At 35.2% G+C, this 72,089-nt stretch overlaps 3 protein-coding genes and 1 pseudogene across 3 annotated transcripts; 2 read left to right on the plus strand and 2 right to left on the minus strand.

The window, feature by feature from the left end:
- Positions 1-12,913: 12,913 nt before the first annotated feature.
- Positions 12,914-17,356, plus strand: LOC115990496 (annotated as a pseudogene).
- Positions 17,357-37,805: 20,449 nt separating this feature from the next.
- LOC115990497 (high mobility group B protein 3-like) lies at positions 37,806-38,641 on the minus strand. Its single transcript, XM_031114324.1, has 5 exons — positions 38,575-38,641; positions 38,314-38,467; positions 38,127-38,234; positions 37,982-38,039; positions 37,806-37,868 (listed from the first exon to the last, which is right to left on the minus strand). Exons 1-5 carry the CDS (start codon positions 38,639-38,641, stop codon positions 37,806-37,808), a joined length of 450 nt encoding a protein of 149 aa, XP_030970184.1.
- A 661-nt stretch (positions 38,642-39,302) lies between these two features.
- Positions 39,303-40,285, plus strand: LOC115990498 (serine/threonine-protein phosphatase 7 long form homolog). The gene is made up of 2 exons (XM_031114325.1): positions 39,303-39,413; positions 39,518-40,285. The coding sequence occupies exons 1-2, from the start codon at positions 39,303-39,305 to the stop codon at positions 40,283-40,285; spliced, it is 879 nt and encodes a 292-aa protein (XP_030970185.1).
- A 1,536-nt stretch (positions 40,286-41,821) lies between these two features.
- LOC115990499 lies at positions 41,822-44,637 on the minus strand. The gene is made up of 4 exons (XM_031114326.1): positions 44,216-44,637; positions 43,691-43,822; positions 42,148-43,597; positions 41,822-42,049 (listed from the first exon to the last, which is right to left on the minus strand). Exons 1-3 carry the CDS (start codon positions 44,635-44,637, stop codon positions 42,148-42,150), a joined length of 2,004 nt encoding a protein of 667 aa, XP_030970186.1. The 3' UTR covers positions 41,822-42,049.
- Positions 44,638-72,089: the final 27,452 nt, after the last annotated feature.

The following is a 72,089-nucleotide window of genomic DNA, read 5'->3' on the forward strand; positions in this document are numbered from 1 at the left end:
AGAGACAAATCAAGTAATAGAGACAACCATGAGAGAACACAATTGGTAAGTACAAAAATGAACTACACTAAAACACTTATTATTGAGTGACAAAATTTAAAAAAGAAAAAAGAAAAGAAGAGATACATTTGTTAAGGAAACAAAAGCAATTACCAATTTCTAATGTTATCATCTCCATCTAACAAAACTAATGTCCTAGTAATGTGTTGTGAAAAATATTTTTTTGGGGTAAATTATCAATCGTAATCCACTTTGCACCCTCCGCTTCTAAACCATACTAGAGAAGTTTTGATTTCAAAACAAAATTCTCTTCCAATAGGAGTTGTTTGCCATTTTCAGAGAGTAATAGAGGTCTATATCATCAAACCCAGATATCAACACTAGACCCAAACTTCAAACTAAAGCACAACTTCCATTCAACACTTGCAAATAGGTCCTCCTCCTTTGATCCTTTGATCTTTGCTAGGCTAAATTGGGATATTAAATAGCATAAACTTCTCACTAAAAAGATTAAAAATGAGAATGGAAATCTTGTATTTTGTTGAAAAGGCAGCCAAATCGGCCAATTTAATTTCAAATTCATGTTGATTGAGACCGAATCATAACTAAAACTAATTAATTCTCTTTCTTCTGGTGGACAATCAAATTCCTCCCAAGTGTCAAATTTTAGGCTATACTTCATAATTTCCAATCGAGGATTCATTTTCTGAACCATATAGTTATCTTCAAGAAGATAATAGCCGAATGCCAATCTGGTTGTCAAGGAATATTGTGCCTGTTCAGGTAAAATTGTTTTATACTTTCTGATATGGGATTCAAGATCACAACCCTTTCCGGAATAGCATCAAAGTGCACAATAAGACACAATAATTCATGGTAGGATGTGTTGCAATAAGCCCTAAACAGTACATGTAAAATGGGGGAGTAGTCTACTTTGGTAAATACATGTCTTGAGACACAGAGAAACCAACAGAGTAAATTTTGCCTTCGAGGTCTTTCATGAACAGCGTAATATATGTATTATTCTCGACTACTAACTTCAATTGTTGTTTGATGAAATGGGTGTTGCCTATCATCTTGTAGCATTGTTTTGAAAATCCACTGAAGCGAATGAGAATGAGGGAGTACCTTAACAATACTCTGTTAGAATACTTGTATATTTTCATCATTTTTAGGGCTTAAGGCAACAAATCTAAGGTGGGGAAGTAAATAATTATTAGTTTCCACCAATATCCTACTGGTAATACTCTCAGAACACTTCTTTGTAAAGAAGTTAATTTCATATTTATGTGTTTTTAACAACTTCATCCTCAAATTGAATAAGTTTCTTTGTATTAATACCAAGATTGTCATGCCAAAATCATGAAATATTAACTATGGTATTGACATCTTAAATGTCTTTCATCCAAAATTTGGCCTCACATTGGAATGAAGATTTTTTATATGCATAGAGTATTTTAAATATAAAATAGAAAGTTTTATAAATTTGTAAATTTTGAATGGTTTCGTTTTTGTTGAATACCTCAATTTAGTTTTAAACAGATTCGTTTCAAACCCCACTCACATTTATGGTATGAAATTATAGGGCACAATCTAGGCCTGTCTCAACACATTTTTGGGCATAAGGCAACAATTTATAGTGTGCATTCTCTTATTTTTAATTATTAACTAAATAATATTCATGTTTCGATATTTTTCATTTTAAAAATTCATCTTTCTTGCTTTTTGAGATGCTTACTACTAATTATGTTTTGTGTTCAAGTTCCACTAGATTTTTTCTTTTCAATTGGTGATATCGCTAATCCACTTAATTTTTTTTTTTTTTTGGTGACATAGTAAATTTTAAATAGGATTTTATTATTTTTAATTTTAGATAACTATTTTTTGTGTAGATGCAAATGTAAAATGTATTGTTAGTTAATATATTATAAGCAATATATGCATTAGAAAATAAACCTAGCACTTTTATATTATTTAATATGTTAATTGAACTACTCTCATCTACTTATATACAGCATATTTTAAAAAATTTACTTCTAAAAATAAAAATAATACGTTAATTGTTTTTTCATGTGAAGTCATGGTATGTGTGTGTGTGTGAGTGAATATGATTTCTTTGCAAGGATAAATATATGATGGATAGATGGCATGAGTTTGGACGTGGATCTTTTTTTTTTCATGTGAAGTCACTGTGTTGACATTTTCATATATTTCGGGTTAATTTGAGTAGAAAAAGTGAAAGCACCCTTATGCAATTAAATTTACAAACAACATTAATTAACAATAACATTAGTGGTTTAGGTGACACATCAAAAAAGATGAGTGAGCGCAACTCAAACGTATGGAGAGTGCAAATGGAGATAAGGAAGTAAATCCAAGATATTTGAAGCTCAGGACTCAAGTGACGCATTAGGAAGATGAGTGACCCTTGATCTCACACACTTTGCGATATTTTGTTCCACTTTAGTCTACTTACCAAATGAAATAATAAATTCTCTATTCATAGGCAAGGGAACAAATCTTATAATAGATCAATGTGATATATATGTGTTGGGTTAGAAAATCTTGGTGATACCGATACGTGTTAGTCATGATTTGCATATAGTTAAGGCGCTGGGAGCAAGCCAAGCCAAGACACTCATTTAACTTTCAAACATATTCTATCAATTTTTTTTTTTTTCAAATATATTATTCAATTTCTCATTTTTAAAAGGATATTACCATGATAATTAAAATTTATCACAAAATTTCAAATAATATAACTCAAATAGTTGACAAGCACATCTAAATACATAGCAAGATTGTATTTTGATATAAATTCAACTTCTCATTTTAAAATAACTAACTATTATGTCAAATAAAAATCAAACAAAAGTTATAAGAAGGAGATAGAAAACTTGTGATGGAGCACTCAAAAAAACACTACCAAATCATATTAACTCAAAATAGTGTTATAAAAAAATACAAAGATTAATTAACCTAAGGTAAAGTTGCATGAATTGTAATTGAGAGAGAGAGAGAGAGAGAGAGATCACATTTTTTAGAAAAGGCTTGGATTAGATAAATTTGTAAATAATAAGATGAGAAGAAGAATAGTCAAAACAAAAGATATAGTCACACCAAATTATCCAAGTCATGCTATGTAATATAATAACATTATATTCTTATATGCTATTTTTATACTGCAATAGGATAACATTTAACAAAAAAAAAAAGAAGAAGCTAACAACTTAAAAATACAAAACCAAATTGCATTAGCCTAAAGAAAAGTTCCAAAGAATACAAAAATTCATCAACAAAAGATAGAGAATCTAGAGATACAAAAAATAAAAAATCACCAAAAAAAGAAAAAAAAAAGAAAGAGAGATAGAGAGAGTAACAACCTTTTTTGTGTGGGAAATTATGTCTAGAAAGAGAGAGAGTAGGAAATTTAGAGTAAGAGGATGGATGATAAGAAGAGCCAAAATAAAAAGGAAGATGAAGGGATTAAGGAAGAGTAATATTAAGGTTGAGAGTAGTGGAGAGATGAGAAGGTAAAAAGGAAGGGAAAAAGTTGGAGGAAATGTAACAGTAAATTACAAAATTAATAAGAAAAAGAAGAGTAAAAAAAGTAAGAGAGAAATTGTTGGAAATAAGTGGGTGATGTAATTGCCGATGTGGCTCAATAGAAGTGTAGTAACAATAAATCAGCTTTATATGTATATAGATGGTAGGTTAGTTGTGATTTATGGGGGATTCAATGTTCAAAATCCCCTTGTGGATGGTAGGGGCTTTTTTCTTACCCTTATCCAAGATGAGGTTAATTGGCATCTTGCTCAAAAAAGAGTGGAAGGTGGTGTAATTGGTATGTTGCTGATATGCTCTTAAAAACAAGGCAAGACTCATTTGGATTTTGAGAAAGGAATTAGAAACTGATTATATATATGTAGAAGGTAGATGTAATCTGCTTGCAAAAAACAAAAATAGAGGTGATATTAGAGGGGTGGAGGCACATAAAGGTGGATGTTATCATGCTGATTAACTATACCTTGGGTCAAATGAAGCATCGTTCAGGGGGTTGTTTTATTGATGTGGCACAAAAGGTAAGAAATAGGAGGAACCTGTGTGTGGTTTTTTTGTCACTTGTAGATTTAAGAATGTGACAAACCAGTTTGAATGACTTCTCACCGGAGCTTACCGACTGAATCCTGACAATGAGGTAGTAACCTTTAGGAGGAGCTAGCTTGGTTTATCAATTGGTGAAACACCCTATGCTGTGTGGGAGGTAGATGAGGACAAGGAAGAGCTCAAGGTAAAAGAAGATCAATTATCCAAAAATTCAAGAATTGTGGTCTAGTTTTGATGTATGTTAGTTATTATTTAGTTAGTATAGAGTCTTTTAGTTTTATGTTAGGAAGTTTTTGGTTCTAGAATGTGTTGTACTTGGTTGTCCTATAGGCCCATAAGTCTTATTTTATATTTTGAGTCCTTCTCCTATTTGGCTTAGGAGTTATTAAGGCCATGTTTGGTTAGCTTATTTTCATCACTCAATTCTCACTTTTCATAACTCAAATCTCAAATTTCGTGGATCCCACCTCAAGATAGCTTGTTTGGTTTAGCTTTTATTCTCAATTTCTATCACTCATTACTAAAACATTTGAGTTAGAGTGATGGAAATTGAAAACAATTTTAATGTGTTTTCAGATTATGAGAAATGAGTTAAAATGACATTATTGTAAAAACAAGCAAATAAGTGGGACCCACTCTCATGATGGTCTAATCAACAAGTCAGACCATTAAGGCCAATGAGTCTTTTTCTTTTTCTTTTTCTTTTTCTTTTTCTTCACACCTACTTCTCTTTCTTCTTTTCTCTTTCTTTCTTTCTTTCTTTCCTCTTCACACCTACTTCTCTTTCTTCTTTTCTCCTTCTTTCTTTCTTTCTTCTTCAGGCGTAGTTCTTCCCTTTGCTTCTTCTTCTTCATTTCTTTTCTGTTTCTTTCTTTCTTTAAATCTTCATTTGCCACAAGACTGATTTGCCTCTTCGTGTGACCGATTTTTTGTGAGACTGATCAAGGAAGAAGCATTTTGGCGATGGAAATGAAGAATTGAAAACAAAATTTCTGCCACTATTTGTGAGTTGTGTATTTGTGGGTTCTAATTTGTGTTGTTGAGATCTTTGTAGGTTGTAATTGGTGTTTTGTCTAGTGGTTGTGGTGGGTTGGGTTTTTGAGGGTTGTGATTGTGGGTTTGTGGTGTTCTATGTGTTGTTGAGAAGGAAAAAAAAAAATCTAAAGAATGAGTTAAATCAAAGAGAAGGAAAATGGATTTGTGGTCATTCTGCCTGCAGTGTTGGCGACAATGGGTTTGCCATGGGAACTTGCTGGTGGTCTGGTGGGTTTGTCAAGGGAGGTGAGTTGCTGATTCAAGTCTGGTTGAAAGAGATATGGCGGTACAGTGGGCTCCACAAAATTGAGTTAAATTGCTTTTCTCAAACTGAAAACTAAGGGAAGTATTGATGCCAAACATAGTAGTGGTAGGAGTTAAGAAAAAAAAAATAGGAAATTAGATATGAGATATGAAAATGAATTTTGAATTTTGAATTTTGAGTTATGAGTTATGAAATATGAGTCATGACCAATCCAAACTGACCATTAAGTCTTTTATTTAATTGTTATTATTATTCTTGTTCATTCTAGGAATAGGTTATTAAGAGTCTAAGTCCCACTAGGAAAGAGATAATTGTAGCATTTTAGGTGTGATGCTTAGGAAGACCTAGATATGATTGCCTAGTGTTTTATTTATTTTATTTTATGTTTGATAAGTGTTTTGTCTAGTGGTTGTAATGTGTTGGGCTTTTGAGGGTTGTGATTGTGGGTTTGTGGTGTTCTGTGTGTTGTTGAGAAGAAAAAAAAATCTAAAGAATGAGTTAAATCAAAGAGAAGGAAGATGGGTCTGTGGTCATTTTGCTTGCAATGTTGGCGGCGATGGGTCTGCCATGGGAACTTGTGGGTGGTCTGGTGGGTTTGTCAAGGGAGGTGAGTTACTGATTCAAGTCTAGTTGAGAGAGAAATGGCAGTACAGTGGGCTCCACAAAATTGAGTAAAATTGCTTTTTTTAAATTGAAAACTAAAGGGAGTATTGATGCCAAACATAGTCATGAAGTGAGTTAAGAAAAAAAAAAAAAAGGAAATCAGATATGAGATATGAAAATGAATTTTGAATTTTGAGTTATGAGTTTTGAGATATGAGTCATGAGCAATCCAATCAAGCCATTAAGTCTTTTATTTAATTGTTATTATTATTCCTATTCATTCTAAGAATAGGTTATTAAGAGTCTAAGTCCCGTTAGGAAAGAGATAATTGTAGCCTCTTATGTATGATGCTTAGGAAGACTTAGATATGATTGCTTAGTGTTTTATTTATTTTATTTTATGTTTGATAAAGCTATTTTTGGCATAAGTTTTTTCTTTTAAGGACGAAGGCACCTCGCCTAATGGTTGGTCAAGACAGGTCCTAACCCTTAGGGACGGACTCGGGATTTTAAGCTGGAGGGGCCGGAGATAAGAAAAAAAAATTCAAATATGCATCCATATAGTATTAAAAAAACTATCAATCAAGACAAATACACAAAAATTATTGTTTCTTAATATATTAAGATACAATCATATACCAACAAATACAAAAGACATGAAACACTATTGTTTCTTAATACAATCATCTATGAAAAATGAACTCGACGCTCTTTTAAATTTTCAAAATCATCTATGATTGAATCCAAACCAAATGTCGAAGCTATATCCTTTTCAATGTATAAGATCAAAGAGTCTGTTAAAAAATCATTTTCCATTTTGTTTCGAAGGTTAGTTTTGATAACTTTTATAGCTGAAAATGTCTGCTCTGTAGTAGCAGTAGAAACTGGAAGAGTAAGCACAAATCTCACCATTCTATAAACAAGTTTACAGTGTTCTGAGTTTCCAGTTCTCACTTAACCATTGTCACAACTCAGATAAACTATTCAATTTTTTGAACTCTGAATCCTAGACTACATTATGCTTAAAATGATAAAGCTCCTTTTCCAACACTTGTTTGTCATAATTTGTGAAATCTTGTGGATATAAATTCTTTACCAACAAACAAAGATCACTACTTCTGAAAGATTTTAATGCCTCTCAAGGTTCTAAAGCTGAGCTAAGCCTAAGTAACTCCATTGTATCTTCATTAAACTGATGATTTAGTTCCTCTAGTTGAGAATCTAATGCAACATAAAAAATATTTACTCAATAATGATGCTCAATTGTAACATTATCTTGTTGATTACGAGCTCAACCTCGCCTCCCAACATAACAAGCATTCATATCTAAGACATCAATGCAATGCTTCTCACAAAATGATATCACAATGGTGAGTAAGCTGTCCCATCCATCATAACTAAATTTTTGGATAAGTGCTTTAATAGATGAAACTAAATGTATGGCATTTCAAATGTCTTAAGATTGACTTTGCTAAGCTTGACAAAGTTTATTAGTGATCTCCATAGTTTACTTCTCAAGATACAAGATGAAGACAAATTCAAATGATTTTAAACCATCATAAGCTAACTCTGCTTCTGCCCGGTGTTCTCCATCGCTTACATCATCAATTATATTTAGTAAAACTTCACATGTTGAAGTAAACATCCTTAATAAGCTAGAAACTGATATAAAATGTGAACTATAACATGTTTCTACAGATCGTTGTAAAGTGCCTATTTGATTAAGTCCACTTCCAGTCTCAAGCTCTTCAAGATTAATCAAACATGCTATTTCATTAACATTGACAACTTTCAATTGCTCATTATGCTTGCATGAAGCATTAATAGTTTTGATCACCAATAGCAATTTAAGAAAAAACTCACTAATGGGGACAACTTGTTTTGATGCTTTTACTAATGCCAATTGTTAGTAATGTGCAAAACAATGGATGTCGTAAGCATATGAGCGATCATTCAAAATAAAAGCTTGTAATCCATTCTACATACCTCGCATGTTGTTTGGTCCATCATATCCTTACCCACAAATATTTTGTATATCTATGCAATGTTGAGATAACAAAGAATATATCCCCTTCTTTAGAGTCAAAGCCGCAGTGCCAACAAAGTGAATAAGTCCAAAAAAGGTTCTTTCATAAAGCCTTCTGTATCAACATATCTAAAAACCACAGCCATTTGCATCACCAATTTTTTCCCAAATCGCCTTCTTCACTTTGGCTGAGTAAACATGTAGAATTTCCTTTTGAATCTTAGGTGATATGTAGGTTGCATTTTTGGGAGCTTTTTCTATTATGTCAGCAACCTTCTCATTCCAAAATGTGACAATGTTCAATGTTTCAAGAAAGTTCCCATGATTAGATGAACTAAAGCTTTTATCTCGACCTCTAAAAGATATAGTTTGAAAGGCAAGATGTCGGGCAACATAAATTGAGGCCTTTAGTTGCAACCGATTATTTGTAATTTGTTCAGTAGTGAAATGATCAACTACCCTTTGTAAATGCTGCCATTGATTCATCAAATCCTTACACATTTGCTTGGCAACTTTATGAGCTGAGTTAGGATCTTTTCTTATATGACCTTGAAAATAACAATTTTTTCCCCCAACTTTTTTCCAATTTCTAAATCCACCAACAGTAAATTTATTTTGTCCCACACATTTTCTCGGCAACTCTATGAGTTGAGTTAGGATCTTTTCTTATATGACCTTGAAAATAACAAATTTCCCCCCCAACTTTTTTCCAATTTCTAAATCCACCAACAGTAAATGTATTTTGTCCCACAACCCCATTTGGATTGTAAAAGACAAAGCAGGATAGACAATAGGCTGTATCTTTTGTAAGAGAATATTCAAACCAAGAATCTTGAAAGTTATGATTGTGTTTTCCACTTTTTTTGTATGTATCTAGATGAGGTTGGTGCAAACCATTTTTAATGTAAGCCTGTCGAATTTCATCACGTTGATTAACATGATATTCCTGTATTTTTTTGTGTGCTCGGGGATCGTAATCCAAAGAATCAAGATCAACTTTTTGAAATTGTGTTTGAGAGATATGATTATTTTTTGGAATTGAGATATCAGCATTTTTTGAAATTAGGGAATGAATATTTTTTGGAATTGGAACATAGACTTTTTTTTGGAATTGGGGAATGAATATTTTCTAGAATTGGAGCATCCATATTTTCTAGAGTTGGAATAGCAACATTAGTTGTTGGCAATCCTACGTTGACTTCTGAAGAATTTGAATATTTCTTTTGAAAAAAAAATCAAATAGTGTAGTTGATTTTTTCATGATCTACAAATAAAATAAGAATTATATATATTATCTCACAAACGGTTGTTGTTACTAAGTAAAGACAAATACTAGAATATAGGTAATATGCATGATGCATTTAATTATAAATTTAGTATTTCTCACTTCTTTTCAATTTATAATTTTATCTAATTTAGCAATATGAGTTAACAATAGGCGCAAGTGAATTACTGCTCTTTTCTTAGATTTTTGTGACAATTTACTATATTATATGATTTTTTTTTGTCTTTTGCCTTTGGTCTTTGTATCTTTGCCTTTATTTATCTCTTTGTCTTTGTCTTGTCTCCATATTTCTGACACTCACCCAGTCCCACTACTGACACTATGAATTTATTATGCACTACCAACAAAAACTTTTCCTAACTTTACCATTTTTTTTTTTTTATCACTTGTCCCTATTATTGCCCAACTACCAATCAATAAACAGTCAAGCGCAACATTGGTATATTCTCTCTCTCTCTTATCTATATAATAAGAGAGAGAGAGAGAGAGAGAGTCACAAACACAGAGTGACAAAAAGTCACAAGCAAAAAAAAAAAAAAAAAAAAAAAAAAAACCACCACAGGCACATATTCAATTCACAATCACCAACATTAGTTCATCACTATCAGTAAAAGCACAAACACTATAAGTCCACAAGCACAGATTGTTAGATTCTGAGATTCACAAACAATCAAACATTATATTAGGTTTGAAGGATAGATTAAATACTTGTGAATTGGGAAGGTTGGAGCAACGAAGTTGGGCTGGGTAGATCGAGCAATCGGTAGCAAGATGGGTCTCGCGTTGGCGTGGTGGGAAGGTGAGTGGCCGTTTGGGTTTGCGATAGCTGATAAGGACTGGGACAAGTTTGCGAGATGGGTCTCGTGTGATGGTGGCGTGGGCAGTGAGATGGGTCTCTCTTGTGTGGTGGCGGCGTCACGGTGTGAGTGGTGGCAAGATGGGTCTCTCTCGCCTCTTAGTTTCTCTCTGTACTACTCTCTACTATCTAAGTCTGTCTCGCGTCTCACTCTCAGTCTCACCTCTGACTTTCTCTTCTTCTTTTTTTCATTCGTTTTTCCATTTGGTTTTGGACTATTAGGTTTATTTTTTTATTTTTTATTTTAGATTTACATGGGCTTTGAGCTTTCTGGCTAGGATCAGTGGGATGATTCATGATTTTTGGAGGTGGGGCTTGAGCTACAAAGCAAGGGGGGCCCAAGTCTTTTTTTTTTTGGAAAATTTACTTACTAATTTTTTTATTTTTTTTTATTTTGGGCCCGGGGGGGGGGGGGGGGGGGGGCTTGGGCCCCCCTTGGCCCCCACTTGGGTCCATCCTTGCTACCCCTCCTCCACAAGACCCATTAGCTCCCTAGAGATTCGTTGGGTACTTAGCAAATGATCCTAACAGGTGGCAAGCACTTAAGAGTCAACGGATGCGTGAGATGTACAACACGACCAGAGAGTAACACCAAGACTGACGAATGGGCTTACATGAACCTAACGACCAAATATGTTGGGCCCCACAAACCTTTACATATTCTTCACGCATAAACTCCTACATGGAAATAACTTGCACACCACCCCCTAAGACCCTATTCCACGTTTGTGCCTTCCCAATATGGGATGTAAGGCCATGAAATCTCGGAGCATTAACTCCGTATCCTCCATATAAGGAAAATTCCTACATTCATGGGATCCCAGTTAACCCTCTGCCGCTATAAAGGCACCAAGCCTCCTCATACTTAAGGTACACATAAAATCCCTAGCTTACACTATTGAGTTCTTAGAGATCTTTTCTTTCACTGACTTAACCTTCGGAGGGTCTTTGGCTGGCACTCCATCGGTGCTCTCTATTGGTTCTTGGTTTTCTTGTTCCTCAAGTATCCCATTGGAGCGCTCGTGGATAATTAGCTCATTGACAATTTTTGTGCATCATTGGGCTATATAGCCCTTTGGTAGCAAAAACTCCTATTTTGGGTCATTTTTGGCCCACCCAAGTCAAGCTAGTCATTGGTTGGGTCTTCAAACTCCTTGGGCCTGGCCCAACAACACTAATACTCCTAGCCCCCACAGTAACCAACTTCAATTTTCTTGCAATCATTTTTCCACTTTAAACAAATTCTTTGCTCCGTTATTGTCTAGAATAACAAACATGAACAATGGAAATGGAAAGAGATTTCATAAATTTGGGACTTAAATTGACAAAATTAAAATCTTGGACCTAAACTGAAATATAGGATAAACTCTAGGCCTTTTAATGTAATTCCAAATTTTTATTTAGTTATTTATTTATTTTTGTATTTATGAAGAATAAATACAAACGAATCCATTTGAAAGAAATAAAAGATTACATATTATATATGCAACTCTGCAAGCATTGCTGTAGTTTGGACTTGCAGTGAGTTCTACCATTGTCAAAGGATTTTTTTTTCTTTCAAAATAACCCTGAATCTCAAACAATTTCGTTAGTTGACACGTTTTCAAACCAATTTAGCAAACTAACATCTCGAATGTAGAGAACTCAATTTTGTTGTGCAATGCAACCAACATCATTAGACCAAAGAACAAGAAAAGCAACAAAGAAAAACAACGAACAAGAAAAACAATGAAGCATCATCAAATCCAAAGACTCAGACAAGAAAAACCATGAATTAGAGGAAAACCTTCGCTTGGAGCTTCGTCGCCGCTGCCGTCACGGCCTCCTAGAACCTCTAGTTTGTGTTTCTTCTTTGTTTAGTTTGGGTTTCTGGGTTTTCTTCTTTGGTTTTGCCTTTTTCATGTAGTTTCTTCGTTTCTTTGTGTAGTGGGTTTCTTCGGCTTCATCTAATTTGTTCATGGAACTCAAGTATATAATGCTCGATTTCCACAGAGAACTTGAGTTCATTATACTTGATTTAGCACATCAAAATCGACTCCCTTGGACTCGAGATGTTAGTTTGCTAAATAGTTTTGAAAACATGCTAACTAACAAAATTGTTTGAGTTTTAGTGTTATTTTGAAAAAAAAATCCATTGTAGAAAGTTTCTATTTCAACATTGGTGGCAACCCTTGCAAGAACACATTACAATTTACAAGTGCAATCTATATCTCTATGCACTTATGCAAATCCCATTAGCAAAGGGACTTAGGCATCTATGTTCACCCCATTTTATAATATTTTTACTCATCTTCCGATCCTCCATGGGAAATCTCTTCCATTATCTCAGACATCCACAACCTTATTCCTTACTTTTCTGTTGCAAAATTCTTTTTTTGTTATCTATCATGTAATGGGCTTGCTCATCATTTAGCCCAGGCGTTTATTTCTCCGAATTAGAGATCCCAACCCATTTCTTCCATCCATTTGTGAGTCTTTTGTAAGAAAGTTGATAGATCAGTTCCCCCATTATTGTCTTTGCCTTTTTTGGGCTTGGGCCTCTTTTTTCTTTTTCTTTTTCTTTTTTTTAATCCCTTTTCCACTTGCAATAAAAAAAAAAAAAAAAATTAAAAAAAACCGCATTTGTTTGTTTAAGTTTGAATATGGAAAAATTATGAAGTACATTCTATAATTGCCTTGAATTTTCTCTAGTTGCAAGTTTCCGGAACATCAGCACCACCATAATGCCTGTTGACAAAAACCCATCTCCAACACCCTCTCAAACCAATAATCTCAACTCAAACCCTTCTCAAAACTTTCCTAAAAAATCCAATCACCATCAAAACCAAGTCCCAAGCCAAACAACTCCATGCCCAAATCCTCAAAATCAAAATCAAAGGCTCATTTTCCACCCACATTTCTGTTCTCCTCTCCATTTACTCAAACTTCAATCTTTTGCATCACTCACTTCTTGTCTTCAACACCCTTCATTCCCTCCAACTCTTGCTTGGAAATCCATCATCAGATGCTACACTTCCCATGGCCTTTTCCACCAATTTATTGCAATGCGGACTTCGGGCAAGTACCCTGATCGCCAAGCAACAGTTGATGAACTTGAGGTTGGCTGAGTCGGTCCATGCCTGCGTTATAAGGCTTAGCATGGATTTTGATTTGTACACTGGCAATGCGCTTATGAATATGTATTTTAAGTTTGAGAGTTTGTGTGAGAGCGGTGCGTGGCAAGTGTTTGATGAAATGCCTGAGAAAAGGGAAATTGGAAAATTTGAAAGTGGTGAGATTAGTTGTAAGGAATTGAGTTGTAGAATTGGGTCTGAGGAGTTAGAAAGTGAGGGAGGGATGCTGTGCTGTGCTTTGATAGGAATGCAAATAGAGAAAAGGTTGTGGGTGAGCCTTTGATAAACAGTAATTTTAATAATAGTAATTCAAATGAATTGATTAACAAGTTTGAAGAACCGATTGTGGGTATTGATCATAGTGTTAACTTGAACCAAATTAAGGACGAGTTGCTTCAAATAAATGATATTTATAGGAGAAAAGAAGGCACAAGGGCTATACAAATGGATAGTGTAAGGAAGATCTTTGATTTGATGCCAAACAGGGATCTTGTTTCTTGGAATACTGTGATTGCAGGAAATGCACAAAATGGAATGCATGAAGAAGCTTTAGCAATGGTTAGGGAGATGGGGAATGCCAACTTGAAGCCTGATTCCTTCACTTTGTCAAGTGTCCTTCCAATCTTTGCAGAATATGTGGATATTATAAAGGGGAGGAAATCCATGCATGTGCCATAAGACATGGGTCTGATGCAAATTTGTTCATTGGAAGTAGCTTAATTGACATGTATGCAAAGTGTACTCGTGTGGAAGATTCATGTCAGGTCTTCAATCTCTTACCTTGGCTTGATAGAATTTCATGGAACTCTATAATTGCAGGGTGTGTACAAAATAGCCTGTTCAATGAAGGCCTCAATTCTTTCGGAAGATGTTTCAGGCTAAAATTAAGCCAAGGCATGTTTCCTTTTCAAGTATCATGCCTGCTTGTGCTCACTTGACTACACTACATTTGGGGAAGCAGTTACATGGGTACATAGTTAGGGGTGGATTTGATGATAACACGTTTATAGCTAGCTCCCTTGTGGACATGTATGCCAAGTGTGGGAACATTAGGATAGCTAGGTGGATTTTTGATAAGATGGAGCAACATGACATGGTTTCATGGACAGCCATAATCATGGGATATGCCTTGCATGGGCATGCCCATGATGCCGTTTCCTTATTTAAACAGATGGAAATGGAGGGAGTAAAACCCAGTGATGTGGCTTTTGTGGCTGTGTTGACTGCCTGCAGCCATGCTGGACTGGTAGATGAAGCTTGGAAATATTTTAATAGTATGACCCAGGATTTTGGAATTGTTCCAGGCTTGGAGCATTATACTGCTGTTGCAGACCTTCTGAGTTGAGCAGGAAGGCTGGAGGAAGCTTATAAGTTTACTGTAATATGCATATAGGACCAACAGGCAGCATCTGGTGAACATTGTTGGCTGCTTGTAGGGTTCACAAGAATATTAAATTGGCTGGAAAAGTGGCTGGGAAAATATTTAGGGTTGATCCCGAGAACATGGGAGCATACATTTTATTGTCAAACATATAATTCTGCTGCCAGGAGATGGAAAGATGTGGAAAATATGAGAATCTCCATGAGAAATAAGGGTATGAGAAAGAAACCAGTTTGCAGCTAGGTTGAAGTTAACAACAAGGTTCAGGCTTTTGTGGCTGGAGATAAATCCCATCCGTATTATGAAGGGATAAATGAGGCACTGAAAGTTTTACTAGAGCAGATGGAGCAAGAAGGATATGTTCCTGACACAAAAGAGGTGCTCCATGAGTTGATGAGGAGCAGAAGAGATACTTACTGTGTAGTTATAGCGAAAGGCGCGCTATAGCATATGGCATCATTTGCACTCCTGCAGGAACAACAATTCAAGAAACAAAAAATATTTGTGTCTGTGTGGACTGCCATGTAGCGATTAAGTTTGTATCAAAAATAGTTGGGAGAGAGATCATTGTGAGGGATAATAGGCCGATTTCACCATTTCAAGGATGGAAATTGTTCTTGCAATGATTACTGGTGACATGGCATAAACATCATGTCTAGCGGTTTAGACCTGAAACCATTAGAAATCAGCCAAATTTCAGGATGACTTGTTTGAGAGAACACAAAGTTTCAAGCATGTCAAAAAAATTGGTAGCCACCACTAACCAGCCTATAAAAAGGAATTTCTGATGGCGCTGTTAGTCTGCTACCAAGTAAGCAAGGGCACATGCTAAAATACAATGAAACTGCATTGTTGTAAAGCCTTCATCAACCTGGTCGTTGTGATCTACTTCAATACTGCAGGAAATGACATTTTTCCTTTTAAGAACTGCATAAAATGTACTCATTACCTGAATTTTTTTTTTTCAGGAAAAAACGTCACTCCGTTGCAGAACTACATCAAGTGTTCTGTTTGGAGAACTATCTATTCATTACCAGAAAGAATTCCCACAGCAAAGTTCATTCATTCAAATAGCAATATGTATCCTATAACTCACAGTTTGAATTAGGTTATTCTCTTTACATGGAAATTTTTTTATAGATAGAACTGATCTATCTAATGTTTGATTAAATTGCTCGGTACATATTACTAGGTGAGGTTGCAGAAATTCACTTTGTACTGCTTGCTGTTTCTTCTGCACTCACTGATTTAGAAGATTAAGGCTGCGTTTGAATTGACTTCAAACTGATTCCGGAAATGATTTTCCGGAAAATGGGGGTGTTTGGCTGTTACTTCAAATTCGGTCAAACTTAAAAGCATTTCCAGTTGACCGAATTTGAGAGCCAAAACAACGGAAATGATTTTCCGTTTCTATTTTCACTTCAAAGTACTTCCGGCCTTGGAAAATAGAAGAGAGAGAGAGAGAGAGAGAGAGAGAGAGAGACAGAATCGATCGCGACATCACCGTCCGCCGACATCACCGGCTGGCGCGGTAGCGGAGATCGCGATCGATCGCGATCTCCGCTTCAATCTTCGCGCGATCGCGATCGACGCATCGCGCGAACGCATCGATCGCGATCGCGATCGCGCGAAGCGCCGACCGCTCCGATCGCGATCTCGCCTTCGTTTGTCCGGATTTGATGATTTTTTTCTGGGTTTTGTTTGTGTTTTAAGGAATAAATGATATTATATAATCATTTGGTAACCAAGAAAATGTAAGAAAATGTGAGCAACAAGTAGAAAATGTGTTTTTCTATGGTATTTTCAAGAACACAACCAAACCTCAGAAAATATTTTCTGAAACATTTTTTGAAATGCAACCAAACACAGGAAAACATTTTCCTTTCCGGAAAATAGCATTTCCGGAAAATAGAATATTTTCCAGAAATACTTTTACACGAATCAAACGCAACCTAACTTTCAACACCCATTTCTAGAATAAAAGTCTCTTTTAACAATTTGGTTGTTTTTGTTTTTTACTAAGCCTGGTATTGTTACAAACACCAAAAAAAAAAATATTGATTTTCATAAAACACCTGATTGGATTGGAAATATATAATAATGGTATAAATTCAGACTTATAACCAGTAATTCCTCCAAGGCTTTCAATTTTTGGCAGGCAAAAAAAAAGCGAATCATGCTTTATCCTAAACTTGGTTTCTCCGTACTACTGGATTTCTACTGGTTGCATTTCTGGAGATTTTTCTGCTCTTCAATATATCTTGTATACTGATAAGATCAATTTTGCAGGCTGAGTTATTTTGCAACAGCTCCATAAAGACTTCAATAGTTTGCTTCACCAGAAGGAAGAGATGATATACAACAATGCAATCAGAAGGAGCAAAGAACTGTTCTTGAGGTGATTTCAAATAAATGCATTGCACTGTTCCCTCCTTTGTATGTTAATTGATAAACGTTTTCTGTGTTGCATGATGGTATTGTGTTGTTATTTGTTTACAAATTTGCAGACCATTCCAGGAGAGGATCATGTGCAAAAAATTGTTATGTTTTCATTTCAAAGCTTTGATTTTATGTGATTCAAAAATATTATCTTATATAATTGAGGGCTTTTGGGAAGATCAATGAACATTATGTACCAACAGTCAAATTAAGGTGGGATACAATTGGTGCTTTCTTGTGTGTAAGATATTGCTGTCGTATTATGTTGCTTGCAATAAAAGGAAAAATGTCATTTTTGATTAATTTGCTGTTTATCCTTTCATATGGGCTATTGAGGAAACCTTGTTAGACATCAAATAGCTTATTAAAGTTATGAATTATCTGAACAACCCAAGAAATCTTCATAATTAATTCTTTGTTTCTCTTACATGCTCCAGGTGAGATTAATCTCTCTCTCTTTATTGAGTTTAATTTTTAATTTTTATCTAGGTATTAGAGGACTTCCAGTCCTTCCAAATGCCATTTGAATGGCTGGTGCAGTTCGTTCCTCCATTAAAACCAGGGCTTTCTCCATATCTTATCCACTTCAGCTTATCCCAATCAAGTACATGTAACAATTGGTGTAGTAGTGTCATCAGTCATAGACTGCAACTTTTAAAAGAAAGAGAAGTGGTCTATGCTCAATGTGGCTAGCCAAACTTGATTCTGAACAAATAATGGTATAAATGAAACTACCAAAGCACATTATGATTTAAGCAACCACATATTACATGTATATATACGTAAAATTTACATGTATGTATACTTAAATTTTATCATGAGCATGCATTTATATTCTAGCATGGTTTCAAAAGGGAACCCTTTCTTCCAACCGTCATCATTTCCCCTCATTCTTATTGGACTTGGAACTAGTTTTGCAGTCACCCTTTCATGGATTTGTGGAGGATTGAACGATACAAAGTGAATCCAGTGCAACTGCTCCACTTTTTCTCTTCTTTGGTTGCCGAAATGAGGATAGTAACTTCCTGTACAAAGGTTTTTGGTTTTCGCATTCCTGAAAGAGAAAAAACGTGTTATGATTGAATAAAATAAAAATGAGCATTGCTAATTACACTAGTGTTTATGGTATGTGTGTGCCACGTCAGTTGGAATCATGAGGTCAAAACACAATTTCAGTTAAATTGTGAAATCGTGTTTTTAGGACATGATTCGACCATTTCAAATTTGAAATTGAAATCATGTTTTGAACACACGATTTCAAAGTCTGCGGGTGTGGTTTGTGCACTTTACTGTGTGCAGCAATAATTTCAATGAAAAAAAAAATTTATTTTCACCCTAACATCAAATGGAGGAAAGGAAGGAAATCCCTTTTGATTTTAAGCATCATCATACCCAGCCAAATTAAACAGGAGTCTTTTTGTATGGGTGGATGAACACTGGACTAGGGTGATATGGTCCACCAAGAGAATTGAGTAATTTCTCCATGTGGTGACTAGTGAGGTGATGCGAAAAATTAAAAAAACTAATAACAAAATGAAAAAGGCTAAGATACAGTTTTCTATGGAATTATATTTATGATGGATTTCTTCCTTCATTTAAGGAAAATAATTTTATTTTTGAAAATTTTAAAAGATATCAAATTCGTAATTTCATTAATCTACTATTAAAGAAATTGGTCACATAACACATGTAAAGGGTGAGATAAGTAACTTTTGAGTCAGACAACTTTTGAGAATGGGCAGTTTACACATATATAGGTACCTATATATGTGTGCGTGCACATGCATGTATGTGTCGGTATGTGTGTGTGTATGGAGAGAGAGAGAGAGAGAGAGAGAGAGAGAGAGAGAGAGAGAGAGTCAGTCTAAGGTTAGGTCAATTTCCGGTTAAATCTCTTTTGTAATGAGCAATTGAGGTCTAAGGTTAGGTCAATTTCCGGTTAAATCTCTTTTGGAATGAGCAATTGAGGTAAAGGCAAAGGTGGCAAAATTAAGAATTAAATTTTTTTATTTACAAATCAGAAATATATACACACACATAACGTTTGTACAAAGCTAAGAGTTGGTTGCCAACTCTAAAAAATACTATTTAAGGATGAGGGAACGATTGATGTAAGAGTTAATTTCACATTTTTGGGATGAGTCTTACACCTATGGGGTTCACCTCATTTTAGAGGATGCTAAATACAACATATCACATAAAATAATAAATCTTAAGTTGAATGAAATTACATATTATCACCTCCATAGTCATTCATTTTTTTAGTATGAAAAATCAACGTTGATACTGCATTTTGTTCGCGCTTGATTTTAATTAAAATAGCCAAATTTTAGCATGGATGACTCTAAGTATGCGTTTGGATTGGTGTCCACAGTGTTGCATTTGCGTTTTCCTCTTGTTTTTTTTTTTTTTTTGACGTGCGCATTTCATGTGGGAGTGTCTTTTAGTGGGTCCTGTGCACTGTGCACGGGACTCGCAACCTCTTTGACAATCCAAATTTTCACTGGAATAGTACTGTTTAGTGGGTTCAATGCATGGGACCCACCACCTTTTTGACAATCCAAATTTTCACTAGAATGGCTCTATTCAGTGGGTCTTGTGTACTGTTCACGGAACTCACAAACCTCTTTATTTAGCAACTTTTTCATTAAAAATGGGTCCCACGGTACTATTCACATATTTAAAAATTATTTTGCTATAATGTTTTCAGTTTTAAGTAAAATAAGTGGTATTCAAATGGACCCTAAATGACATTTTCTAAAAAAATATTCAAAATTTAGTGGGATTGGAAGAACAAAACCAAACCAGTGTTCAAAGGCCCAAAACCCTAGCTTAGGTACTTGTTGAGCCAATTTCAAGACTTTAACTCTGTTTAGTTGAGTCCAACTAAGAATATACAAAGGTCAAATAATCCCAAAAATGCCAAATAGCCCAAAATTCATTTTTCATGATAAAATCTACTTTGACCAAGGTTAACTTAGTGTTCATTTGGCTACCAATTAAAAAGTTAGCTTATTTTACTAGTCATTTTATTTTTGCTACTATTCATGGGTCCCACTGCACTTTTTGGTACTATTCATGAGTTTCACTGTATTATTTCAGCTAAGTTTTACCTTTATCTACAATATTTTCAACAAAAAGTTTTCAGTTTCAACAAAATAAGCAGATTCCAAACAGACCCTTAGTGTGAATTGGTGAAGTCTACTTTAACCAAAGGTGGATTCTGGTTAGCTCAACCTTGATCAAAGTAGACTTTACCAGTTAGCTTCCATAAATTAACTTTGATCAAAGTAGGCTTTACTAGTTTGACCAAGAATTAAATTTTTTATTTACAAATTAACCTTGGAAAATCTAAGGACGGTTGGGATTGATAGTTGAACACTCAAGTAAGATAAGAATAAAAATGTGGTTTTCATATCTTAAGTTGCAACTTAATACTCAACACTATATAGTAAAATTTGTAATTTGTAGTTGCATCAAGTCGCTACACTTTTATTAATTGTTAAAACTATTTACAACTCTATTACCAAAATATTTTGTGAATTGTTTGCATAGTTCACCCTAAGTGTTTGGATAGTTCACTCTAAGTAAAACTCTATTACTTAAATTTCATGTCTGTTTGGCATGATTAATTTTGCCAACTTTTTTTATTATTCAGCTTATTTTTGCTACTATTTATGGGTCCCACTACACTTTTTGGTACTATTCATGGGTCTCACTATACTATTTCAGCTAACTTTTACCTTTATCTACAGTACTTACAGTAAAAAGTTTTCAGTTTCAGCAAAATAAGTGGATCCCAAACTGACCCTTCAAGAAAATTAAAAGACTAGGCGAAACTATGCTATTGGTTTTTTAAGTTTATTTGGTAAGTGCAATTGATTTCTCAAGTTTCAAGTGAGTATTACTAGTTTTTCAAGTTTTAGAAATGAGCGGAATGACTAATTTTAGAAATGAACGGAATTAGTCATTCTACTAACTATCGTTAGTGGTATTACTTATGTCACTAATGAGATAGTGACCAGCTATTTTTTGAATGATGTCGCATTTTTTTAACGAAAAAAATTACAAAAAATTATTTTATACATAAATAAATCCTAACCGGTTCTAAGTCAAATCCCCATTCGGCCATTCTCTATCCTAACCAATTCTCATAATCTATATATCTATATAAAATCGAAGCCTTTGAACCTCCCACAATTTTCCATGTCAGCATTTTTAATTTATATTTTTTTTAGACTCAAAAATAGAGAGAGAGAGAGAGAGAGAGAGAGAGGCTCACGTTATAACTCCTTCCTTCCCACCTCAAAACCCTAGCAAACCTATCCCTCTCTCAACTGTTGTGAAAGACATCTGCATTGATGAAGGAGTGCCTTCCCAAGAGAAGATCCTGCTTGAGAGTGGTACAAATGAGAAAACTCTTTGCATCTTTTTGCCTCCTGAGAAGGATCAAAACAAAGAACTGGTGAAAGAAAAAGAAGATATTGATACGTCCATTCTAGATTCTTCCCAAGGATTTGATGACGACAGGTGAAGACTCCCTTGATACTATTTGAATGATGTCTCCAAAGAGATGTTTTTACCTGGAGAGAAGCTTCCAGTTGTAGATATGGGCACATATACTTCCCACTAATAAGTCTTCAAACAATGATGAAGTTGAACAACATCCCTTCCAGGTATTCATCTCTTAGCCAAAGTTTTTGTGTAGGAAGCCCTAAACGCTCTGTAGCATCACCCAATTATGGCTTCAAGATTTACCACACACCCTCCTACACATGGTAAGTATTTTTCAATCCATCTTTTGCTTATCAGATCCTTGAAAGAAAAAAAGAAAAGAAAATATATTTTTGCAATCCGTCTCTGTTATTTTGATATTTCTTTCTCCATGAACCCTAAACTACTAAGCGTAAACGTAATGGGTAATGCAATGGGTTCCATGTCTGTTTTTTGTTTTTAATTTTTTAATTATGTGAAAACATTTTTTTTAGATAATTGTTAAAAATTTAAAATAGGATTCTTATGAGGAATAATCTGATCCTATACTTTTCTTTTTCAAACAACAAACAATGATTAGGTATATCTGATTTTATAATTTATATATATATATATATATATATTTATTTATTTATTTATTTATTTATTTATCATTGGCACTTGCCATCAGCAAATTTTGGACCAAATTGGCTCATTCTCCAGTCACTACCATCGAGAAATCAAATCAATGTTAGGGTTTCTCTATTTAGTTGATAATTTTATTTGCTTATTTGTTTTGTTTTTACTGTGAATCAATGAAAAAAAAAAAAAAAAAAAAGGTATGAAATTGATTTCTAGAGTTTTCATTTGTGATCTAATTCAACTAATCTAGGAAAAATTTACATTACTTATAAAAAAAAAAAAAAAAAAATCTAGGAAAAATCGCAGATTATCTTATTTCTCAATAAGTATTAAAAAAATTTCTGTTGTCCATTTAAAAATTTCACATGTAGATTAAAAAAGTTATATTTCTTGGCTGTGTTTGCTAGGTGTTCAGCAACAAGTTTAACTTGGCATTTTGAACCTATGGTTGAAATTTATGCTGTTCTTTGGAAGTTCAAATTTGAAATCAATTCTTCATTCATTGTGGTTTTTCATTGCGTAATTTCTTTCTCTCTTACCTCTTGATGAGTTTTTCCTTTTCACTAAAATTTTAACAAGTTTGGTATTTGACTAGAAGAAAGTTTTTTAGCATGAAGCACCTATTTCATTCTATTTGTCCTCACCACAAGGAAAACATTAAGGTAAGACATAATCTATTTAAATTTTTTAAAGGATGAGCTTAATAGTTTCTTATATATAACCGAAGCCTTAGACTTTTTTTAGACATTAGCATTATATAAATAAAAAGAAAACAAAAATTCTGATAGGACTCAAAAAAGAAAAAAGGAAAAAAAGTCATGTATATATATAACTATTGGGATTCAACATAAAAGATAATGAAATTAGGTATTATAATTTTGATATTGTTCCATATTTTGAATTGTCTATATTATTATTACTACGAGAAAGTCATATAGCTTGGTGTGTCTTTCTCATATCATGGTCTTTGTTTATATCTTTGTAGTTTATATTAGTTTTGAGTGTGTGTATATATATAACTATTGGGAGTTTTGCTTTATTAATTTAAGAATTGTAAATTACTTTGTAGGTTCCGGTAACTATGCACTTGCAACTCAATAACGTTTTATGTTAGACAACACTTCTAAACTATGGAAAAATATAGAAGTTAAATATTTCTTCATTTTTAAAAAATATTAACTAGCAAAATATCTATTTACTCATTGTTGGATTTTTTTTTTTTTTTTTTTTTTTGTCAATAGCTTCTCCGTGCATTGCATGGATTAGCGACTAGTCATATAAAAACATAAATTGACATAGCTATTTAACGTATTATTCAATCACTTCATAGAAGTTAGAAAGCTTTCAGAATCTTCCTTGCACCTCTTCTTCTTAATTCTTATATCCAACAAAGCTCTATTTTAATTAGGATAAACTATCTAGCTGTGTTGTTAAGCAAAATCTCAATGGCTTTACACAAAATTTGGCAAGATTTATACTCACTATCTATAGAACTATATATTTGCTGCAATAGACAATTACAGAACCCATACGATATCTAGCAAACTAATTTGGAACTGGTTAGGAATTTGCTTCACAGATTTTCTATAAGCCCAATTCATCCAAGCCCGACTTCCTTATTGGCCCAAGTCATGTATTATAATTTATTTCATTCTTTTAAGCATAATCCAAGCCCATATGACATTTAGGGATTTTGAGAGAGTGTGGTTTGGACTTTGGAGGGTATGATTGTAAATTTATTTTTTCTTAACCTTTTAAGTATAATCCAAGCCCATGTGACATCTCGGGACTTTGAGAGAGTGTGGTTTGGACTTTGGAGGGTATGATTGTAAATTTCTTTTCTTAACCTTTTACATTAACCTGAGTTATGCGTGCTACTGAGTGGGATGGGGAGTGGACAGCACTTAGAGCATTCACAGCAGTGTAGCTATAATGCTATATTGCTAAAATTTAGCTCCACAAACACAAAAAAATGCTTACAGCAGTGGAGCCATAGTTAAAAAATTTAGATGAATTGCTACAGTGCACATCTATAGATAGATGTGCACCGTAGCTTGGAGCAAAAAAAAAAATTAATTTTTTATTTTACACTCACACTACTTTATCTATTTTTTATTCTTTCTTGCTTTTCTTCTCTCTCCGTGTCTCTCTCCCTCTCCATCTCTTCTTTCTTCCTGCTAGAACATTCTCAAACCCTCTCTCTCTGGCCTCCATGGATGAAACCTTCAAGTAGTGCCTCCTTCTCTCATGGCCACAGTCGCCACCACCAACGGCGGTGGTGATTTCTTATCTTTCTATCTCTCAAACCAATACCCAAATGGCTCGATCTCCTCTCTAAACCGACAGTCTTGAAAAGCTAAAGCCAAGGACACCAACAGCGGTGGTTTCCTCCTATTCTACTACAACGAGAAAAGGATTATCAAAAAAAAGAAAAGAGTACAATGGGAAAGTAATTTACCCCTTTTATTAATCTGTTCTCCGAATCTGCAACAGTGGGATTTTGGGTCTGTTGGTTCTTCTGGGTTTCACTTTTGCTGTGTGTTTCGATTTGGTTGTGTTGATTTTTCTGCATTTTTTTTTTTTCTTCTTCACTGGTTTTGATGGGCACGACGGGGTTGTGGTTGTACAGTAATTTTTATGGGATTGATGGTTGTTGCGGTGGTGTGTTGGTAGTTGAATGAAATATTATTTTATTGTAGATGTTTTTGTGGTTAGTGTGATATATTATTTTATTGTAAGACATATATTATTTTATTGTAATGTTTATATTATTTTATTGTGTTAAAAGCTAAAATAGATCCACTGCTGTAGCATGTGTGTAGGTAAAATAGATAAAGTAACTTTTGGTGGAGCTAAATTGCTAAAAATTTAGCTCCACTGCTGTGGATGCTCTTAAAACTCATGGAAAGGGTTTGGTTCACAAAATTTTCACCCAAATAGAAACCTGCAGCTTCTATTGTATGTGGCTGAAGTTTCAGACACACCATTTTAGGTCCCTAGAGCACTCTAATTCGTTGGCAGACTTTTGATCATTCTGTCACAGAGTAGCTCCCTAGAAGACCGAATTAGCAGGGAATGTGCAGCTAATAAGCTTTGGTCAACGAGTTTCCTTATTTATAACTAAAACAGCTTATCCCTCTTAACCATTAGTTTGACATCATAGGGGACCATGGCCTTAGCCATTATGCTTAAACATGCCTTTAAGAGCATCCGGCTTAATATCAAGTCTCCCCATCAGGTCAAACAAGACCAACGACGTTTTGCCTTTTAAACCCTAATTTCAGAATATAAGTCCATTCAGCCATCAAGGAGTTGCATGATTCTGAGGCCTAAAGGTGAAAATAGTGGTACCAAGGAGTATTCTTTCTCTTCCTCACCATCTCTCTCAAATTTCTTTCCTGCAATATGTGAAGAAAAGTTCCAAATGTAATGAATTATAAGTATTCTTCTACCCTTTGTTGCCTGGCACTATGGTTCCACTTTTGTGATGCACCATTAGCCTCTATTCACTAAATATTGAAATTTTGAGCTTGATTTTGGCAGATTAATCACACTTTAAATGAACTAAATGAACCCAAGGGGTGTTTGCGCTAATTTTCACTATTTCAACCCTTTCAAAAAAATGTCCTCAACAACAGGTAAAAAAAAAATATATATATATATATATATATTATATTAAAAAATGACATATTATTAAAAAAAATGTCAAGTTATTATTCTATAAGCCAAGTAAGCAACACTACTAACACCAATAAACAAAAGGACTAATACTGTTTGACGGATAAATAGCACTTACTAGAATCTTGAGGGACTAATTGCACTCATATGATAAACATCGTAGACCAACAATGTAGTTTTGCCAAAATTCTATTTATCGAAAGTTTAAATTAATTTGAAATAAAAATAAAAATTTATTTAAGTTATTTTGATTATAGATCATAATTTTGTGTTTCACTATATTATTTACACCTTGCGCCAAATGGTTTAATATTTGTATATATTACAAGTCTCAATATTACATGTAAAATTGATGTGCTTTTGTCACGTGTGGCTCATTAACTATCAAGATAGTTAATTTATTTCAAGTGGAATTCTATCAAGGTTTCAAGTGTCTCATTTGTTATTAAGATAGTTAATATATATATATATATATATATATATATTGTGTGGGGATTTTCCCGCACATGCTGATTGTCCGTTTTGGGGAGCCAAGCCCGCACGGTTTTGCTCTCAGTACCAAGTATGGGGTTTGGGATTTTTGAGGTGCTTTAACCCTGTGACACCCTAGTCCCATATTGGCAAGAGAAGCGCCCCACGCATGCCTTATAAGCCCTTGGAGCAAGGCATGGTGTACCACTACTACACTTTATGTGTAGGGATTTTCCCGCGCACGCTAATTGTCCGCTTTGGGGAGCCAAACCCGCACGGTTTCGCTCTCAGTACCAAGTATGGGGTTTGGGATTTGAGTGTAGTAGTGGTACACCATGCCTTGCTCCAAGGGCTTATAAGGCATGTGTGGGGTGCTTCTCTTGCCGATGTGGGACTAGGGTGTCACAAGGTCAAATCACCTAAAAAATCCCAAACCCCATACTTGGTTTTATGTGTGGGGATTTTCCCGTGCACGCTGATTGTCCGCTTTGGGGAGTCAAGCCCGCACGGTTTTGCTCTCAGTACCAAGTATGGGGTTTGAGATTTTTGGGGTGTTTTGACCCTGTGACATCCTAGTCCCACATCGGCAAGAGAAGCGCCCCACGTATGCCTTATAAGCCCTTGGAGTAAGGCATGGTGTACCACTACTACACTCTGCCGTGCGGGCTTGGCTCCCCAAAGTGGACAATCAGCATGCGCGGGAAAATCCCCACACATAAAACCAAGTATGGGGTTTGGGATTTTTGGGGTGCTTTGACCCTGTGACACCCTAGTCCCACATCGGCAAGAGAAGCGCCCCACGCATGCCTTATAAGCCCTTGCAGCAAGGTATGGTGTACCACTACTACACTCAGAGAGCAAAACTGTGCGGGCTTGGCTCCCCAAAGCGGACAATCAGCGTGATAATCATATACACATATATTTGCTGGTTAGCTGAAAACAAATAAAATTGCCAAAATTCTAAATGAATACTTGATCAAAACATTAAAACATCACAAAATAAATAGCTAGCAAAATCAATCAAATCCAAATGAGCAAATTCACTTCAACTTCAATAGTCATCTCACATAATAGATAGAAACGGCATGTAGTTTTAATTCTGTGTATGTATTTAACTCAGCATGTAACATGCACGTGTATTAGTTTTGTTATTTTTGTTAGCTGCTAGTTAGTTACTTGTGGAGGGATTTGATGTATATATATACGCATCTGATTGTATCAGTGTATTCAATTCAATTAATTGTTCAATGAAATAGAGTTTCAATTCTCCAAAACTCTCCTCTGTTTTTCCAATATGGTATCAGAGCAATCATTTCTTGCTTTTGCCTAATTTCTTCTTCTTCAAAAGCTAGAGTTTTTCCTTTCAAAGCTTCATCAATGGCATCTTTTGATCAAGCTTCTACAAGCATTACCATTGATGAATCACATCCCTTTTTCCTTCACCACGCCAAAAACCTTGGTGCAATTCTTGTATCTTAGCCATTGATTGGAGGAGAAAACTACCCTACTGCAAGATCTATGGAAAGAGCTTTTAGGATCAAGAATAAATTTTGGTTAATTGATGGCTCTGCTTCTCTGACTTCTGCCATGGAGAAAGTTCCTCTTCTTGTTCAAAGCTAGTCACAATGCAATGAAATTGTGGTTTCTTGGATCATCAATTATGTTTCCCCTAAAATTGCAACTAGTATGGTGTATTGGAGAACTGCCAAGGAAGTTTGGAAGAAGCTTCAGAATATGTTCTCTCAAGGCAATGGACCTAGGGTTTACCAATTGTAGAAAGATCTTGCTAGCATTTCTCAAGGGGAACTCACTATGAGTGATTATTTTACCAATCTCTCAATCTTATGGGATGAAATACAAAACTATGAACCACTTCCTCTATGTTCTTGTGAGAAGTGTGTGTGCCATGTGAATGAAAAGATTACCAATCTTCATCACAGAGAAGCAATTATGCAGCTTCTAATGGGTCTCAATGATTCATTCTCTCACATTCAAGGCCAAATTCTGTTAATGGATCTCATTCCTTTTGTTGATAAGGTATATTCATTGTTGGTTCAAGATGAAAGGCAGAGGTCAATTGGACATAGCAACAATGGTCCTTTTGTTTAATCCACATTCCTTGTAGCCAAAACAATGAATCTTGGTTCTGGTTCCAAGACTTTCAAGAAAGGAAAGGAGAGGCCTACTTGTAGCCATTGTGGATTGCTTGGTCATACCGTGGAGAAATGCTACAAAATTCATGGATATCCTCCTAGATATAAGACTAAGGCAAGGGCAAATCAGGTCTCTTCTCTGGATTTTGTTCAAGAGTCTGTTGCAACACCAACTCCACAACATTTTCCTTTCACAATGGAGCAATGTCAGAAACTGCTTGCCATGATTAGAGGATCTGATTCTCAAAATAGTTCAATTGCTATGGCCAACAGTGTTTCTTCCAACCAAGCTTCTACTTCTCAATCAACTCTTTTGGCAGGTAATCTTAAGCATTCCATTTTCTTTGCTAAGCTTGTGAATAGATTTGCTTTTGGTGGTAGTAATTGGGTTCTTGATATAGGTGCAAGTGATCATATTGCTTGTTCTCTTTCACTTTTTCACTCTTATATTGTTGTTTCCCATTGTGTTGTTGAATTACCTAATGGTGAATTTGCTCATGTTACTCACATTGGTACTGTCAAACTGTCCAATTCACTTACCCTTGAACATGTTCTTTGTGTTCCTTCTTTTTCCTTTAATCTTGTGTCTGTCAATCAACTCATTCAAAGATTGCCTTTTTGTCTTGTGTTTTTGTCTTAATTTTGCTTCATTCAGGACCTTTTATTGTTGGAGGACGATTGGAGTGGGTGAAGTCCAACATGGTCTGTACTTGTTGCAGAACTGCACTTCTAGGACTCCACCTTCTCTGTCAGACTACCTCTTCACCAAAAAGCTTCCCAAGTCAACTTTTTCAGCATCTATCTCTAATAAAAATGTCCATTTTGTGGCATTTTAGATTAGGACACCCTTCTTTTAATAAATTTTCATCTTTGCAAGATGTTTTGCCTTCTTTTTCTTCCAATTGTAATGACATTTGTACCATCTATCCTTTGGCTAAGCAGAAGAGGCTGCCATTTCCTTCAAACAATAAAATGAGTATTAAGCCATTTGTTTTGATTCATGTAGATGTTTGGGGTCCCTATTCTATTTGCACTTATGATGGTTTTAGGTTTTTTCTTTCCATTGTTGATAATGCCACTAGGTCAACTTGGGTATATCTCATGAAAGCTAAGTCTAATGTTAAACAGCTTTTGATTTCATTTTATAACATGATTTTGACTCAATTTAACATTGACATTAAGGCAATTAGATCAGATAATGCTCTTAAATCCTCTTTGTCCAACTTTTATAGTGATCATGGTATTGTGCATCAAAAGAGTTGTGCCTATACACCTTAGCAAAATTCTATGGTTGAGAGAAAGCACCAACATCTTTTGAATGTTGTTAGATCTCTTAAGTTTCAATCCAATCTGCCCTTAGCGTATTAGGGTGAATGTATTTTGACAGCTACTTATTTGCTTAACAGGTTGCTTATGCCTTTGTTAGGTTATAAATCCTCATTTGAGCTTTTGTTTCATAAACAGCCTTCTTTTACTCATCTTAGTGTGTTTGGTTGCTTGTGGTTCGTTTCAACCCCTTCTGTCCACAGGTTGAAGTTTGATTCTAGAGCTTCCCCATGTGTCTTTTTAGGCTACCCTTTTATTATGAAAGGTTACAAAGTTCTTAACTTTTATACTAGAAAGATTACTATCTCTAGAGATGTTGTCTTTCATGAGTCTATCTTCCTTTTTTCAAATTCTTCTTCTTCCTTATCTGGTGTCACCTCTTTTCCTTTATCTGATTCATCTACTCCTAATTTTAACTCTCCCTCTTGTCCAATTTCTGTTCCATTTCCACTTGTAGACTCCACTTCTATTATTGAGCATTTTCTTCATTCCCACTTGTTCAGACACTTCTTCTCCTTCTTCTATTCTTATTGGTTCCTTACCTATTCCTTTGGGTCATTTTGATGTTTCTAATCAGTCTGCTATTCCCCCTGATCAGTCTAATGTCCATCCTAATCAGTCTAATGTTTCCCTTGATCATTCCTCACCTTTTGTCCATACTACACTTCCTGCTTCCATTCCACCTCTTAGAAAATCAACTAGTATTTCACATAGCCCTGCTTATTTGCAAGCTTATAAGTGCAATCAGGTGTCTCAAGTTCAACCTAGTACTGCTTACCCTTTATCCTCTTACTTATCTTCCCACAAATTGTCTCCTAGACACTTGCATTTCTATAATGCCATTTCTTCCATTGAGGAGCCTAAATTCTATCACCAAGCAATTCAAGATCCCAAGTGGAGAGAGGCTATGGCAGCTGAGATTTCTACCCTTGAAGCTAATCACACTTGGACTCTCACAGCTCTTCCACTTCATAAAAAGACAATTGGTTGTAAGTGGGTATATAGGGTGAAGTACAAATCTAATGGCACTGTGGAAAGATATAAAGCCAGGTTGGTGGCTAAAGGCTTCACACAGAAGGAAAGCCTTGATTACATTGAAATTTTCTCACCTGTTGCAAAGCTTGTTACTGTCAAATGTCTTCTTGCAATGGCTACTGTGCAAGGCTAGTAGCTTTGTTAGCTTGATGTAAATAATGCCTTCTTTCATGGCAAATTGAAGGAAGAAGTCTATATGGATCTCCCACTAGACTTACACAGCAAGGGGGGGCTGGTATGCAAGCTTACTAAGTCCTTATATGGACTAAAACGAGCTTCAAGGAAGTGGTTTGCCAAGTTTTCCACTGCATTGGTTCTTCTCGGATTTACACAGTCCAAGGCTGATTACTCTCTTTTCGTTAAGAAGACCTCTGCTTCCTTTATTACTCTATTGGTTTGTGTTGATGATATATTGATTGCTAGTGATAACAAGCAAGCAGTTGATGAGTTGAGGATTTTATTGGATCAACAGTTCAAGCTAAAAGATTTGGGTGATTTGAAGTTTTTCTTAGGCCTTGAAGTTGCAAGGACTACTGATGGTATCAATTTATGCTAAAGAAAGTACACATTTGAGGTGTTAGGTGATGCTGGCATGTTAGGTTGTAAACCAGCCAAAGTACCTATGGATCAGAATCTCAAGCTTAGTAAAGTATGAGGGGAAGGAGTTGCAAGATCCAAGCTCCTATAGAAGATTGATAGGAAGGTTGCTATACTTGACAATAACCAAGCTTGACATAACCTTTGCTGTGAATAGACTAAGCCAGTTCATGGCACATCCTAGAGAGCCTCATTTGCAAGCAGCTCATAAGGTCTTGCAATATCTAAAGAGTTCACCAGGCCAAGGGTTGTTTTTCTCAAGCAAATCAGAACTGCATTTAAAGGCTTTTACTGATGTGGACTGGGCTTCATTCCCTGACACTAGGAGATCTGTCACTGGTTTTTGCATATTCCTTGGTGAATCCTTGATTTCATGGAAGTCAAAGAAGCAACAAACAGTCTCAAGCACCCTTAAGCAGCCCTCTTGTTCTGTGATAGTCAGGCAGCCCTTCACATTGCTGTAAATCCTGTTTTTCATGAAAGAACAAAGCATATAGAGATTGATTGTCACCTTGTCAGAGATAAAGTCTTGGAAGGGTATGTCAGAATGATACATGTTAGGACCAATTCTTAAATTGCAGACTTGTTAACCAAAGCCTTGAATGCCCAACAATTTTCCTTTCTTGTATCCAAGTTGAATATGGTCAATATTCATGCCTCTCTTCCACTTGAAGGGGGGGGGGGGGGGGGAGGGGTTGTCAAGATGCTAAAGGAAGTAATGGAGCTAAGAGGAGCAGAATCAAGAGCACATATAAGAAGCAAAGTTCCAAAGAATCAGTTTGTACAGTAAACGACAATAGTCATCTCACATAATAGATAGAAACGACATGTAGTTTTAGTTCTGTATATGTATTTAACTCAACATGTGACAGGCACGTGTATTAGTTTTGTTATTTCTGTTAGCTGCTAGTTAGTTACTTGTGGAGGGATTTGATGCATATATATACGCATCTGATTGTATCAGTGTATTCAATTCAATTGATTGTTCAATGAAATAGAGTTTCAATTCTCTAGAACTCTCCTCTGTTTTTCCAATAATCATCTCCTCAGTAACGTTTGCATTTCTTTTCTGATTTTTGTAATAGAAGACTGTTATGAATCTTTGTTTGAAAGGTACAAAACATTTCTCTAGTGTGGATGAAGTCATGTCTCATTCTCTCGTGACTCACGTTTACACTATTAATTAATTATGTACACTTCTGCTTGAAGGCTAATTGCATAAAGAAGAATGGAGTCTATTTTGGAGCATCGCGAAGGAGGCCCTTCATGTTGCGAGGTCGGGGTTGTCATTAGTAAAATCTATAAATAAGGCAAAACGACACAAGTGATCAATGACTTTCAAATGGCACAACTTAGAAGGTAGAATGATTAAGATCAATCATTGTACACTCTTGGTGTGATAGTCACTTCACAAGTATAAGTGTTTGTGGGGTATGGGGGGTAAGGACCAAGATTCAAGTCTTTAGGAGGGAGCTTCACACATATATATACTTAGATTAAGTTAGAATAGAATTTCTATCTTGTATTAAAAAAAAAAATGATTAAGATCCATATAGCTTAGTAGAAAATAAAGATTTTAAAAATAACACACATATATACACTTAGATTAAACTAGAATAAAATTTCTATTTTGTATTAAAAAAAAATGATTAAGATCCATACAGCTTGGCAGAAAATAAATAATTTAAAAATAATAATAATTATGATAGTGTACATTTTTAAACGAAATATATATTGTGGCTAATTAAAAGTGTAAGACTATTTATAGATCATTAATCACACTATGCAATTACATAAGGAAAGCCATGATACCAAGAAATTGCTTCCTTATAACAAAGACAAATCCTACATTTCTACGGCCTTGTTAGTAATCCAACCAAAATAAGTATTCTAAAATGTCCTAAGATATTACAACCTAATAATACCTACACCAAATCATCATGCTATGAGTTTATAAACATTCACAAGCCTTGGGAATGCCTATCAAAACTCTTTTAGCTAACTTTCAGGGTTTAAAAACCATGAGTATGTGCCCATTGCCTAAGTTGTATATAGGCCTCCTGAAGAAGCAGGAGTGTGTATATATATATATATGTATATGTATATATATATTTTGGGGTGCCTCTACAAAGAATTTTATGGATCACTTCATCAAACTTCTAAAGAAATATGAAAAATCTTGGTCGCTTCTGATTTCAAAAATATAATTAAAACACGAACTTCAATAAACAAATTACTGAAGTAAATATTAGTTAAGCTTTATGAGGTCATGTTAGATGCATGCAGTTCAACAATTTAACTAATTTCCTAGTTTCCTTTTGGTGCAGGAATATATATGGTTTCATCTCTTTTTTAGGTTGTGTTGCCAGACAACATGAAAATATATATAGATATATATATATATATAGGGATAAGTAAATGATACCCTATCGAGATCTGTGTGAATTAGAGCAACATAGTCATTGCATGCTATACAATTTCCCAGAGCAGAAAATCTTTCATCTATGCGCTGAAAAACAACTTGATCTGGTAGACTATTTCTCAAATGCTGAAGTTCTGCAATTCATTAACGTGTTAGTAAAGTAAATTAAACATGCAAGATTAATTAGTATGCATCACTACTGCTAATGTATCTCTGAAGTTTTGCAGGAGAGTACAGTACAACTAATGCAAAATAAGTTTTAATTGATTCCCATTAATTATTAATGTAAAAGAATAAAAATTTTTGTATTATTAAATTTAGAATACACAAATACTTTATTCCACATGAATGTGGAAAATTAAACACACCAAGTCTTAATCACCTTATTAAGAATTGCATGCTTATGGCCCTATTATTAAAAAAAAAAAATGTAATTAAGTTAAAAATAATTAAATATATCTTTCAGCCAAATCCAAGTGCAGAAGAATTTGTGGTGTACAAGAATAAGCAAACCAATCAAATAAGTTAAAAATAAATAGTCCAGAAAATATATTTGACCTTTATAACAATTAAATATTACTTGAATTTATTTTAAATATATTTTAACAAGTTCTAAGCCCACTATAGCAAATAAGGAAGAAGTTGGTTTGAGGGCTTGAACATCAATTTGTAGATGTTCTTTAAGGCCACTAATGAAGCAACCCACTTGTTGTGCCAGTGGTAATTTTCCTACTCTGCTAAGCAATCTTTCAAATTGGCTTTGATACTCTCTCATAGATCCCATTTGCTTAAGCTTTGTTAGATCACCAAAGAAGTCATCAAACTCTATTGGGCCATAACGTGTGTACAAGTCTTCTTTGAGGAGAGGCCAAGTGATCACTCTCTCTTCTTCCTTTAGTAATTGATACCATAATTGTGCTTCCCCTCCAAATGGTAGGCAGCCAATGAAATTTTTTCTTCCTCAACAATATTTTGGAATTCAAAAAATTGCCCTGTATGGCATATCCAACTAGTTGAATCTTCATTTCCGTTGAAGCGTGGGAAATCTAGTTTTGTCACCCTTGGAGATACAGCACTATGTGGGCCGGATGGTCCATAGTTGAATCTACCTGAAGATCTTTCCACCCCACCATGCTTGTGAGAACTCTCACTGCTATGATTACTCAAAAGGTTGTCAAAACGAGTATGCATTGCAACAAGTATTCCTTGTATCTCCTTCATCATCTTCTATTGTTCCGAAACCATGGAAGTCAAGTTGTTAACCTCACCTTCCAATTTGTCTACACGATCCTCAGCCATAACCTGCTCTGATACCAATTTGATACGACCCCCTCCACGGCCTCGTGCAGATCCTCTTTTCCCTCGAGGGGCTATGGTTAGATCTAAGGATTTTTAGAAATAAAACAGTAGATAAGAGGAAATTTATGGTTATACTTCAAGGGCTAACCGAGACCTCCTTAACAAGCAAAACTTGATTTTTACTAAAATATTCTCATACCTCTTTATCAATCATAATAGGCCTATATAACTGAACGTAAAAACAAATCTAACACCTAAACGATAGAAACAATTCCTACAACCTAGCCTACTAATCTGATAAGGATAAAGGCAATTGTTATCCCAATAAATAACAAATACTTGAAATATTAGATAACAATCAATAGCTAAGATAAAGATAAACTCCTAAGCAAATTCAAAAGCAAGAACCAAATCTGATATGGCAGCTGGTACGTAACAGGGAACCTATAGAAGTTCTCGGAACCACCAATGGCAACCAAACAGTAAGCATTGGTGAGCTTTGAAAACACGCCCACATCAGACAGTTCTCAAATTGAGTTCCTGTATGTATGTAATCTTTTTCACAATTTGAATTTTTTTTTTTTTTTTTAAAAAATCACAATAATAATACATATTATATAAGCAAAAAAGACTTATTGGTGATTGGCAAGGCTGAGGTTAACGAATATGTACAGCTGCTGCAAAAAAAAAAAAAAAAAAAAAAAAACGTAGCAAATATGAAATATTCAGAAATCAATTGAAACTTAAAACCAATAATAATCAAAATCATATAGAACTTGAACTAAAAGGGAGAGAAGGAACCAGTGCAGAATGAATCCTTCCCTCTTCGTCTGGTCTTTATCTTTCTCCGGCCTTAGGTTTTTCTAAGTTTTCAGTTCTATTTTTTTGCTTTTGTTTTTTAGAGTTTTCAGAAATTTATAGGTTTTAGGCTTGAATTCTCCAACCCAAGTCGGTCACGGTCGCGACTTGACCGAATAAAACTTCGAGTCCGGCTGGCGAAAATGGGTAATTACCCATAAAACCCCAACTATTTAGTTAGTAGGGTCAGTTTGGAAACATTTTCGCAAACTAGCAACTCGAGCCTCAGAGGCTCGATTTTGGGCCCCTAAATCGAGTCTCTAAGGCTCGGTTTACGTCCTTTGACATGGCAAAAAAGACGTTGGAGTACACGTGGAAATCGAGTGTCTAAAACTCGATTTCCACGTGGACTACACATGGAAATCGACTGTCTAAGACTCGATTTCCAAAATGGAAATCGAGTCTCAGGCACTCGATTTCTAATAGGCGTTTTTTGAATTTAACGCTCTCCAATCTCAATCTCACTCTCCCTCATCAGTCAAACCCCCTCTCTGTCTCCGACCCACTCTCCCTCTCCTTCTCTCACTCACCCTCTCCTTCTCTCACTCTCTCAGCGTCACCGTCGCCGACGCCGACCCACTCACCCACTGACCCTCTCAGCCTCACCGGTCCTCTGAAACCCCTCTCTCAGTCTCCGACCCACTCTCACTCACCCTCTCCTTCTCTCACTCTCTCAGCGTCACCGTCGCCGACGCCGACGCCGGCCCCAACCCACTCACCCTCTCAGCCTCACCGCTCAGTCACCCTCTCACTCTCTCGCTCACCGACCCACTGTCGCACGTCCCTGTCCGCTGTAACTCAGTCTCCACCATCTGAAAGAAAAAGAAGAAAAAAAGGTGAGTCCCCTATGCATTTTGCAATGTAATCAGTTCGTTTTTTTTTTTGTTTTTTTTTTCTATTTTGGTTTCTGTACTGAATTTGTTATAGAGGTAAAATATTCTGGTTATATCCAGCACGCACAGAAATTTATTGGGTGGAGAATCAAAACACCATATTGAAGTATAAAAATGTCACCAAAGCTCAGTCATATATAAAGAAAACAACTCGAATGCCTACCATGGTTCTTTCTCAGTGTTTATTTATATGTTTCGGCTATGTATAAGTCATTGCCAAGTGATGAAATGTGATTAGAAAATTTGATTTTTTTTTTCCCCTGTAAGGAGATGGTTTTCTTACTGGTTTATTTTATTTTTGTTGGCCTCATTTAAACCAGATATCAAATTCTAGTATGTAGGGAAGTATATTTTGTGCTCAAGCAAATTCTCACACATGGATACACTTTCGAGAAAGGCCTACAGAAGGAACTCCTTCATTTCAGTGTGGCAGAAACGTGACCATTATAAGTTTATAACTTATGCAACCTTCTATCCTTAGTACGGATGGCTTGAAATTATAGTTGCTAATTATAAGGCGTTGGTGTTACAGGTTTAAAAGTTTGAATCTAGATGCAAGTAGACTTTTTGTCTTAGTGATGTGTTTCTTGTCAATGAAGATGGCGACAATTTGATAAGTACTTCCTATTTGTTGCAATCCGTAGTTGCCCATTGTGAAAAGGACACCATAAAGAGTGGATAGGAGAAGATAGGACAAGTCCAAAAATGACTTGATATAGGCACTTATATGTTAATTCTTCTATAGGTAACTCTGTCCTTTCTTCTTCTGCCATTTTTTTTGCCTTTCATTTGCTGCATTTGTATCTTGTTCCATAGTCAATAATTATTGTTTTCCACCTATTAATGTCCTAGGAATATTTTTCTCTCTTTCTGTCTAGAGATTTCCACTTCTCACCACCCTCCTTTGCTACCTACAATTCATTGTAAGTCAAACAAGAAGATTAGAACAACCTGTCCAAAGTTTAATCACCTAACAAAAAATAAAAAATAAAGAGCAAGGGCAGTAATTAATAAATACTTGTACCTCTTTACCACCCTTCGAATCGGGATTTTCTTCTTTATAAGTCTTCCTAAAGTCATCCCTGACACAGAAATTGAAAACATTTCAGCACACACACACGCGGAAAGATAATCCAAACGTGCAAGAGAGGGACTGAGAGATAGTATACATGAAGAGAAAGAAGGCAGTTTGTGGGCGCTTGGGGGCATTTGGATCCTTAGACTTCTTGTCAGTTTTTGCTTTCTTTGCCTTCGGCGCTGTTGAACTTGATTTCTTCCTGCCAAACAAAAAAAAAAAAACAGTGTTATACCCAGAAAAGATTGCATTGACAGAGAAAGGGAAGAGAAGAAGAGTACCTGTCTGTAGTAGTAGTAGTAGGCTTCTTCTTGGGGGGGTCACTGGGCTTCTCCACAATCTTCTCCACAATTAGTGGCTTACCACTACAGTCTCTCCCATCTTTGGTATGGGGCCATTTCCTACTCGCAAGTCCTGCATTCTCATATATATATGCTGTTAGAACAGATAATTATGATGCTTGTGCACTTAAAAACATTTTTGGAGGCCTTATGTATTTTTCATCTGGCAACCTTATTCTGTCTCTGTGTAGTCCGGATAACGCATTTTAGTCTTGCCGTAGTCCTTTCCCCTAAGTGCTGGCACTGTAATCCCAAACATGGTGCTCATAGTTAGTATTTAGCACTAAAAAGCGTCCCATATATTAACATATTTGATTCTTAACAAATTAAGATTACCCAATGGTCCACAATCATATGACTGTGAGATACAAAGCAAAGCAAAGCAAAGCAATATGCTATAGTTAAATCCATTGAAATCAACCTAAGTTACCTACAGCATAAATAGTGTAAATATCGACTACCATATAAAGCAAGATACTTGAAATAGTTAAAACTTAATTTGTAATTTATGATTTTATACTCTATTGATAGACAAAAATTCAATTCAAACTATGTTTGAATTAGTGCATGTATGAACAGATTAGGCTCATTCTCTTGTTGTTTCTTTTACTTTAAAGCCAGTATACACACAAACATGTGAGGAGTATTTTGGTTTAATCATTCTCATGAAAAGGATTTAGTAGATATATGTTGGAAACTTTCATACCGAAAAAAAAAAATTAAATAAATAACTACCAAAATACCGGTTTAGTAAGCTAATTCCCGGTGAAGTCCTCCCTTCAAAGTTCTAAGAAATTTGCTATGATTCTGCAATTATGAACAAGCAACCATAGTCGTCATTTCATTATGGCTGCTCTAAGTCATACCTATATATTTAAGCATATTGTGTGTTCAATTTTGAAACTAACTGCTTATCATTCTTCTTCAGTATGGCTGCTGCAAATGCTGGACGCATTGACTATACACAGCCTGGACCCATTGACGACTCGGTGTTGACACAGCAGGCGACGCATCGGTCCGAAGCTATTTGGAATGGGCGGGTAAAACACTCAACTAAAACAGTAACTTGTGCACATGCATTTAATCCATACAATGTACACGTATTTGCATATACTATATTAATCCATGATTTTGTTATGTGCAGGATCCAGGGTCCATTACTTGCCGTAGTCGTAGTTCAGAGTTCTCCAAGCAACCTCCAATGGTGGACGACCGAGTGAGGAACATCATCACCACAGTTGGTTTGGAGGGACTCCTGTGGGTCCCAGGTAGAGAGATTGACAATGGCCTGATAACGGCCTTAGTGGAGCGATGGCGGCCCGAGACTCACACCTTTCACATGCCACATGGTGAGGTGACCATCACATTGCAGGATGTGGAGGTTCTTCTCGGGCTTCCTGTTGATGGTGACGCTATATCAGGGAGCACACAAAAAACTTGGGTGAATGTGTGCCGGGACTTCCTTGGTTTTCAACTTGTAACTCAAAATAACCATAAGCAACTTGATGGGCAGAGGATTCTCATCAACCGCCTTTTGGAGGAAGTTGCTAACCCATTGCCGCCTGATGCTGAAGAGGATCAGCTGCATAAGTACGCACGATGCTACATCCTACCGCTATTGGGGGACACAATATTCATGGACAAATCCGGCGATAGGGTGCATCTAATGTGGGTGCAGCAGTTGGAAAACCTTCACAATCCACGGAGGTACAGTTGGGGAAGTGCTTGCCTTGCATGGTTGTATCGAGAGCTATGCAGGGCAAGCGAGGACACCAGTCAGATTGGTGGGTGCTTGCTGTTGCTCCAGTACTGGGCATGGGCCAGGTTCCCCTATTTGTGCCCGACAGTTGAGCGAGGCCCGCCAGTGGGTGCTTACGGTCCTTCAGTACGTGGTCCACTATCCCTGAAGTAAGTCTCTACCTCATACTGCTATAACATACTGTCTTCACCAAAGCACGAGTCTTATATTATGTTTTGAGTTCTTTTTCTATTTGGTTCTAACTTCTTCTTGAGGAATTTTATTTGCTATTTGAAGTCGTAGTCTCTTTAGGTTTTTTATAAAGGTTTTATTGTAATCAGTAACACTCATAGAGAGAGTCTTTAGGTTATTTATAAAGAATGTAAAAGACACTACATATAATGAGTAAGAGGTGAATCAGCATAAATGCTTTAATTTTATTATATATGTATAATTATTATATGAATTATAGTATTATATAAATTTTCAAAATGTCTGCACATTATGATGCACAATACCAAAAAAAGAATATAATAATAATAATTGATTCCCAATATGATTCTATATTTGACAACTACAATGCATTACACACACACACAAATGCATCTATATGTGGAAATTTGTTTTACCATCTTTATTTGCATATTTCCACTAGGATTGAGCCTGTCAACAATGCAGCCACAATCCCACCAATGATTTGTCTATTCAAGATGAAAGCCATTTCAAACAATATAAATCTAAATATTCCTTTTCAGTTTCGAACTTGGGGATTGTGCCTATAAGAAGCAAGAGAAGATATCGAAAAAACGTAATGATTAAAAGAAGTAGAGAAAACTCAGTTGGAAGGCCAATCAAAAAGGAATATAATATGTTACTTATATAGTTGGATGTTTTCATGTAAAGAGAGTTAGCATTATGACTGAGAATATAAAGTTCAACAGAAACCCCTAGAACAAAGAAATATATAATTGAGAATATATATAAGACTCGATTTCCATTTATGGAAACCGAGTATAAGATACTCGAGTTCCACTGGGAATTTTTTTTTTCTTTTTTGGCCGCAGGTCACCAGAATTATTTATCACATTAATTACGTTTTTTAGTTCTCAAATTGGGGTAAAAAAAAAAAGGAAAAAACAAATCCCAGTAGAACTCGAGTATTTTAGACTCGATTTCCATTTATGGAAACCGAGTATAACATAGTCGAGTTCCACTGGGAATTTTTTTTTTTTCTTTTTTGGCCGCAGGTGACCAGAATTATTTACCACATTGAATTACGTTTTTTAGTTCTCAAATTGGGGTAAAAAGAAAAAGGAAAAAAAAATCCCAATAGAACTCGAGTATTTTATACTCGGTTTCCATAAATAGAAATCGAGTCTTAGATACTTGAGTTCTACTGGGATTTTTTTTTTTTTTTGCCACAGGTGCATGGACCAGAATTAGTTTTCTCCCCTGCAGCAAATTTTCCAGGGTCCAGAACACATCAAACAACTACATACGTATGATAGGCGAAGGGAGCATACATTAAAGTTTTACAACCAAATTAAAACAGTAACTATTCAATAAAATGATTGTTGGACAAAAGTCTTAGCACACAATGGCAGTTCAATACTAGAAGGGCCTTGTGGTTGAACTTGCCAAAGTAATATCATTGTTCGTATTATAGGAAAAAGCTGCATCACGCAACTAATGTAACGAGTAAAATGGATAGCAAAGAGTTCAATTATTCGTAATTTACAACAATAAACAAAATAACAACTAAGTTAATACAACATAGTCTACATATTCGCCTAGCGGATATAACATATTATACATAGTCACCTAACACTTGTCCATACTGATACAACATACTCTACATAATCACCTAGCTTGTCCATACAGAAGATAACGACAAGTCCCACGTACAATGTCACTTACGAAAATAAAGTCTCCGCTTGCCTGACAAACATGAAATACGGTTATTAGTTTCCAAATGCAAAGAACAAAAACCAAATGACATTCTGAGTATATTATATAAAAACAGTGACGGCACTTGCCTAGTTCATAGCACTACCACTTGTCGAAGCCCCATGGGAATTGGGACAACATCTACGGTTATGCCCCTCTTGATGACACACTGTACATCGTTGCCTCGGTTGAATCTCCCTCAACTCCGGATCTTCCCTCCGGCTTCCCCGTTCTCGCCGTACCCCATCCATTTCATTCCTTATTCTTGACATCGTAGGACGACCTTTGGCCCGCAACAATCGTGGGTCAGGCACCCACCGTGGTCCGCGAACGTCTCTCCATAATGACTCTGACTTTGGCACCACAAAATTATGTGAATATGTGAGAATGGCGTTGTTCAGACTGTAACATGGGTCAATATAGCTGGGCGCATCGAGATGCAGAGCTTTAAGAACTTTAATTGCATGCGAACAAGGGATCTTCAAGTTTTGCCACTTTCCACAACCACAGGTTCTATCAAATATGCGCACATCATGACTGTGATTTCCCCCTCCAGCTCTATGGTCGTTATACGGGGTAACCACTTGATATATACCCTCTGCATGATTATAATTCCTCAGAGTGTGTCCTGCAATTTTCTGCTCATTTTTGTTATAGATCTCCATTGCATAATCACTCCACACCTTACCTCGAGAGAGATCAGAAGTAATTTGTTTATGTCGATCGTGGAAATATGCAACAAGTTTAAAATAAGTGAACTCAACCATTGCAGCAATGGGCAAACCGCGGGCACCTTTAAGAACCCCATTAAAGCACTCAGAGATATTGGTTGTCATTGCCCCGTAACGTCTTCCACCATCATGTGACTGGGTCCATTTGTCTACATCCTCACTCATTAGATATGTGTATGGCATATAACGTATAATCCGGCGATCAGTAGGGTCTACACCCCTCAGTAAATTAATCTCGGCCTCCTTAATGGTTTGCATTATGGACACAAATTTAGCATCATGAGTCGCATATCCAGCTTTCAAGGCCAATGCCTTTAGAGTCGGGTTATTAAAATGTGTGTTGAAGTTGCTAGCAACATGTCGAAGGCAATATCGATGATATACCCGTTCTCTTCTGTCTTGCCCTCTAGGCCACTCTCGAATGGCGCATTTGATACCTTTATGTCGGTCAGAAATAATGCAAATGTCCTTATTTTCAATAACACGCTCTATTGAAGTCCTGAGACACTCTAAAAACCACCCCCAACTAGCCCCTGACTCCTTGTCCACAACAGCAAAGGCGATAGGCAAAACCTTTTGATTAGCATCGGTTGCCATTGCAATCATCAATACCCCTTTGTATTTACCATATAAATGAGTTCCATCAATACTGATCACTGGCCTGCAATACTGGAATGCAGCAATGCATGGAGCGAATGCCCAATATACATAGCGCAGTAACGTAGTACCTTCTAATGGCTTAGGTATGGTGTGATAGCTATACTGGGTACCCGAATCCTGATCCAAGTATGCCAACAACTTTCGCAACCTTTGGTAAGACTCCTCCCAATCCCCAAAAATCTTAGCAATTGCCTTTTGTTTTGCGTCCCATACTTTATAGTAAGAAAGCTCATGATCATACTTAGTACGGATGATCTCCCAAAGCTCATCAACAGTAGCAGTGTGCTTTTTTCGCAATCTTCCCACAATTTCTGATGCAACAAAATTAGAATCCATCATTCTACCATCTCTTCGCAGCCCAAAGGGTATACAACTGTGTGGACCCACATAAGACGTGACCATCCACAAACCATTGAATTTAGGCTTCATGTATGCCCCAACGTACCACTTGCAAATGTCGTCAATGCATGCGGCGCACAATTCAGTTGTGCTCGACCTTTGGATGGAGAAATTTCTATTATCCTTTGCTGCGTATATTATCAATGCACGCTTCACCGCAGCTTTATTTGCAAAAGTCAACCCTTTACAAAAATGCATCCCATCTTGCCAAGTACAAAGATATGGTATCTAAAGACGTGAAGGATCAACCATATTTTCCCAAGTATTTGCGTAGAATGAGTCCGCAGGAGGTCTGTAGCCAGTGGTCGTATCTGTATCATGCTGGACACCAATATCATCATCATCTGCATCACCTTCATCATGGTACTCCATATTTTCCTCTTCAAAATTAGGAACGACTTCATGCTCATCCACATCGTTCTCAAAGTCACCTCGCTCAATCCTCTCTTCATACTGATCCATATCATCATTATTTTCACCATCATTCACAGCATGATCTTCGTCTTCGTCTTCGTCTTCGTCTTCCTCCTCTAAATGTGTCTCTTGAGAGTAGAGGGTTCCACCAGTATTCGCAACATATTCTTGAGATGAGAGCGTATAACCTCCCATTGTAGTGCATCCATCATCTAGGGTTGTAAATTGTAAAGCCGTAGATGTTTCTTGCACCACCTCAGTACTGTTGTCTACACTCGCCTCCAAACTTACATACAACTCAGTAGCATTTACTTGGGGCATTTTCTGGATCCTACTAAACATCATCTTTACATGTTTATCTTCTTTAATCGCCATATACCCATAATTTATCCGTTCATGAAGAACTTCTTGTGGGCAACGATAAATAATCTTGATGTCATACCAAGCAGGGTTCAATTTCAATTCGTCCATTATTTTCCTCTTCAAATCAGTCAACGTCTTCAACTTACGACGTAACATCATGTAGTAGCATTCGATACCCTCCCCTCTAAATGGGAATCCGTCAATCCCTTCAGGATTGTAAAGGTGTCCACCGAAGTATACATTTATGTCAATATTCTTCAAAGATTGTGCACCTATTAGAGAGCCAACTAAATTTATGTTAGTGACATATTTGATCTCTTTCATTTCACATCAATTACAAAAACTTTTCTATCTACTCAAAGTACAAGAATCACAACTTCTAAAAGTGTAACAATTGCATATACTCACCCCACATCACATACAAACACACTCAATCATTATAATTTCATACTCAAACAAATAAAAAAACTGAAGACAAAACTCACCCCCATTACAAAATTGAAACTCAGCTCTAACAAAAATATAAATAAAAATATCAAACCAAACAACAAAAGTCATGAGGATGTGCAAATGAATGAGTGCAATTATGTAACATCATCATTCAAGTCATTTTAAATTAATGCCATACCCTATTACACTACTATTGATGAAATAACATAGAGCAGGGTTCATCAGACAAAAAAAGAAAAAAAAAAAACACTAATGTGAATATAATCATGATCAATCAAATTAGACATATCATCTAATTTAATATATAAATATAAATATATTTATATATTTAGCCTATTTATACAACTATATAATTAAATATTTATATAAATATATTTATATTTAGCCTATTTATACAACTATATAATTAAATATTTATATATTTATATAAATATATTTATATAAGTATTTATATATATAGTTGTATAAATATAAAAATATAATTATATTTATATAAATATTTAATTATATAGTTGTATAAATAGGCTAAATATAAATATATTTATATAAATATTTAATTATATAGTTGTATAAATATAAATATAAATATATATACGTATTTTTTATAAGGAAACAAATATACATATTTTAATACAAACAAATATCTTATCAGGAAACAAATATATTTGCCTAATACAAACAAATATTTTATTAGGAAATGGCATATACACTAAAACAATGCAAGCAACACTTTTTAAAGCAGCTATATACACTAAACAACTAATTAGAGAGTGAGGAGACCCTTACTTGACATAATGATGTGCAAATGTACTGCTGAGATTGAGAGTGAGAGGAGCAATGTTTTGCTGCTAAATATGTATGAGAGTTTGAGTCTCTGTGAGAGTTCTTAAGAGAGGTTCTGTGATTGAAGTTGCTGAAGGTGAGAGTTGTTGAGGCAAGTTGTTCTTCATGTGAGAGAGTTGTGTTTAGTCAAAATATTCTCTGCATCTGAGAGTAGTGTGAGAGTTTTTTTAGGTTCAACATACTGAGAGAAGTTTTTGGTGCTTGTGCTAGTGCTAGTTTAACATATTTTTTGAATGTGTCTCAAAACAGACAAATTATATTCACATGTCCTTCAGCAACGTACTCATCTTACCTGCTGGAGGAAGCAACAAAGACTGTTGACTAGCAAAAGCACCAAAATAGACTAATAGACTAGCACAAGCAACAGACAAAACATGTCATTCAACACAAGCTTTAATAATAGCACAGAGCACGTATTCAGCTAATAGACTAGAGCACAGAGCACGTATTCTAGCACAGACAGCAAAGACACTTGATAAGACTAGACAGGAGGGGAAATAATGGTTTGAAACTCGAGTCTCTAAGACTCGGTTTCAAAAGGTAAACCGAGTCTCAAAGACTCGAGTTCAACACGCGTATCTTTTTGGTTAAAACTCGAGTCTTTGAGACTCGGTTTACCTTTTTACGTAAACCGAGTTTCAAAGACTCGAGTTTAGGTCGCGCCTATGTGGAACTCGAGACTTAAAAACTCGAGTTCCACGTACACTCCTGCCACGTCAAGGCCATGTCAAACCACATAAACCGAGCCTCAGAGGCTCGATTTAGGGGCCCAAAATCGAGCCTCTGAGGCTCGAGTTGCTAGTTTGCGAAAATGTTTCCAAACTGACCCTACTAACTAAATAGTTGGGGTTTTATGGGTAATTACCCATTTTCGCCAGTCCGGCTCCTCTCCGGTTTTAGTTTTACTGACTCTTGTTTTTTCCTGATTTTAAACAGATAAGTGACACGTGGCATTTACAAAATCTAATGTTAAAATATAAGGCCATATCACAACATGATTTATTTCTGTTTTACCCCCTCTCTTCAGCAATAAATCCACCGTTCACACCCCACTGCAGTTGGCAGTAAGGACCCGTCAAAAATCATAAGCATAAACAGAGCCTCAAGCCTTAAGAGAGTGAGAGAACCCATAAGAAAAAAAATAAAAATAAAGAAAAAATAAAGAAACAAAAGGAAGAAAATCCATTTAATTTCAATTAAAACAAGACCCATGACAAAAACCCACTGTAGAATTGGCAAGAGAGAGTATCAAACTACCAAGTTCGAAATCAACCAAATCCCAAATTTTCTGTTGAACTTTTTTTTTTTTTTTTTTTTTTTAAATTCGGAATTTAAAGTTGAATTCAGCTGGGCTTTAAAAAAGAATAGGTCAGGGTCAAGGTGAGGTTGTGCAAATTTTTATGGCAAGGAATGACAACTATATATATATATATATATATATATATATGAGATAGGTTCAAGTTTACACCTAGCGTAACTCTACAAAAATTACACTTTTTTTAGATTGTAAATTTCTAAAAGATTTAACGATTAAAAAAAACATCATTAGATATGATTGCTTCCACTTTATTACCTAATTAATACTAGCATTCTCTCTCTTTTTCTCTCTCTTTCTCTCCTTATTTGTTGCTTTCCAAGAGATAATATTTTGTTCAACAACCTAAACAAAAAATCTAATTTTCTGGTTAGACTGCGTTGAAGTAGCAAATAAATATGGGGTTATGATAAGTTGGGTATTGGGTGTTTGAGGAAACTCATGAATCACCCATTTCTGAATTTTTTTTTTTTTTTTTTTGGGTGTTTGTGTCTGTGTAAAGGGTATTTCTGTTGGACTGTGAAATGGACTCTGGATTTTAATTTATTTATGTTATTTAAATCAGTTTGCACTTGTGGGTAATTTTAAGGTTGCTCTAGCAAAGTTTTGAACAATTGTCGATTGTCACTTTAGTTTATTCACAAATAAATTCAGTTTTTTTTTTTTTTTTTTAAGTTATCTGATGAGAAAAAGTTATCTGATAATAAAAAAAAAAAAAAAAAAAAAAAAAAAAAAAAGTTGTCTGCTGCCTTAACGCAGTCTAACAAAAAAAAATTAGATTTTTTGTTTAGGTTGCATTGAACAAAATATTATCTCTTGAAAAGCAATAAATAAAGAGAGAGAGAGAGATAAAGAGAGAGAAGGCTAGTAGTATTAATTAGGTAATAAGGTGGAAGCAACCATATTTAATGATGTTTTTTTTAATCGTTAGATCTTTTAGAAATCTATGGTTTAAAAAATGTGTAACTTTTGTAGAGTTATACTAAATGTAACTTGAACCCATATATATATATATATATATATTTTTTTTTTTTTTTAAGGCGGAAATACTATTTTCATTCTTATATCTTCAACTCATTTCTACTTTGGTCCCTACTTTTTTTTTTACCGCTTTTAGTTCCCAAAATAAAAAACCGAAACCAACCCATATAAATACCAAAACCCACTTAAAGCACTTAAAACCCACTTAGACACCCATAAATTCTTTTGAAACCAACACATACCCATGAATGCACACATAGCACACATAACTCTTCGTTTTGATCTGAGAAATTAGAGAGAGAGAGAGAGAGAGAGAGAGAGAGAGAGAGAGAGAGAGAGAGAGAGAGAGAGAGAGAGATGGTGGTGGCCAGCATTTTCATGACGAAGCAAGGAGGCTCCACCACGTCGACCATGCCATTACTGCTCTTCAATTTTGCTCTCTTCGATTTCTTCTCTGCCGAGTCCTTCAGACACAGCTCTTTGTTTTGATTTAGAGGTAAGCGAAATGGGTTGATGCTGGGTTGAATTTTCTGGTTTGGTTTTGAAATTTTTGGGCTTTGAGATTTGATGATTGATGTGTTCTTTGGTTTACTTTTCTTGTGAGTATTCTAAATCTTTTGGGTTTATTGGGAATGGGTTTAATTGCGGGTTGTTGGTGGTTGTTAACAGAGAAAGGTAGTGGCTTTGTGGTTGGCTAGTTCTAGTGATTGGTGGGGTCAGATTTGGTTTGTGTTTGGATTTGGGTTTTTTGGGTTTTCTGAAGACAAATTGTGGGTTTTTTGAAGATGGATTACTGGGTTTATGTTTGTATTCTTGTTGATGTTTGGGTTTGTGTTTGGTTGACAAGGAAGATCTATTGCTAGGTTTGTGTTTGTATTCTTGCTGATGTTTAGGTTTGTGTTTGTTGTTTTTGTGTTTGGTTGACAAGGAAGATCTGTTGTTAGGTTTGTGTTTGTGTTCTTGTTGGAAATTAGTTTGTGTTTGTGTTTTTGTGTTTGGTTGACAAGAAAGAGCAAGAAAATGCTTGAAAATCTGGGCATGTGATCTTATGTTTAAATTTGGATTTGTGTTCTTTAGAATTCTTGTTGAAGATGAACTCAAATCTAAATTCATGTATTTTTTTGGATTTTAATTTTGTTTTTTCCTTTTCATTTTGTAAAAATTGATAAATTAATTTTCTTTTTTAAAATGGGAGGTTGTCGTGGCATTTTTTTTATTATTTTATTAGCCACATCAATATTTATTGTGCAAACAGTGCACTCTATTTGCCACATAGGATATTTCCGTTAAGTGAGTAACGATAGGAATCAAAATGGAACGATTTTTGATTTTAGGGACAAAAAGCGGTAAAAAAAAAGTATGGACCAAAGTGGGAATGGGGTGAAAATGTAGGTATTTCCATCAATATTAATGTTATCTTTAAACAACATCCCTATTTACTGTTTTATCCTATGTTTTAAAAACTGGACTGATCGGCCGGTCTGACCAGTTGAACCAAGAACCAGATGCCAGTCCAATCCAAAAAAAGGCCTAAAACCGGTGAAAACCGAGAACTGGAGGCAAATCCAGTTTTTAAAACCATTGTTTTATCAAAACTAATATAAAAATTTTATGCTACGTATGGGTTAAGTTTGAAAATTGTAAATTTATTCACTTGGTTGGGGATTTAGTGTTAGACTGACAAGAAAGAGCTTTGGAAATTGGTGAAATGAATTTTAGAGTCACAAGAAATGGAAATGTGTGTTGCGATTGCTAACATCCATGAGAAGAAAGACAAATGTAGAATAAAAGCCAAGGACGAGGCAATTTTTGAAATCCAAAAGAGTAAAGATAAACAGAAAATGAAAGTCAAGGAAAATATAATAATAAAGCAGATACAAATCACTACTACATCTAATTTTGTATGCTGGGGGCAAGTTTTGTGATAGAGAGATGTGTAGATGATTTATAAGTGAAAGGATGCCCTTTCCCCAATAAGGGGCATGAAAAAGAAAAAAAGGGAAAAAAGAAAAGAAAAGAAAAATAATAAAAGAGAAAAATAGAAGAAAAAGAAAAGAAAAGAAAAGGAAGAGGTAGAAGAAAACAAGAAAGTAAAATGAAAATGAAGATGAGAATAAAAAAGGACAAGGAAAGAATAGATGAAGAGGAGGAGAATGGTGCAAGCACGAGATGAGTAGTAATCCTTGGCAATTAGGATACCATAAAAATAAAATTGAATTTGAACGTCAAATACCCTTTCTTTCTAAAGCCTTAGAATCCCAGTCTCGTTACAATCCATAAACAAGTCCTCTCTGATCAGTTGAGATTGTTTAACCTTACAAATTTTGGAAAGCCTAGGTTTACTAGTGAAAACAAAAAAAGAGAAAGAAAAGAAAAAAGAAAGAAAGAAAAGAAATAAAGAAGAAAAGCCTGCTAGGTTGAAAACTTGGAAAGGCGGCCTAGGAAAAAGTTAGGGCATCTTGAAAAGAAGTGAAGAAGAGTCACAAGGAAAATGGTGAACTTACTCCAAGCTAAGGGCAATCCATAAATGAGAATACAAGCGAAGATGAGACTAGCTCCAAGTTAAAGCAACCATGATGAGGAGAAAAAAAATACATGAAAGATGAGTTGATTGAGGAGAATACAAGAAGAGAAGGATGAGAGAAGTGAGGTGTGCATGTTCAAACAAGGACAATGATCGAGTTCACTAGAGATGATTGAATTTTAAATTCATATTTGGACTCATCTGGATCCACGATCCCTTGTGTCCATCTCCTTTCTTCAACTCCAAATTTTCTTCAAGGTCCTTTTTGTATTTAAATCTTGTTGTGCTCTACTATTTCTAAACTCTTTGGTCTAGAGTCACTTCCAAATTTTTGCGTTCATAAATATCCATTTGCCTAACTTTTGTCATGCTCAGAACTTCTTTGATCTAGAATCTCTTTTAACTACCTTTAATCTTTGTCTAGAGGTGTTAGGAATTCTAGGGAATTGATGGTCACCCAAAGGCAAAAGGTGAATAATAAAAAGAAAAGAAAAGAAAAGAAAAATGAATGATTTGTTTGAATGAATATGTGCTCCCATAAAAGGGAAAGAATTCAATGAACCTATGACCTAATCAACTCTTTCTTGTTAATACTCTAAAGAAAAATAAATGTTTTTTAGAAGTCCCAAAAAAAAAAAAATGGGAGGGAAAAAAATGAGATGTTGAAAAAAAAATATATAAGATGAAGATTCAAAAAGAAATGAGGAATTAGAAAATGAGAGATGAAAAAGAGAGGATAAAGAAAAAGATGAGAAGAGGGAGAATAAAAGAAAATAAGATGGAAGAGAGAGAGAAAAAACGATGATGAGAAGAAGAAAAAAAGATGAGAGGGTGAAAAAAGGAAAAAGAAAAAGAGAAAGGAGATGATAAAAAATGGTGAAGAGAAGAGGAGAGAAATGACGTGACCTGTTGTGTTTGGTTCCGTCCTGATGTGTTTGGATCAAGCCTAATGTGACCCATCTTGTTGATGAGACCTAATCACTGTGAAAAGTTCAAAAGATTCATAAAATTTTAAAATTCCAAAGAGGAGTTCAAACTTCAAGGAGGATGTCACTTAAGAAAAGATTCAAAGTTCAAGAGAGAGATTGGCACTAAAGAAAAAAGTCATGAATTTCAAAAATTTAAGGAGAATTTCAAAAAAAAAAAAAAAAATTCAAGTTTCAAATAGTGAAGAGAAATTTCAAATATGGATGGATTTGAATGATGAATTTCTCAAATGAATTTGATTTTCTTAAATAATGAACTTTTCTGGAAATAAATAATGTGTGTCTTGAATGATGAATTCCTAGATGAGCGGTGTAGAGTCTTTTGAGCATTTTTACGATGATCTGATGTCATGATGTGTTTCTAACTTAGGATAGTAGTCATTTTTGTTGTGTGCCTTTGATTCTAAGTCTAGGATAAGTAAACTTAAGATCTTTGATGCGGAAGGTATGGGTAGAACTAACACAAATTCCCTAGTGCGTTAAAATTATCAACATAGAGGAACTCCCCTGTGGGTCCAAGGCACAAAGCAACCTCCCCAAGAGTTGTAAAGAAAACTTTCCCTATGGAGTTGGTAAAACCCCCCCTTGTGGGTAGAATCAACACGAACTCCTCAGCGAACCAGGAAGGAAATAGAAGGATTTTCCTCAGTGGAACATACATCTCCAAAGACTTCCTCATAGGTCACAATTAGTCCATCATATTCCCTGGTAAGCTAAGACCATCAATCAAATCCCCAAAAAAATTCAGTATCATAGAAGGACTCCCCCGTGGATCTAGAGGCACAAAGGCAACCCTTTCGAGAGTTGCAAAATAAAATTTCCCTAATAGAGTTGATAAAACTCCCTCATGAGTGGAATCAACGTTAGTACCTAGTAAATTAGAAAGAAAAAGAAGAAAGTTCTCCCTAATAGGCTACACTTCACCAAAATTCTCAGCAAGTTATCTCTCCCCAACGATCTACACACCATTAAAGACTTTCTCGTAGGTCAAACATCACCACCAAACTTCTCAGCAAGCTATCTCTCCCTAGTGGACCACACATCATCATACTCCCCAGCGAGTCCATCAACCTACTCCTCAAGGATTCCATCACCATACTCTTCAGCGATCCATCACCCTACTCCTTAGTGAGTCCATCCTACTCTTCAGTGAGTTTTTCCTTATAATCCCTAGTGAGCCATGAAGGAAACAGAAGATTTTTCCCAAATGTATCATCCCTAGTGAGCTATAAAGGAAACAAAAGATTTTTCCCTAATGAATCATATATCATCCTACTCCTTAACGAGTTTTTCCTTACCATCCCTAGTGAGCCATGAAGGAAACAAAAAGATTTTTTCCAAATGGATCATCCCCAGTGAGCTATAAAGGAAACAAAAGATTTTTCCCTAATGAATCATATATCATCCTACTCCTCAACGAGTTTTTCCTCACCATCCTCAATGAGCCATGAAGGAAACAAAAGATTTTTCCCCAGTAGATCATATACCATCCTACACCTTACCGAGTTTTTCTTTATCATCCCTAGTGAGCCATGAAGGAAACAGAAGATTTTTCCCCAATGGATCATGTACCATCTTACTCCTTAACGAATTTTTCCTTACCATCCCCAGTGAGCCATGAAGGAAACAAAAGATTTTTTCTCAATGGATCATATACCATCCTACTCCTTAACCAGTTTTTCCTTACCATCACCAGTGAGCCATGAAGGAAACAGAAGATTTCTCCCTAACGGATCATATACCATCCTACTCCTCAGCGAGTTTTTCCCCCCATGGGTCAAAACATCAAGACTACTTGTGTATATATTCTTCGGGAATTAAATATACAGGTAGGGTAGAAAAGGTAAAGGTAGAAACAAAGATAGAGATAGAGACCAAGGTCACCCAGAGGTAAGAGCCTCACTAGAATATGTAGAGATGGAGATATAAGACAAGTACCACCTGGAGAAGTTTGAGGCAAGAGCCCCAAATGGATCCTTATTTTTTGGGTTAGCTCGTAAGAGCACCCTTTGTTTTTCTTTTTAAGTGACTCTAGAATAGTGAGTCACTCGCCTTTTGCTTACAATTGGCAAAACAGGTTTTGGGATAGTGAACCTATCATTACTCATTTCTCGAGCAACAAAGGTGGGAATTCAGCCATATAAATGCCATGCAACTCTTTGGAGTTACACCCCGCCCCATGTATGCGTGATATGTGTCGTGTGCATGTGTTGGGCCCAAGTCGTACCTCGAAACAAAATGTTTTGTCTCTTATTCTTTTGATTCCGTTAGCAAAGCTTTACGAATCAAAAGGGAGGCATCTGTAAACACCACATTTTGTACCATTTACGACTCTGGCCCCCATTCCCCAATGATACCCAATTCCAAGGCCCAAGGTTGGTTTAGGCCTAATCAGATGTTAAATTTACTTGAGAGGTGTTAAAATGGAAAATATAATCTTTAATGAGCAAAAAAATATTTTTGAAAAATAAAGGCCAAAAATTCGCAAACCAAAAATATTTTATGATACTTAGGATGGACAAAAATTTATCTCGATCAAACCAAAAATTCAACTTTTTTACTAATCCCAATTAGGATTTAGTTAATGTTGTCCACACTAAACCAAAAATGGCATGTTTAAGATTTTGGATTCCTGGACTATCTATAATATAATATAAAAGTTGGATCCACAAACTAGAGGATACACACAACGATGACACATATCCATTTCTCCGAGCATACTATGATGACACATCATCTCTTCTTAAAATTAAAAGGCTCATAAAGATATTGTATTAAAAATTACCATTAATTTAATACTAAATCCTTTCATTTCCATTTCTCAAAAAAATAAAATTTTCATTTTTTTATAAATCATATATAGATTAGTCAAAATTTATCTCATTTATGATTAATTCTATGTTACATATAATACATATACAATTTATTTAAAATTTTACGTATAATTCTTATGTAATGCATTTTAAAAACTGTTACAATTTCTTCAAACATACTTCAATGACAAATGCCATTTAATTATCTAATTATCATATGGGTTAGGTTTAAGTTACACTTGGTATAACTTGAAGTAATGTTACACCACCTAATAACTTGTTATAGAATTCATATTTTAAAAATCCCACAGTTGAATTTCATGATCTATATATTCTTAATATTCATGCCAATTTTCATGTCAATTGGATGCTATTTACTATTTGATCCATAAACTCATTTTTTATACATTATTTTAAACTACAAAAACTTGAATTTAAACAATTGATTGACAACATGACTATTAATCTTTAATCACCTCAAAATTTTTCAAGTATAGAGAATATACGAAAATAATATAATCTAACGGTGGATTTATCAAAATTCGCATCCAATTAAAAAAATATTGAGTGATGTAATTGTAACATTGTTTGAAGTTACACCAAGTGTAACTTGAACCTAACTCTTAATATATATATGTATGGTAGGTTACAAATATTTTGTGCTTAAATAATTAAGGGTAATGATGTATTGAATATCATGGGGGTCTTTTCTATTGTTTTCAATGTCCATTAATCCTTACTTTTTTATTCCCAAAAAAAAAAAAAAAAATTCGCAACAAAAAAGGTTTTGTAACATTACTGTTAGGCAAAGACTCCAAGTGGGGGGAAAAAAGTCTTTATATATGTCAAGACCTTGATTTAAAGAATTCTAAGAAGCCCACTAAGTATAATTCTCAAAATTCTATATATATATATATATAAATAAAAAAAAAAAAAAAAAAAAAAAAAAAGGTAACTCTCAAAACTCTATAAGAAAAAAAAAATTTAATAATAGTTGAGATGGATGACTATTGTGTTATCAATTAACTAAATATCATGTTATTTGAAGAGACTCTTATAATAAATAAATAAAATAGAAAAATTTAAGGGGAGAGCCAAAAGTCAAAACTCTTTGTTTTCCTTAATGAATCGTTTTATTTTATTTTTTATTTTTTTTATGGATTCGTTAATGATTGTTGAATCAAGGTTTCAAAACTTTTTTATTTTTTTATTCTCTTTCTCCCCCATTGTCTCCCTTCTCTGTAAATACATTTGCCCAAAAATCTGTGAACCTCCACTGTGCCACATTGGTAGAACTAACCAATTTATTAAATCAAGAAAAATAAAAACTTAGGCTAAGAGTCTAAGGGCGTGTTTGGTGGGTGTTTCTAAACAACAATTTTCAGTTTTTAAACAACATTTCACGTATTTCTACACATTTTTTATCCACACGTATTTCTACAAAAATTTTTAAACAACAATTTTCAGTTTTTAAACATATGTACCAAACGGGCCCTAAAACCCTGCCGCTTCACGCTATTCACGTTATCTCATTTTGCTCTATTTTCTACCTTTGGTAAGGTATTACATTTTATTAAAAAATTTCATTTTTTGTTGTTGTTTTTTGCTTTTTTTAATTTTTTTTTTTAATATCCAAATGGTTGTAATTTATTTGATTATGTAATAGTCAAGGTTTTGTTCAAATGTAATTTAACGGTTTTGTCGATCCATTTGATGACTCAGATATAACATTGAGGATTTAAAGCTGTGATCTGTTCATGTTGTTGCTATGCATAGGGGCGGCTTGATGTATTTGGGGGCCTAAAGGGAAAATTGGTTATCTTGTTTTAGATGCAAAATTACTACTAATTAGCATAAAATTTGACAAATTTTTTCATACTTATTGATTATCTTTTTAAAGAAATTTTATAAACATAAAAAATTTGACAAAATTTTTCATACTTATTGATATGGTAGATTGATAATAGTAAGTAAAAGAGTGGTGTTAGTGGTGGACTTAGATGAGAACTAGTAAAAGTTTGCTAACTAAACTCTTATTATTATTCTTATATTTTTTAGAAGTACAACATTTACAATATTTTTTTACAACAAATCCTAGGTTTTAAGTTGCTTTTTTTTTTTTTCCTCTTTGAAAATATCACTATAATTTTTTTTTTTTTTTTGCAATCAATAATAGGTTGTAACAACCTGCTACTTAGCATAATTGTAAAAGTGTTGTAAAAAATATTGTGGACGTTGCATTTTTCTCTATTTTTTATTTGTTTTTCATCTAGTAAAAAAATATTATTTTATTTATTGATTATAAATAATCCTATTAGTTAAAATTTGGGGGCCTTTTTTTACTTGGGGCCTTAGGCGACTGCCTCTCTTGCTCCACTATTCAACCGGCATTGGCTATGCACATTGTATGTTTATTTTTTTAAATTTTTTTAAAAAACTATTCCTATGCCATTTAGATTAACACATTTATGGAGACACTAATTTCAAACACCGATGGTTTGATCTTTGTTGTGGATAACGATGATGAGGAGAACTTTTGTAGATGAGCTCCACTAGATGCTAAGTGAGGTTGGTATATCTTCCTTCAAATTTGGTTAATCCGCTTCCATTTTTCTTTTTGGATCTTTCGTTAATTTACTAAATTGGGTTAAGATTTTATCTTTTTAATTTTATTTTTCATTCATTAGAACTGGAATGCGAATGAAAATTATCAATTATTTGACTGCAATTAGAACTGAAAAAAATACATTTGATCCATTGCATGCTAATTTTAAGCTTGAAAGAACATAGAGCGAGGAAGTAATGATGAAAAGTTAGGGATTAACAAAGAGTGAGGGGTCTATTCTTAGCAACCGAGTAAATGGGGATCGATGATGAAGTTATAGAAGGTGAATTTTGTGAACTAAAGCATTGTGGATGAATAGATATAGTATATAAAGTAAAAACTTAGGTCGGATTCTAAACTAATAGATATATTGATAACTAAAGGATTGAACAAATGGGCTTTAAACATAGATATCTTGAAGGAAACTTTAGATTGACTTTTGGAAACATGTAACTTATTATTTCTCTTTAATAAGGAGCCAATAAAGGTATTTCTTATTAGCATGAGTGAGCATTGTTCATATTTGATGAAATGAAGTTGTAAGCCTGCAATGTGAACTCAAACTACTTATGCAGTCAAATTGATGTGCAAGTAAATAGTGGTAAGACATGATGCTTTGGCTCCTCCATCAATTTTTGGATGCAATATTTCTTATAGATAGCAAGACAGAAGTTTTTTAACCAAAGATGACAACAACAACAATACAAGACAATCCTTGTTAAAGATGAAGATGTAGAGATCATAAGGAAGAGGTTATCGACAAGAAACCAGAGGATGGAAGCAACTATTGTAAATAAGAGTAATGCTAGAGATACAAACTTTTTTACAAATTTTTTTACAAACTGCTGATGTGATGAGTGATTATTGGTAAATGAAAAAGTTATGTTAATAGTGGACTTAAATATGATAAAAAAATCATGGGTTTATTTTGAAAGAATAGTAACAATGGTGAGATGTCAAATATTTATTGGTTTCAATGTATCTAATGTTTACATCAATGATTTAAATTAAAAAAAAAAAAAAAAAATTACCTCTATTCATGGATCCTAGGTTAAGTGTTTAATTTAATTACAAATTCTAGAAATTTCAATATAATTTTACCTTTACATTGACTTTGTCATTAGTTTTCTAGGTTTTGTTGATCCATTTGAGAGACATGGAAATAAATAAAAAAGGTGTAATTGAAATACCTTTCACATGACACGTTATTTAACAATAAAAAAAATGTAGAGCTAACATTCCAAGGAGTTTTTAGATTTACTCTATAGTATTGTATATAATTTTTTTTTTTTGGAGAAAATAGTAATGTATATAATTAAATGTGCTTTTACAAACAATTATATTAATAGTATTGTGCATTGCACGAGCTGTCCACTAGTTAAAATAATTTGTTAAACATCCAATTAGGATAAATAGGAATTTTTCATGTAGTTTCCTATTTTATTAGGTTGAAAGTATTTTTTTTTGCTTTTTAGGGCTTAACCCACACAAATCATGGTTGAACAAAATACAGCATCAAACATGTAATTGATTTAGTCAAAATATTTCATCATTGAAAAAAGATTGATTTTGTTAGATAATTATACTTGGATTCCATTTAAATACATATTGCGAAATTGAATACCTTAGAGAAAAAATTTATAAATACTCGGGGTTTTCCAACTCAACATCAACGATAATGAAGAGGATAAGGGGTGAGATGTGAGAGAAAGCAATATACAGTCTATTGAAAAAAAAAAAAAAGGAAAACTACGTAATTAGTCTCTATCATTTACATCACATTTCAATTTGGTTCCTAATTTTTCAATTGTATTAATTTAGTGTCATATCAATTTGGTCTTTGTCATTATGTCATGGATGAAAACATCTGACGTATCTAAGGGTCTTATAAATTTTTTTTTTTCTATGACATCAACTGTCCTTTTTTTTATTCTTTTTTTTTTTTTTAAGAAACTTGACATCAACTATCTACAGTACAACCATGTCATACTTAAAAAAATAAAAAAATAAAAAATAAAATAAAAAGCCCACATCATACTTAAAAAAAAAAATTAAGAACAAACTTCTTCTCACTTGAGTTAAATTGGGGGAAGAATAAATCCCTAACTCTCTTTCTTGTTAGACCTTCTCTCCCTCACTCTCACGCCATTAACCCCTAATCCAGCTGCTTTATTTTCTCAGTTTTGTCAGACGAGGGGTCATGCAGCACCACTGTGACTCTCTGTGTGTGCGTGTGTGTGTGTGTGTGTGGGGGGGGGGGGGGGGTGTGGGGTGTGGGTGTTCATTCCTACTACAGAGTACTGCATTTGTGAGTCTGTGACATGTGCCTACAACTATTCTCCACCACATCCAAGTGCTTCGGACAAGATGAAAGAATCCAAGAAAGCTATAAGAGGCTCATCATCAAAGACGAAACTTGCATTTTTCCCGGCTGCTTTAGGCATTTTCAGATAATCCATTATGTCACAGTTGAAGCTACTTGTGTCATAATCCATCCAATTAGCCTTTGTAACTATGCTCTCCTCTTTCTCTTCTTCATGCTTCCTTCTTCCAAACCCAATTTTGTGGTGCTTGTCAAACTAATATGTGAGCTTCCATGGTGCTCAAAATGAAATGGTGGACCCAATTTATTCTTCTTGTTCATGTTCTCATCGTTGTCTTCCTCTTGATAGTGGTTTGAGTCTGTGGGTTTTCTTTTGCCTACAGGGCACTTCTTGTTCTAATGGGTTTAATGGCAAGAGAGTGAGGGTGAGGGAGAGAAGGTGTGACAAGACAGAGTGAGAGTTAGGGATTTAATCTTCCCCCAATCTAACTCATGCGAGAAGAAGTTTGTTCTTAATTTTTTTTTTAGTATGATGTGGTCTTTTTATTTTATTTTTTAAAGTATGATGTGGTTGTACCGGACAATTGACGTGATAAAAAAAAAAAAAAAAACGAAAATGTACTTTTGACCTCTACATTTTGGGACGATTATCATTTTGGTCCCAATTTTGGTTTTGCTACTATTCCAATCCCTAAAAACAGAAAATCAATTCTATTTTGGTTTTGCCGTCAACCCACTAACAGAAAACTCCTATGTGGCAAACGGAGTAAATAGGTGGCATGTTAGATACTGACGTGGCTAATAAAATAATATTAAAACATTTTATTTGACATTTAGAAAATGACACGTCAGCATTTTAATTAATAGAAAATTTTTTAATAAAACAATTTTCAATTTAAACTGAAAAAATTCAAAAAAAAAAAATTCAATTGTAAAGATTGAGAAAAAAATTTATAGCATTTATTTGACATCTATTTCTTTTTCTTCTTTCTTTTCAGATGCATACTCCCAAGCCACAACTCGTAAGGCAAAGCAAAAGAATCTTAAGAAGTTGGAATGCATGAGTAGCTTCTGTGATCCAAGCAAAAGAATCCTTTTTTAGCAAAGCAGTCAGAGGTGCTACAATCTGTTCATTCCTTCACCTAAAATGAGGTGTCCCAAGTACTCTACCTCCTTACAAGCAATCACACACTTGGCTTTCTTGGCATACAATTGATGTTTAGCTAGAGCTTCCAAAACTAAACGAAGGTGACCAACATGATCGACCAAATTCTGGCTATATACAAGAATGTCATCAAAGAAAACTAAAACAAATTTCCTTAAGAATGGTTTGAAAAGAAAATTCATCAAGAATTGAAAGGTTGAAGGAGCATTGGTTAAGCCAAAGGGCATCACCAAGAACTCATAATGACCTTCATGAGTTCTAAAAGTAGTCTTAGGTACATCTTCCTCTTTCATTCTAATCTGGTGAAAACCAGACCTTAAGTCCAGTTTTGAGAACACCGTAGTCCCAAACAATTCATCTAGTAGTTCATCAATAACAGGAATAAGGAACTTGTCCTTAACTGTTTCTTGATTCAAAACCCTATAATCTATACACATTCTCCAAGAGCCATTAGCCTTCCTTACTAAGAGAACTAGTGAAGCAAAGGGACTACAATTGTTTCTAACGAACCCAACAAACAACAATTCCTTCACAATTTTCTCAATTTCATTTTTTTGATAGTAAGGGTACCTGTAAACATAGATTTAAAAATCAGACTGAATCGGCTGGTCCGACTGGTTAAACTGAGAACTGGCCATTAATCTGATTTGGTTATGACAAATAACTAGAAAGGAGCCAAAAACTAGAAATAGTTGGGAACCGGCCGGTTCAATCATAATACCGAAAACCAGTATGGTTGAATCGGTTTTGCAAAATTGCTAAAAAAGATCTGCAATGGAGCTTTTTATGCAATAAAAATCTTCTTTTTTCTCAGATCTACTAATGGTGAGGATAGATTTTTGCAATAAAGTCTTTTTTCTTAAGATTGGCTATGCTTGAGAGAGTGAGAAAATGACTAAATGTTCATGCTTGGCGTTGAAATTAGAAATTAGCATCTTGGAGTGGTATCTACAGATCTTCAGTGAGAAAGAGAGGAATGAGAGAAAGATGATGGTATTGCAAGGATAGATGATAGATCTAACTTCCTGAGAGAGAGAGAGAGAGAGAGAGAGAGAGAGAGAGAGAGAGAGAGAGAGAGAGAGAGATGGATTATGTGGGGAGTGGAGTGCTAGATTTACGAGATGTTACTATTAGAAAAAGAGAGAGAGAGAGATGGATTATGTGGGGAGTGGAGTGCTAGATTTACGAGATGTTATTAGAAAAAAAAAAATTAAAGAAAGACTAAACATGTGTGGCTAGGAGTGGAGGAGTGGGAAAGTAGATTGGTAATAGGAGTAATAAGTCAGTGACTTGTCTAGTCATTTGACTTTCGTTTTTTTTTTTTTTTTTTTCTTGAATAAATAAATAGTTAAAGTTATACTATTATTTATATAAACTAAAAGATGAAGCTTAAATACTAAATAGTTTAATCTCTGTCAACCATTATTGACCAGAAAAGAAAGGTGGTCTAAAAAAAAAAACTTTCTATTTTTTAAATATAATTTATTAAAATTCAAATTTATATAAAAATTATTTTAATTATATTGATTATGACGTCATCTGTTCGACCATCGGTTCGACCCTAGTCGAACCATAAAATTGATAACCAGTCTTTTTTTTGGTTTTTTGTCCGTTCTGGTTTTTAAAACCATGCCTGTAAGGTCTCTGACAAATAGATTGAGCTCCTTCCTTTAAGTTGATCTAATGCTCATGATCCCTTAAAGGAGGTAGCCCCATAGGAGTAGCAAACACTGAATCAAACTCAAGTAACAAATCAACAACTTCCTTAGGCAATTGAACTTGACAATCTGCAGATAACAACTGGGGCTGAACTGAAATATGCAAAAACAATCCCTTCTTCACTGTCTCTCTCAAGAACTGCTCCCCATCTTGTAATTATGACCATACACTCCTCAAACCTTGCAATAGAACCTGCCTTTGAGCATAGTGGAAGCTCATTGTTAGCAACTTAAAATCCCACTGAATGACCCCTAAGGTACCTAACCACTAAGTACCCAACACCAAATCACAACTCCCCATTGGCAACACATGTAAATGTACCAAGAACTCATGTCCTTGTAGCATTACTGGAGTTCGACCCTAGTCGAACCATAAAATTGATAACCAGTCTTTTTTTTGGTTTTTTGTCCGTTCTGGTTTTTAAAACCATGCCTGTAAGGTCTCTGACAAATGGATTGAGCTCCTTCCTTTAAGTTGATCTAATGCTCATGATCCCTTAAAGGAGGTAGCCCCATAGGAGTAGCAAACACTAAATCAAACTCAAGTAACAAATCAACAACTTCCTTAGGCAATTGAACTTGACAATCTGCAGATAACAACTGGGGCTGAACTGAAATATGCAAAAACAATCCCTTCTTCACTGTCTCTCTCAAGAACTGCTCCCTATCTTGTAATTATGACCATACACTCCTCAAACCTTGCAATAGAACCTGCCTTTGAGCATAGTGGAAGCTCATTGTTAGCAACTTAAAATCCCACTGAATGACCCCTAAGGTACCTAACCACTAAGTACCCAACACCAAATCACAACCCCCCATTGGCAACACATGTAAATGTACCAAGAACTCATGTCCTTGTAGCATTACTAGAACGTCCCCATATACACCTTGAGTCTTGATCACATCTCCATTAGCTACCTTAACTTCCAAAATCTAAGAAGAATCCACAAGAATGTGTAATTGTGAGACCAATGCAACATCAATGAAATTATGAGTGCTACTTGAGTCTATGAGAATTACAAAGGACCTTTGCTTAATCGTTCCCATAACCTTCATAGTTCTTGAGTTAGGAGTGCCACTCAAAGCATAAAGAGTGATCTTAGCCTTTTCTTGATTATGAAAAGATTGATCAGGACTTCCACCCTCATCCAACTTTGTAATTTGTACACTAGAATTTACTTCTTGAACAGCCTCCACATAATCAAAAAGAAAGAACATGGCATTCTTACACTTGTGACCAGGAACCCACTTCTCATCACAATTATAGCATAAACCTTTCTTCTTTGTCTCCTCCATTTGTGTAGGTGAAATCCTCTTAAATGGCAACCTAGTTTTAGGATCCAACGGAGGAGGGGTCTTAGGTAAACCCAAGATTGAAGGCTTACCTTGTTCCAATTGCACTCTAGAATTCTTCTTGCAGCTTCAATTGTATTCTTCTTGGATCTTGGATAAGCCAAAAGTTTCATTTAATGACTTTGGATTGAGCATTCTCACTAGCAGCCTTATCTCATCCTTCAATCCACTAAGAAAACAACTCAACTTATGGGAAGCAGACAAGCCCTTGATTCTATTAGATATTGAAGTAGTCTGCCTCAGCCTAGTTAATGGTTCCATTGGATCATCATAGGTAGTAGCACTAAATTTGATATGCAAAGCTTGAACCAATGACTCCCAATCAACAAAAACCCCTACTTCCTCACTATGTTGAAACCATATCAAAGTTTCTCCCTCCATGTGGAATGGGGCCAGCATTAGCTTCTCCCCAATGGGTGTATTGTAATACTTGAAGTACTGGTTGGCCTTGTACACCCAACTTGCAGGATCTTCACCAGAAAACCTTGGAAATTCTAGTCTCACAGGACAAGACAAGGTCAACATTGAAGAATTAGCACATCAGTGTTCCCTATTTGTTAGAGAATGAGGCAATCCCCCCTAATTAGAGGAACCATATCTCTGTACAAGAGAAGTCAATTGTTGATGCATTTCATTCAAAGTACGAGTATGCACTTCTTGGATGGTTTGCATTTCATGAATCTCTTTGGCATGATGATTAGATGTCGTGCAAAGAGAAGCAAGAGCTTCTTGTGTTGTAGCAGTGGTGGAACGGGGCTTAGCCATAGCCAAGGAAGGTTAGCTCTGATTCCAAAATGCTAGAATTTAAGGAATTATATGGTAGCTGAATTCGAGGACAGCTAGGCCTCCAAGAATAGAGAAGGGAAAAGATGAGAGATAAGGAAGAGTAGAAAGGAAAGTATAAGAGTGGAAACAACAATCTTCTATATGTGTTTGTACATACACACCTCAGGCTTAATACCCTCAATAGCTACAGTAATAACCAATTCCCTAAAATGCTAGGATTTAAGGAATTGGATGGTAGCTGAATTCGAGGACAACTAGGCCTCCAAGAATAGAGAAGGGAAAAGATGAGAGATAAGGAAGAGTAGAAAGGAAAGTATAAGAGTGGAAACAACAATCTTCTATATGTGTTTGTACATACACACCTTAGGCTTAATACCCTCAATAGCTACAGTAATAACCAATTCCCTAAAATGCTAGGATTTAAGGAATTGGATGGTAGCTGAATTCGAGGACAACTAGGCCTCCAAGAACAAAGAAGGGAAAAGATAAGAGATAAGGAAGAGTAGAGAGGAAAGTATAAGAGTGGAAACTACAATCTTCTATGTGTTTGTACATACACACCTCAAGCTTAATACCCTTAATAGCTATAGCAATAACCAACTCCCTAACTACCATAACCACTCACAAGCACAGCTATATAACTGCCTTGCCAGCTGGCCAATCCTACTCATCATCCTAACTAACTAACTCAGGTACAATGCCAATGTAACCCAATGCTACTCAATGGTTAACCTTAGATATACTCTAGTACAAATATACACATCATAGTAAAGGTATACAATGCCAACTAAGCAATTACAATACACTCCATGACATAGCAACAATGTGTATTTCTAGCAGCATTGCCACAGCACCACAACATCAGCACCACAGCACCCTAGCATTAGCAACACACGCATGTAGCAGCACCACAGCAGCCCCAGCAGCCTCAGCTCAGCACCAAAGCAGCTTAGCAACTCAGCAACCCAACATTAGCAACTCATAGCATCTCAACATACCACACACACTCCTAACAATTCCCTCCCCCTTAAAGGACCTTGCCCACAAGGTGTGGAAACCTTTGCTGAAGATCAAACAAATTCTCCCAAGTGGCATCATCCTTACTCTTACCATGCCACTGTACCAACACCTGAGTGATGAGTCTGCTCCTCAAATGATGAGATCTAGTAGCCAGAATTGACATAGGTTCAAGTGAAAGAACCATGTCTGCATTCACAACTGGTAAGGTAGGCCTAAGCATCACATGTTGTCCCAATTTGGCCTTAAAATTGGAAACATGGAACACGAGATGAATGAGTGATCCTTCAGGTAAATCAAGCTTGTAATAGACTTCTCCAACCTTCTGCAAGACCAGAAAGGGACCATAAAACCGAGGAGCCAACTTCTTAGACTGCACAGAGGTCTGCTTATAAGGCGGTAACCTAAGGTAGTAACCTAAGGTAGTCCCAGTCTCCCATAGCAAAAGACCTATCCACTCTCTTCTTATTAGCAAACCATTTCATCCTCTCTTGAACAGCAGTCAAGTTGTGTTTAAGCAAGGGTATATATCATCCATTCTACACAGTCTCTCAGTTTATTGCTGCCCTTTTTACATCAAGAATCTCGGATGGACTCTCATACCTGGCATGAACAAAACCAACACGTATTATAAATTAAGTCCCCTACCTCTCAATAAAAAAATAATAAATAAAAAACTAGGTCCCCTAAATTTTTTTTTCTCTAAAAAAAAAAATGCATATTTCACACCACCATTCACATTATCATCCCCACCACTTAAAACATTTAAGTGAAACCTACTGGTCTTTATGAAATTCTTAACTGTCATAGCTGCTTCTAACTAAACCCCAATTAAGCTCCAACTAAACTAAGCTACCTGCAATTTTAACAGTGTAAATTAAAACTACTGTCGTTTACACTGTTTATGTACAACTGCTTCGTCTTAACTTTCTTTCTTCTTGTTTCCTTGCTCTCCTCTGTGTTGTGCTCTCGTTTATGTTTGCTTCCTTCAACTTTCTGATAGTCTTCAAAATAGTCAGATCTTTTCTCTTCAATCACATTATCACCATAATAGTCTTCAAAATAGTTAGATCTTTTCTCTTCAATCACATTATCACCATCGAGAAGAAGAAGGCTCCCAATACATGTTACTGTGTACAATACATTGTGCACCTGAAACTGAAACATGTCCCTCTTTTTCTTATCTATTTTCTTTTCCATGTCATATCGACCTAGTGTCTCCACCAACAGATTCTCTAACCCCTCCTCCAACACAAGTTTCTTATCCTTGGAAAACATTACAGGTTTGCAAAAATCAGAAGTCAGAGGCACGGTATCTTTCTCAATTTTATAAATATGGAGGTATTTCTTATTTTATGGCTGATACTTGCCCACCTTTATATGACAATAATTGCTTTGTATCTGTTTCTTTGGTTTCCGCAAGTCAAATGTCTGCAATACATCCTTGACAATTGCACATTTGAGTTTAGGCTGGCCATGTTTGCTGGGATGACTATGATATACTTAATGGAAAACCAACAGGAGCTGTTAGAGTGTCCTTTGGTTATATGTCATCATATGAAGATGCCAACGTAGATTTCTTCATCTGATTAAAGAATTTCTTATGAAATCTACGTTGGCATCTTCATATGATGACATATAACCAAAGGACACTCTAACAGCTCCATATTTGAACGAAGATCCAAGTGAGACAAGCCAAGATATTTTGCACATGCTCCAGGATTACAAAAGCATCTTGTCTACACAAGAAAGCAGGCAAAGAGATACCATACCAGTAAGCATCCTGGATCGATCCTAGATTTGCTTTTTGGCTGGTGGAATTGGTTGGGGAAGCATTCGTCTCAAATTTGGAATTTAGTTCCGTTGTACATCCTTTGTTGGTGTATTTGGAAGGAACAGAATCAACGGACTTTTGAGGATTTGAATAGTTCTGGTGATCAGAGATCAAATGCTTGCTTCTTTTAGTGGAACTCTTTTTGATTGGTCTCAGGCATAGGGACTCACGACTAGTGATTCTCTCCCTTCTTTTCTTAGCTCTCTTTCTCTTTGTAATTAATATGTTGATTGGTTTTCTTTTCTGTTTTTTTTTCTATTTTCTTCTTCTTGTATTTTCTAGGTTTGCTCTATGTTCTTCATCTATAGAGTAGCCTTTCATATATATATAACATTCTTACTTATCAAAAAAAAAAAAAAAAAAAAAATGTTGATGGCTCTCTTAATTTTATTTGGGAAATGTTATTGGATGTCTTTAGGAAATATTTTTAGAAAATTTTTATGGGAAAAGAAAAAAGTAATTGATTTTTTGATAGCTTTTTATAAAAGTGGTATCAAAATTTTCCTAAAGTGGTCAATTAACAAATGTCCTAAGTGTTAATAGGACCCTTCCTTTTTTTAATGAATTTTCAATTGATGGCTTATTTATTGTAGATGTAAGGGGTTGCAACCGAGAATAAATTTTTAAAAATATTTTGTTGTGCCTTTCTTTCAGCCTTATTTTTCTTTCTTGTTATAATATGCAGAAATTTATTGACTTCGTGAAAAGTTCCTTTGTATCATTGCCAAATCAAACTGGACTTGGGTATCACTTGAGAGAAAGGTCCATCCCCTTCCAAGAGTCCAAGACAAAGGTCACCCTTCTATGCTGCTTAATGCAATATTATTATAGATGATCTTGGAACTTCTCAACATGCTATAGCACTAACAAGAAAAAAAAAAAAAAAAAAAAAAAAAAGCTTTGTGTCTCTCTCTTAATCAACTCTTAGTTGGTATAGCCTTCTAATTAGACAGGGTGCCACATCAAGCACTAGTTTTGTATATGCTTCTTTTTAGAAGACCTGATTAACTTCGGTTAGTTCCCTAAATTTGACCGTACATCTTTTGGCACCACAATGCATCGTTAGGAAAATGGCCTAACATTTTTTCCAATCAGTCTTAACATGCACTCATAGTGGATAAATGCATATTGCCATATTACAAGAGAATATGTTTCTAGAGGAAAAACTCATATTGCATGCCACAAAAAAATTTATATCTAGAATTAGTAAAGGTTATAAAGCAAAAAAACACTCGTATTTTTTCCTGTGAACAGTTGCAATGCCCTTGGAAACACCTAAAACCTTTTCTAATCAATATAGCTATTGAAAATATATAAAAGGGAAGCTGACAGGAAAACAAGTACATTGATATCAGAGAGGTTGTGGTTATTGATGATGCCGGAAATAGTACCACCAATGAGTTCACACGTTCCTCGTACGATCAAATGGCACCTGCACAACGAAAAGGAATAACCTAGCAGAGAGTACCGGTGTGGTACCGGCCAAACACCCTCCGAAGGTCAAGTTAGAAAATATTCTCACTGCTCTAGAGTGCTAGAGAGGGTAAATTATGCGTACCTCCTTTTGTGAGGGTGCTTGGGTTTTTATAGTAGTAGATGGTTGACCTCTCTTCCTTGGAGTAGAAGTCTTTTCCTTATAGGAGTCTTCTTGAGCGTATTTTACGGGATTCTTTCCATATAGGAGTCTCTAGGTTCCTTGAAACGCGGGGGGGGCGAGTTATTTTATTTATATATGTAAACACGCAGATCAATCAATCTGTAGACTGACGCCGTCAGCTTAGGTTAACCCCGTCTGCCCAAGTCTATCCCGTCTGCCCAATTTTACCTCCGTCACTCTTCAGGATGCCCAGTTTTATGTGTTCTTCCTATATTCCTCCGTCAGCCTTGGAGAAATGCCCTCGGTATAGCTTCATCCCGTCACGCTTGTCCAGCTTGGACCGTCACTCTTGCCTGACTAATTTTATCCTCATCAGTTATAATGGTATATTTTGGAGGGGCTCAGAGAGGTTGTGTTATGATACTAGCAAGTTTTAATTGTGCTAGCTAGTCTCTGTTTCAGAACCTGCAACTTTGGTGGTGATGGACAGTCAGCCGATAGTGGCTGGAATATGAATACTTTACCTGTTTATGGTAATCAACAGCAGTCAAGGAAATTTGAAAATATGGGAACCATTTTGGGGAATAACGTGATTCATGGAGATCCTATAGTAAATGTTTCAGTTATAAATGGCAAAAAGGGCTCAGGGAACTTAAAGGTTCATTTCTACAGGTAATTATGATGGGGCATCCTCTAAAGGAAGGAACAAAGGTTCTTCATATGGTTTGGGGTGATTACTAGTTTTAAATGGGTTTACGACTTTTATCCTGGAACGTTAGGGGATTAAACAGTCCTAAAAAACAAGAAGTATGTAAGAATCTTCTTAAATAGTGGAAGTGTGATATTGTTTGCTTTCAGGAAACCAAATTGAATTCTTTAAACTCTTTTGTTGTTTGGAGTCTTTGGGGTAGTCCGTTCTTAGACTGGGTTGTGTTGGATGCAGTTAACATTGCAAGGGGGGTTTTACTAGTTTGGAACAAGAGGGCTTATGAAAACATTGACGTTTCTATAGGTTAGTTTTCTGTTAATGTTTTACTGAAGGGGGTTGTGGATGATTTTGTATGGGCATGCATAGGAGTTAATTGTCCTATTCTGTGGGAGGAGCAAGGGTGCACTCCAGGTGGAATACAACATGGTGTTTGATTGGGGATTTCAATATTATTCGATGTCCGAGTGAGAGATTTGGTTGCGAGGCTTTCAGTACGACTATGTTAGCATTCTTAGATTTCATTGAACCTAATTACCTTGTCGATTTACCCCGTGAAGGGGTTTCGTTCACTTGGTTTAGAGATTCTAGGATAGATTGTATGTCAAGAATTGACAAAACTTTGTTATCAGTGGATTGGGTAGATCATTTCAGGAATGTTTCTCAAATGGTACTTCCTTGAGTAGTTTCTGATCATTGCTCACTATTGGTGGTAGCTAGTGGCGTTGGTAAAGGTTGAAGTACCTTTAAGTTTGAGAATATGTGGTTCATTTGGTTTAGAGATTCTAGGATAGATTGTATGTCAAGAATTGACAAAACTTTGTTATCAGTGGATTGGGTAGATCATTTTAGGAATGTTTCTCAAATGGTACTTCCTTGAGTAGTTTCTGATCATTGCTCACTATTGGTGGTAGCTAGTGGCGTTGGTAAAGGTTGAAGTACCTTTAAGTTTGAGAATATGTGGTTGAAAGATGAGGGTTTTGTGGAGAGAGTTCAGCAATGGTGGAATGGGTATTGTTTTCTGGGTTCTCCTGGCTTTATTATGGCTTAGAAATTAAAAGCTTTTAAAGATGATTTGAAAAAAGTGGAATAAGGAGGAATTTGGGGATTTGGTGTCTAGGAAGAAAAGCCTTTTGTCTGAACTGTTGGGTTTGGATGCTAGAGAGGCCTTGTTGAGTCTTTCGCATGAGGAACAAACTCGTCGTACTTAGACTAAAGGTGATATTGCCCATTTAGCTTTTTTGGAGGAGATTTCTTGGAGGCAAAGTCTCGGGGTTTTTTTTTGTGAAGGAATGTGACAATAATACTCGTATCTTTCATCGGGTAGCAAATTCTCATAGAAGAACTAATCATATTAGAGGTATAGAGGAGGATGGTGTCCTTTACGAGGATGAGGAAGATGTACGTTCTAAGGTGGTTCGATTTTATCAGGGTTTGTATACGAAGTTAGATACATGGCGTCCTTCTTTGGATGGTTTAGAGTTTGCTAGTTATGCAGAGGATGAGCAACTTTCTCTTGAGAGGGATTTTTCTAAGGAAGAGGTGGTTTAGGTCCTCCAAGAGATGGAGGGTGATAAAGCCCCTAGTCCTAACAGTTTTACTATGGCTTTTTTCCATAAATGCTGGGGTGTAGTGGAAAAATGATGTTATGGCATTCTTTGATCATTTCCATAGAAACTCAAAGTTTGAACTTTCTCTGAATGCTTCTTTTCTATCTTTAATACCCAAGAAAAACAATGGATTGAATATTAAAGATTTTTGGCCTATCAGTTTAGTGGGCAGTGTGTGTAAGCTATTATCTAAGGTGTTGGACAAACTTATTTCTAATTCGCAAATTTTTTTTTGTTGGTGGTGGTTAGATTTTGGATTTAGTGCTTATTGCTAATGAATGTCTTAATAGTAGACTAAAGTATCATACTCCGAGAGTGGTTTTTAAGTTAGACATTGAAAAAGCCTATGATCACATGAATTGGGACACATTGTTCCAACTGTTGGAGAGGATGGATTTTGGGGTTCAATGGAAAGGATGGTTAAAGGCTTGTGCAAGGTTTTCAGACCCGGACCATTCATTGAACCGTTAAAGGGAGAGGTTCAACGTTTTTAAGGTCGAACCGAGATTGAACCGGGGTCGAACCGTGATGACGTCATAATTAATTAAAGCCTAAATATAGATATTAAATTTATAAAACTAGCAAAATTGACAATATATCTATATATGTGAGGGAAATTTAATGATTTTCAAGCATATATTTAATAATTAAATAAGAAAGTTAATAAAATAAAATAATAACCACGAAAACATTAAAATTTATGATTAATTTTTGAAGTAAAGTTGAATATCTTTGAAGGATTTTAATTATAATTTTTTTTTTATTCCTTGTAAGAGATGGATAATTTAATTAAGTAGAATAAAATTGTAAAAAAAAAAAAAAAATTGCTAAGGGGTTG

The sequence above is a fragment of the Quercus lobata genome, chromosome 5 (assembly GCF_001633185.2).
Source record: "Quercus lobata isolate SW786 chromosome 5, ValleyOak3.0 Primary Assembly, whole genome shotgun sequence".
Classification (NCBI taxonomy): domain Eukaryota; kingdom Viridiplantae; phylum Streptophyta; class Magnoliopsida; order Fagales; family Fagaceae; genus Quercus; species Quercus lobata.

Excerpts from the sequence above, each read along its gene's own strand:
- LOC115990498 (XM_031114325.1), top strand. The coding sequence starts at position 39,303 with ATGGCTGCTGCAAATGCTGGACGCATTGACTATACACAGCCTGGACCC. Across the intron at positions 39,414-39,517 it reads AAGCTATTTGGAATGGGCGG|GATCCAGGGTCCATTACTTG; the intron begins GTAAAACACTCA and ends TGTTATGTGCAG.
- LOC115990499 (XM_031114326.1), bottom strand. The coding sequence starts at position 44,637 with ATGGCGATTAAAGAAGATAAACATGTAAAGATGATGTTTAGTAGGATC. Across the intron at positions 43,823-44,215 it reads TTTGAAGAGGAAAATATGGA|TTGTATACCCTTTGGGCTGC; the intron begins GTACCATGATGA and ends GGGTCCACACAG. Across the intron at positions 43,598-43,690 it reads TGGGAGATCATCCGTACTAA|GTTGCGAAAGTTGTTGGCAT; the intron begins GTATGATCATGA and ends GTCTTACCAAAG.
- LOC115990497 (XM_031114324.1), bottom strand. The coding sequence starts at position 38,641 with ATGAGCACCATGTTTGGGATTACAGTGCCAGCACTTAGGGGAAAGGAC. Across the intron at positions 38,235-38,313 it reads ACTACTACTACTACAGACAG|GAAGAAATCAAGTTCAACAG; the intron begins GTACTCTTCTTC and ends TTTGTTTGGCAG. Across the intron at positions 38,040-38,126 it reads ACTGCCTTCTTTCTCTTCAT|GGATGACTTTAGGAAGACTT; the intron begins GTATACTATCTC and ends TTTCTGTGTCAG.